This window comes from Apium graveolens, chromosome 11 (assembly GCF_009905375.1).
Source record: "Apium graveolens cultivar Ventura chromosome 11, ASM990537v1, whole genome shotgun sequence".
Lineage (NCBI taxonomy): Eukaryota > Viridiplantae > Streptophyta > Magnoliopsida > Apiales > Apiaceae > Apium > Apium graveolens.
The window spans coordinates 195,363,870-195,435,958 of record NC_133657.1 but is presented as its reverse complement, the minus strand read 5'-3'; the positions used below and the strand labels follow the sequence as shown (position 1 = coordinate 195,435,958).

General features: G+C 32.1%; 5 protein-coding genes and 1 pseudogene across 8 annotated transcripts in view; 3 read left to right on the top strand and 3 right to left on the bottom strand.

The window, feature by feature from the left end:
* LOC141696409 (uncharacterized) overlaps positions 1-579 on the bottom strand; it is an 849-nt gene extending 270 nt beyond the window's left edge. Inside the window, exons 1-2 of the mRNA XM_074500553.1 lie at positions 522-579; positions 1-425 (exon numbers count right to left, since the gene is read on the bottom strand). The exon at positions 1-425 is cut by the window's left edge and continues 270 nt beyond it. Coding sequence (XP_074356654.1) covers positions 1-425; positions 522-579 — 483 coding nt within the window. The remainder of the gene's footprint in view (positions 426-521) is intronic.
* Positions 580-6,116: 5,537 nt separating this feature from the next.
* LOC141695163 (protein KINESIN LIGHT CHAIN-RELATED 1-like) lies at positions 6,117-11,188 on the bottom strand. Its single transcript, XM_074499425.1, has 3 exons — positions 10,409-11,188; positions 7,609-8,517; positions 6,117-6,631 (listed from the first exon to the last, which is right to left on the bottom strand). The coding sequence occupies exons 1-3, from the start codon at positions 11,065-11,067 to the stop codon at positions 6,397-6,399; spliced, it is 1,803 nt and encodes a 600-aa protein (XP_074355526.1). The 5' UTR covers positions 11,068-11,188; the 3' UTR covers positions 6,117-6,396.
* Positions 11,189-28,693: 17,505 nt separating this feature from the next.
* LOC141696408 (heat shock 70 kDa protein BIP1-like) lies at positions 28,694-31,660 on the top strand (annotated as a pseudogene).
* A 1,881-nt stretch (positions 31,661-33,541) lies between these two features.
* Positions 33,542-44,715, top strand: LOC141697254 (uncharacterized). Of its 3 annotated transcripts, none has more exons than XM_074501538.1 (14): positions 33,542-33,748; positions 33,861-33,979; positions 34,956-35,070; positions 35,397-35,478; positions 35,558-35,628; positions 35,777-35,818; positions 40,493-40,617; positions 41,466-41,559; positions 41,883-41,970; positions 42,070-42,257; positions 42,340-42,445; positions 42,618-42,704; positions 43,717-43,780; positions 44,285-44,715. In XM_074501538.1, exons 1-14 carry the CDS (start codon positions 33,633-33,635, stop codon positions 44,425-44,427), a joined length of 1,440 nt encoding a protein of 479 aa, XP_074357639.1. In that variant the 5' UTR covers positions 33,542-33,632; the 3' UTR covers positions 44,428-44,715. The 3 variants fall into 3 exon arrangements, with proteins under 3 accessions (XP_074357639.1, XP_074357638.1, XP_074357640.1); XM_074501537.1 differs by having other exon boundaries at positions 41,883-41,985; XM_074501539.1 differs by lacking the exon at positions 44,285-44,715 and having other exon boundaries at positions 33,543-33,748; positions 41,883-41,985; positions 43,717-44,226.
* A 732-nt stretch (positions 44,716-45,447) lies between these two features.
* Positions 45,448-49,683, top strand: LOC141697253 (luminal-binding protein 4-like). Its single transcript, XM_074501536.1, has 8 exons — positions 45,448-45,640; positions 46,612-46,879; positions 46,960-47,174; positions 47,274-47,516; positions 47,804-48,283; positions 48,413-48,567; positions 48,736-48,818; positions 48,912-49,683. Exons 1-8 carry the CDS (start codon positions 45,586-45,588, stop codon positions 49,411-49,413), a joined length of 2,001 nt encoding a protein of 666 aa, XP_074357637.1. The 5' UTR covers positions 45,448-45,585; the 3' UTR covers positions 49,414-49,683.
* A 1,314-nt stretch (positions 49,684-50,997) lies between these two features.
* LOC141697426 (glutamine-dependent NAD(+) synthetase) lies at positions 50,998-58,384 on the bottom strand. 2 transcript variants are annotated; one of them, XR_012564704.1, is made up of 15 exons: positions 58,248-58,384; positions 57,135-57,391; positions 56,739-57,044; positions 56,407-56,630; positions 56,085-56,188; positions 55,743-55,877; positions 55,388-55,556; positions 54,680-54,815; positions 54,126-54,264; positions 53,660-53,836; positions 52,582-52,749; positions 52,294-52,389; positions 51,714-51,842; positions 51,262-51,604; positions 50,998-51,137 (listed from the first exon to the last, which is right to left on the bottom strand). XR_012564704.1 is itself a non-coding variant. In XM_074501811.1 (14 exons), exons 2-14 carry the CDS (start codon positions 57,326-57,328, stop codon positions 51,386-51,388), a joined length of 2,196 nt encoding a protein of 731 aa, XP_074357912.1. In that variant the 5' UTR covers positions 57,329-57,391; positions 58,248-58,384; the 3' UTR covers positions 50,998-51,385. The 2 variants fall into 2 exon arrangements, 1 of the variants encoding a protein (XP_074357912.1); XM_074501811.1 differs by having other exon boundaries at positions 50,998-51,604.
* Positions 58,385-72,089: the final 13,705 nt, after the last annotated feature.

Sequence of the window (72,089 nt, the reverse complement as noted above, 5' to 3'; positions counted from 1 at the left end):
AACATCCTCGGTTTTATACTTATGGTCAAGTGATTCCCGTAAGGCCTTAGCTGTTGGCTTCGAGCTATACATGTTATAGAACGAGTCAGCCAAGAAGTTCAACACATATTTCCGACATATGTAGTCGAAGTGCTTCCAAGTATCCACGGCATACAAAGTCTGTGTGTTGCTCTCACTAGTGAGCAATGGCACATCTTCCTTTATGAAGCGATCCAGATGCAACATGGTAAGATAAAAGTACATCTTTTGCTTCCAACGTTTGAAGTTCGTTCCGATGAATTTCTCGTGTTTATCAGCGTGTGCAGCAGGCACAGTTGGAATAACAGGTACAACAGGCACCGCATGTATGATAGTCGGTACGTGCGTCTGTACTACAGTTGTATGTACACCAGTAGGCACCGCGAGTACAATCGGAGGAGCGAATCCTGCCGATAATTATCCAAGAGGCACACTAAACTGTCCAATGACATTGTGTCGCGCAGGCACATGTCCCGAAGGCACATGTCCAACAAGTGCCTGACCCCCATCAAATACTACGATCTGTGCGTTAGGGATTAGGCGCATGTTGGTGAACCCCATTAGATCCAACGATCTATGCATTGGGATCAGCCGTCGCGTTCATCTTATCATTCACAGTGTTATTCTCCATAGATCTGTTACTCAACATACATGCAAAGACAGATGTATTAGTCACAAATAATAAAAAAAATATAGCTTTAAGATTGTGGACACAATCTGCGATTAATACATATAATATAAGTGTGTGTGAATAACAGAAAGCAAGAAAAGGATATGAAGGAGAAATTCTCGAGTCCAGACGTATAACTGTCTCCTTAAAGCTATTACGGCTCTCACTGTATGTGCGAGTCGTTAGCCTCCCAGGATGAAACGAGAAGAAGGCGATGTTACGCGAACAGTACCTTCGGCGAACTAGAATGGAGTAAGAAACTATCACTGGAATAGAGAGAGTAGGGTTTGTGTTTAGGAGGTGACTGTTTGGTGTATTTCAAATGAGTGAATAACTCTAAGCCTAATACGTTATTTTATAGGCTCGAGGAAACGTGTGCGCTACTCCACGCATAATTAATTAAAATACGCTAATTAATCAAATCTTTAATTGAATCTGATTATTATCATATCAAAACAATTATAATAATCCGTAATCAAAATGAATTAGACTTTTAAAAGCCCAACCCCGGTGGAAATTAAATTTAGCAAAACTAGTTTGTAATTATTCGGGCCAATTTTCTGCTACATTCGTGTCCGCATGTCGCACACGCGAGCAAACTCGAAGGCTTCGTAAGCCTAGGATTGTCCCTCAAAAGCCCAAGATTTGCACCCCCCTGCGCGTGCACGTAGGTGTTTTAAACAATACATAAGTAACACATTTGAACACTATATAAGTGTTATGCTCCTTTGCAAAATCAATGTGGCACTTTCTTTTCTTCCACAAATTTCCACTACTAAGAGACTAAATTTGTATGATCATATCTCATCCATCTCTTAGTCATTTTGAGTGATTCAAAGTGCCTCGGAAAGCTCTCTCGGAGTAGAACGCATTTAAAGTGTCACTCGTTGCGTGCACGCAACATTCATCCACTCATATTATGGCTCAAATTGACTTGACAATGTGGGACTACTATCCACGTTTTCCAACACATATTTCGTGTCATGAATGCCTAACCCGAACCGTTAAGGATTCGTTTCGTTTCGTGTTCGTGTACCTTCATTTCGTATATGTTTCGTGTCGTGATCCGTGTAATTTAAAATTAATAATAAAAATAAATACAAGTAAAATATATATTTAAATATTAAGTTTTTACTAGTGGAGTCTTAAGTCAATAAGTCATAAAAAATCAAGTACAGTCAAGTCTTATGAAATTTAAATTTGAATCTATTTTGTATCTATTTTCTATAAATATTATATGTAAAATATTATTATAAGATATATGTATTCATATAAGTTTGATAAATTTAATTAAATATTTATTTATTTCGTGTACTTTCGTTTCGTGTCGTGTGCCCCGGTATAAACCCGACACTAAATTCATCTGTGTACTTTCGTGTTCGTGTATCAAAAATGACTATCCAAACCCGTTATTTTCGTGTCATTTTCGTGTCGTATTATCGTGTCGTGTATGAAATTATCGGCTCTATCTTGGGCATTAAGTTTTTATATTTACGATGAAACGTTTTATCTTATTAGAAATAAGCTTGTGTTATGGGTCTTCTTCTTTCATCTTATGGTTTATGTGTTTTATTAGAGATTTGCAGTTTGAGAAATCGCCTAGTCTCTTCTGTTGGTTGGCATCTATTGTTTACTTGCCTGAGTTATTGTGGATAAATTTAAGAAAATCAATAGGGGGAAGTACTGTAATTGGATGTGATATGGGACAAATTATCGAATAAAGTTAATGACAGATTATTCTTTAAAAATGTGTATTGCTGTCATAAAAGTTTGTAAAATAAATAAACCCTACTATATGCTTTATGAGATAATAACTAGCACAATAACCCGTGCGAGGCACAAATCATTTTATAGTGTTTTTTTATGCATCATGCAATTATAATATTTTTAGTTGTTTTCTTATTTGTAAATGTTGTACAATGTCTAAGTATATCAAATATAAGTTGATTGTTTATCGATGCGTATTATTTTTTTACAAGACATTAACAAATTACACAGCGTTTTATTCTTGTTTGTATTGTGAAATTTGTATTTAATGAATGAATATAAATATGATAGTTAATGTACGTTTAAAATGAAACAATTAAACTTAATCTGTTGAATGTCGTTATTGTGTTTAAAAAAAACTAAAAATTAACATATATGTTGAATACAAAGTTGATCACAAATTTTAATTTTTAACATATATGTATTGGTCTATATTATTACTGAGTTCACTACTAACTTACAATTAACTTACTCAATTTAAAAAGATAAAAAATACAAAATTGAAGTTAGAATAACTTGCAATCATAATATACAATAATGTAAAACTTATATTATTGTTAATATAAAAGTTAATTTAATGAAAAATGCTAGTTTTTGAAATTTAACGTATGTATGTATGGAAAATGTTAGTTTTTTATTTACACCATTGTTACCAAAATAAAATTAAGTTATATATGTGTGTCAGCATGTAAATTATCGTATGTTACATTTCTTAGTAAATTACGATGATTTCAAATTATTTATATGCTAAATATCTGATTTATATACATGTATAATCATTATTAACATTTAGTGAGATAATTGATTACTTAAATAACATGCATTTATAATTATTCAAAAATTAAAATTATGTAATAAATAAATTGCCCATGGTTTCTTGTGCTTGAGTCTGCAATCTCGTTTTTCCACAAAATGATTTTATAAAAAAAAATCCAAAATGGTTACGAAATTTTTTTAGGATAAATTATAGATTAAAAAAAGATAAATCAGAACTTTGTGAATAAGTGGGTTTGATCGAGTCGAACGCTGCAACTCATCTTATACTCGATTAAAAAGTTCAGGTTCTTTAATTTCAAGATCGAAACTCGACTCATAAAACATTCGATATATTTGAGTTAGACTCGAAAATTAGAATAGATTTCACCAAATATTAATAAAGTTCGAAATATGATTGGTTAGACTCGAGTTTGATTCAATAAAAATGTTATATATATATATATATATATAATTTATAATAAAATATTTTCAAATAATAGAGACTCGATAAGGCTCGCGAACCTTACGAGCCAATTGCATTTGAAACTCAAATTCGGCTCGGTAACGAATTTAAATAGCTCGTGCTCGATTCAATTATTAATGAACAAAACTCATTTATTTTCTTGGATTAATCATTCATATTAATTCTCTGTTTTTTGATTAACCCTAAATCGGTACCTCGACCGATCTCTGACAATTATCGATTTTTATAACATTTAGTAAACATATAGTAATTATTAAAATTTTCTTGTCAGGTTATAAAATTATAAATATTATTTTTATATTATCTTTACTGACCATTATATCTAATTAGGGGCGGCACTAAAAGACAAGACGCGAAATCCGATACGCGCCCGACTCGATTCGTAACCCGATTTAATGAGAGAAAACCAAAAATACCCGAACATGGCATGTTCAATCCGAAAATGATCTGAAATGATCCGTTTTCAAGAATTTCATTTCTTTGACTTAAATATTTGATTTCCTCTAATTTTAAGTAGTTTTAACTTAATTCATAAGTAAACCGTTTATAAATACGGTCCGAAACCCGAAATTACGACCACTATCCTAATATACTAATATGTTTGAAAATATTCCTCGGATTTAATAAATCCATTGGCGACAAATTTGAAATATCAATTCAAATCGGTAGTTGATCTTCCGACTCTCATATCTTGAACTCTTTTTCAGAATTCCGATTCGTTCTTCCAGAAAATCCCTTTTTCTTAATAGAACTCTCATTTCTCTCTCTCCCTTTCAAAATTTCAATACGTTCTTCTAGAAAACACATAACAAATATTATATCAATTCAACAAATATTTTTAGAAAAAAGCTTATAATTGTAAACTGTTAAATGCCTCGTATAAAAGCCAAAAATACATTATTTGTGTCAGCAATAGTTGACTCAGTTGATTAAAGAGGGGATAAATATTCTTTTGGTCATAGGTTCGAATCCCACGGAATATATATATATATATATATATATATATATAATAACGGTTTGTCTAGTTTGTGCCCATTGGCACATGCTAAGAAAGTGTGATAGATGAGTTGTATAAATTTGGCTGGTGGGGATATCTGTGTATGCAGGGTCCATCATTATTAATGAGTTCTTCACCAATCAAATTTTTATAACTTATATATCACATTTTCTTAGCATGTGTCCATGGGCACACACTAAAAAAATCCAAATAATAAATGATTGTTTAAAGCACTTCTAAGAACAAGTCCAATGTAAACCTATATTCAGGGATCGTTTGAAATATGTGGTATCGGGTATAAATTAGGAATTACGTTAGAGTGACATGAGAATCATGTATCATATCTTATATCGGTTGAGGGCTCTAATACATATTTTAATTTAAAATATGTTTAGTTAATAATTTTAATTTAATTTAATATATTAATTTTATTGTTATTTTAATATATTTTAGGTTTATAGATTTATTTTAGTACTAAACATTTATATTTAATTGATTAAATAAAAATTAAAATAGTGAAATAAAATTTGATACCCATGCCTCTCCCTCGTATCAGCCTCCCTACTTAGGTATAAAAACAGTATGAAAAACAATACATTAGGAGTTTGAGGAATATATATGAAATTCTATTTTTCTGAACTAATGTTTGTGCTGAAACCCATACCTATTCGAGGATGTCCCGAAACAAACAACCCCATAGTCCTATAGCTATAATATAATATCAAATTAAAAAAAAAATCAAATTCACAACTATACCCGGTCCTCTAAATACATAAATGGATAGTTGGTATATATGACTAAGTATAGTAATTGTTATCCTTTCCAAATCATTAAATAACTTTAAATGAGATGTCTTTTGGTTTGTTTTAAATGAAATTTAGAAGGGGAAAATAAAACTTTATTAAATTTGAAAATATTTGATTGTAAGATTGAAATTGGAGATGAAATCTTATTTTAGCACAAAAATATATTTTTTGATCTCAAATTATAGTAATAATTCTGGTCATTTTAGTTTTAACACTGAACTTGCTCCACGTATATCAAAGTGAGTCTATATATTATCTTATTTTAGTTGTTTTAATTCAGATCAATAATATAATTTTATTTTCGTGGAGACGAATAGTATATATTATATAGTTTTATCCAGAAATCATCGTCCTTATTTAATTTTTTTATTAATTTTATATTCATGTATTAAAATTATTAATTCATGTAATTTGTAATTTACATTTTATTTTTTTTAAATTATAACTTATAATTTATCAAACTCATATACCTAAAATTATCAAAACATTTAGATAATTTATAAGTTACCATGTTCGTATCACTTTTGTCTTACTTTTTAACTTTAAGTTATAAGTTACATTTTTTTAACAAACCCCAGACCCTTAGTACTGCAGTAATAATTCATATCGAAAATAATATCAATTAAAAGTTATGCGCTAACAATGAACATCTTTAAGGTCACAAATTAGAAATTCAATAACACAATCAAATGAATTTAAAACCGAAGAGGATACCTAAAAGCCCAAGAAACAGAAAACAAAGCCGAAAAATAAAATAATTCCTATATACATGATCTTCTATATTACATATCATGTGTGGGAAACTAGACTCTAATCAATGGAGAATCAGAGACCTTTTCCTTTCTTTCTTTCTTTCTTTCAAGATGCCAGACTGCTTATCAATTTCTTACTTATTTTTTCAACTTCTAAACCCGAAGGCAGACCATTTCTTTGATGTTTCTTTCTTTGTCCTCCTAGAGTTGGGATCGATAAGGTTTTCCAGCGACTTCGCTTTCTTGTTTCTGGACCTTCCTGCTTCTTTCAGGAGCTCAGCTAGCCTTTTCTTCTCGTCGTCAAAATCAGGATTTGCTGTTCCAAGTTTTTCTTCCCTCAACTTAAGAACATACTCCAAAATCTCAATGGCATCCTCGACTCTGCAAATTTGCCAAAATGAGGTTCAGATATCAAGAACTAACAGAAATTTTAATGGTAATGTATAGTATGATGCGGCAACACATCAATTTGTAACAAACGACTGGATAAGATCTGGTCAGATTGTACCAAAGCAGCATCCTTATAACCCAACTTAAAAAATGTCAATGCCTTTGACCTGTTGCATCAAACAGTTATACAAGTGCAAAAGGATATATTATACTGGATTTATGCATATGAAAAAACACTCAACTAAAATAGACAAATTGGTCAACAGTTTTAGGAAATTCTCATCTAGGCCAAGTCAACAATCCACTTCAAAATGAAATTTGCCACATCTCAAATAAGGAAGGGAGGCCAAGTCAACAATCCACTTCAAAATAAAATTTGCCACATCTCAAATAAGGAAAGGAGGCCAGGGGAAACAAAAGTTTTATCAAGTACAAAATGCATCTCTTCTCTAAATCAATTCTTCAGGACAAAAAATGAAAAAAGTCTGCAGATGTTGCATGTATGATGTAACTGTAATCATATTTTTATGCATAACAAGCCGCCGCGCCGCCGCCACATTGCTTAAATGTAGACAACATTCAAATATAACATAATCCATCAGAGGAAATTTCGAAAAGAAAGTTTTCTAGTACAGAAATCACAATCAAATATAATATAATCCACCAGAGGAAATTCCAAAGAGAGAATTATATAGTACATACTCACTCCGTCCCAATTTATCTGTCTTGTTTGACTTTTGATGGTCAAATTGACTCAACTTTGACCGTAAATACAAACTCATTCTTTCATTATTTTGAAAAATTAAAATATACATATAAAAGTAGATTAAACATACTTTCTAATGATATAAATTTTATAAGTATTTTCGATATTATACTATGTGAAATTTTCGGTCAAAGTTGGGTCAATTTGACCGTAAAAAGTCAAACAAGACAGATAAAGTGGGACGGAGGGAGTATATAATTACCTTCCCATCGCATCATATGTTGCTGCAAGATTGCTATAGACACCAAGAGTATCCTGGTGACAAGGGCCACACTCTTGTTCAAGTATTCCTCTTGCTTCTTCAAACAATTCAGCAGCCTCGCCAATCTTGAACAGCTGCACACAAGCCAAACCCATCTGATTCAGCACAACCCCAAAGAAGGCTGATTTTTTCTCGCCACTGGCCCTGAGTTTTGCTACAGCACTTTCAAATGAGCCCCTCGCTTCTTCGTACCTTCCCAACATGTAAAACATAACACCCATCCGTGCTTCTATTCCTGCAATCGTACTTTGTTGTCCTGCTTTATCTTCCAGCAGTTTCATTGCCTTCTGCAAGAGTTTCAATGCCTCCTCAGGTTCATTGAAAGATTCGTAGATAGCAGAAATTTCCGTCATTCCACTAGCAATCTCTTCTGCTGTGGTTCCAGGCACCGGTTTTGCATATATTCTTAGGGCATTTTCACAATAGGATCTGGACTCCCGCAACTTCCCTGTCTTGTAGTATAGATCAGCTAGCCTGACAAAGACAGATGCAACTGAAGGATGGTTATCACCCTTTGAAGATTTGAAGACTGTTAGTGCCTTCTGGTAGGAGAAAACAGCTTCATCAAAGCGAGATAAGGACAAGTAGATATTTCCGATGCTGACATCGATAGCAGCAACTTCATTGTCTTGTCCATTGGCAATCATCGCCATACTGGCAAGCACAAGGTGTTCGAGAGCAGATTCATAATCTCCTTTAGCCTCACATATGAGGGCCATCAATCGGCGGTCAGCTGCTTCCTCAAGAGATGCAGGTGAACTATGTTCTCGGTGGATTTCAAGTGTTTTCTTGCACAATTTATCTGCTTCATCAAATTGCATTGCTTGAACGTGAGCCTCGGCTAAGTACCTGCATCATCAATATTCAATACAGTCTAATTAGAACAAACCTTACCTACAATACATGAGAAACCACTTTATAAATTCCCTACAAAGTGCCTAAAAACAAAACAAGAATATAGCGAGATATTTAAACAAGTTGATAAAGTTATACTTATTATTTCCAAAAATGTTATTCACAAAAGCACAAAAAAAAATGGTACCACCCAATCAGCGAAGCAAAATAAACAAGTCATCAAGTAACCAAGTGTCAGATATTTGTCAACACCATCACAAGGATTCCATAAAAAGATCTAATTTAGTTTTTATGTCATGATAAGACAGCTGGAAAGAGAGGTAGCAAAGATGTACCCGCCTCTATCCCTATTAAACCACATTATTGCTACAATTGAATATCGATTTATTCTGGAATATACTTGCTCTTCGATTGTAATTCTCTTACTATCTACATTTAAGCTAACTTGCAAATTTGTTTAAAACGAATTTCTGAAAGTGAAGAAGAGAAGTGCTTGAAGCACATGAAGTGATGAGATTCTTAACTACTTTAATAACATACTCTAAAATTTGGGGTTCAAAGAGGAAATACAATAAAAAATATATTTAAATGATTACCTCTTCAAAAAAATTAAACATAAAAAGAATCAGAACGTAGATAGAACAATATGAGGATAAAAATTATATTAACCTAGTTCTTTCCGCAGATATAAAATGCAGGAAGGTGAAACTACAAAATACCCTCATTAGGTATCAAAACCCTAGATCAGAAAATGCTTTTCATTTTGATGTCGAGAAGAGAAAAGAGGTGGCTGCTCATTTTGGGAGAATTTGGTGCTCATGATCTTCAAATATTGGGATGCCCAACAACCACATTTTTCTTTCAAAGAACTAAATGAAACATGTTCAAATCTATGATTTTGACCCCTAAGAAAGGTAATTCAGTAATTTTACCTTTCCATACGAAAACAATAAGGGTAAATCGTCTTTCCCCTTTCTGGGTTTGCAAGGGAAAAAATGAATCAATCAACTATTCTTGAAAGGCAAGATATTTTCTTTTTAATTTGATACTTGATTATTTCTCTACCTAAAGTATGGGAAAGTCATTAATTGCCAAACACGCCCCGGCACACCTGGGTTACGTAAGCCATTTAGCCGGGGACCAGGACCCATTTAATTTTATACCATACGGACCACGACCCATTTCATTTTATACCATACGGACTAGGACCCATTTAATTTTATACCATTCTCTCATTTTATGTTACCCTAACTGTATTTCAAATTTTTTTCTCGGCATTTCCTTTGCTACAGTGTGAATTGACAAGATAATAGAGGAAAAACATTATGTCAAGCACTTCAGACAAAACTTGCACAAATACACAATGTGCCAAATAAAAACATCAGAAACAAAAGGAAACTAGATCATATTTAATTGAACCGATATCCATAGTCCAACTTCAGCAATCCTAATTTGTACATTTTTTACAGATCAACAAAGCTATAGTTTATAAACAAAGAGCCTGTCGAAAACTAGACACTTTTTACACGTTCGTATACTATTTGAAGAATATAATAACATAAAAACTGTAATGTAACCTTTTTCGTCAAAAAACAATGTACTAGCATCAAATCTTCACTCTCTGCATATATTTAATTACATCATCACCATATCACATTATAAAACTCACTTCACTTAAACCCAAACAAACATCACAAAATCACAAATACATAAAAACTGCAATGTAACCTTTTCCGTAAAAAACTATGTACTAGCATCAAATCTTCACTTTCTACATATATTTAGTTACATCATCACCATATCACATTATAAAACTCACTTCACTCAAATCCAAACAAACATCACAAAATCGCAAATACATTTATCCAAAACTCGAAAAATATACCTGCAAGTCTCGGCAACACGAGGATCGGTATCACCTAAAGCCACAATCTGAATATTCAACCCTTCCTTATAACAATCAATTGACTTATCCAGCTGTCCAAGCATAGAATGCGTATCACCAAGCTGCATATACCCCGAAAAAGCCGCAAGCGCGTGATCCGCACCTCTACTCACTTCCGGCACCTGAATTGCCCTCTCTAACACCGGAATCGCCTCCTCAAACCTCCCTAAACTACAATAAATCGCCGCCACAACGTGCAAGCTCATCGCCAGATCGAGATTCGGCTCGCCGTCGATCGCGCACCTTTCAAACGACTTCGCAGCTCGCAGCGCGTAATCCAACGCGCGCGTCGGTCCGTCACCCGATGCGATCGTATCGCGCGCGAGTTTCAACAGAAATGGACCGAGATCTGGATTATCCAACGATGCTTCGTCAAGTAACGGTTTTTCCGGCGATTTCTTCCTTCCGGAGCTCCGATCTGGCGACGGCTTGGCTCGCGACGGCGACGGAGGGCGGCGGTTGGCCGGAGAGTTGGATTTTGGAATTACCGGGTCGGACCTGTCCGGGGTGGATCGGATCTGAGTTCTGGACTCATCGGGAACGGTGATTCGCAGCGGTGGAGCTTCCGGTGGTGTTTTGACGGAGACTAATCCCGGCATTGTTAGTGAATGTGAGTAATTAAAGCTGTGTTGTGTGTATATCTGTGTGTATATATAGACGAAGAAGGGAGAGAGTTTCGGTTGCGGAGACAAGCTATGAGTGTTATGGATAGGACGTTATTTAGAAATTCGGGTCATTTAATTTCTATATAAATATTTAAAATTTGTACTAATTTAGAAATTAACTTTCTTAGGATAAGTAAGCTTATAGTAATTCCTAAAAGAGAAATGGTAACCAAATTTAACCAAAATTAAATTCAAACACGGTTTAAAATGCTACATGGATTGTTCTAATTGATCATTATGCATTTATATGCGCACATCAGTCATGTGTCACGTCATTTGGTAATTTTTTTTTGAAAATATTTGGGTTATCTAGCAATACTCATTAATTAATAAATTAAATTCATGTATTCAGATCGATTTTATCAATTAAAATAGGTCAAAATGATATATTATATTATTTTGAAGTTATTTTTTGTTATCAATTTTAGATCCCTCTCCCTAAAATATGTTTTGAAAAATTTTGGGACACGTGAGAATCAAACTTAACATCCTTAAACAACATGTTCGCTATATTTTTATTATTATCATTAGAGCTTAATATTTTTAAATACGTAAATAATGTATTTTACTAATATATTTATAATTTTTTGATTAACATATGTAATTACGATATATTACTCATATAATACTTGTTAAAAAATATATGAGTAATATATCGTAATTACATATGTTAATCAAAAAATTATAAATATATTAGTAAAATACATTAATTAAGTACTCGTATTGATATATTTATTGGAAATACACTATATTTACGAGTTACTTGAAACCTATATCAAGACACAAAAAAATTATAAAAATTTGTGATTTGTGATTATTGTCATACAAAAATTGTTTTTATTTAAACATTTTATAAATTTTTCTAGTGAGGTGTTATCAAAATATTGATGAAAAACTCATTAATAATGATGGACCACAAAAATCTCCACCAATAAAATTTTTATAACTCATTAATCACATGTTTTTAGAATATTTTAATTACTACTCCCTCTGTTTTTTATTATACGACGTTTGACTTTTGTGCACACACTTCTAAGTATTTTGACTGCATAATTAAAATAATAATTTTTAATTTTTTTTCTTTTTGTGAATAAAATTATATAATTAAAACTTTAATTTAGAAAAATAAAATTTTTTTAAAAAAATTATTTTATCTATGCTATAAAGGACTTAGAATTATGTGGAAGAAAGTCAAAGCGCTTGTAAAAGAAAACAGAGAGGGTAACATGAGAGTGATGTAAAGAGAAGTTGCGTGTGGGGTCTACGGAAATTATGATGACGTGGGGAAGTGTGATTTGTTGGCGTTTTGCATGTAATAATTATTGACAGGAAGTTAAGACTACTGCCACATGAATCAGGCTGGCAGGACCGTTATATGGCAGTACTAATAAAACAAGTCAGTGTGATTAATTATTATTTTGGCGAAATTTTGATTTTGGAAGGTGTGATTAGGTGGATCTTGTTCTTGTTAGGAATTGTGAGTTGTGCTTTGTGAGTCTCAAGATCATTACAATATGCACCAAATTATTCATTAAAATAAAACTCTTGTTATAATTAATTATAATTTTTAAGTGAATGATAAAATAGTAAAGTTAGTTTTAGAAGTAGAAATTTTGATAATGCATTAAATGTTTTTGTTCTTCAATTTGGCTATAAATACATGACTTTGGTGAATGTAAAATTTACACCAAACATCTTACATATATGTTCTCTATCTTCCTCCGATTATCATTCTTTCACTTTTAGATTTAGTAGCTCTTTCTAAAATATTAAAATTTTACAATAACTCTAAAATAATGTCAATAATTTCCAGATTTTTATTGCTCTGAAAGTAATAAAAATTAACTTCGAAAATAACTTTTTCTGTCACCTTGTTTCTTCTTTAACATGCGCTTCAACCTTTCAGAGACACTAAAGCTAATTGATCTTATTGAACATAGATGTACAGAGGGGAAGAACAGGGGCACCGGAGGGAGCCTTATCCTGTCAGGTTCTAAAATTTACAGAAATTTTAGTGTAAATTTTTAAAAAATAAAAAATAATTTAATTAGATACCCCTTCGGAAATAATTTTTCGGTTTCTCATAAACTAAAATTATGAGAACTGATACTCATTTATAAGGTTATAAGCAATATTTGTCAAAAAAAAAATCTGATTCGGTTCCTCACGTACACATTATATTATGGATAATTGATAGATCAACAACCTTTAATTCTACACTTTTATTTTATCACACAACACATCTTTAATGTAAAAAGCATATCCCAAAATTTTAATTGTCACGAGAGCATTTTGTCGTATCCACAAAATGTATTATCCATACTGAAAAAAGGAAAATGTTACATTTTCCAAAATAATTTTCAAATTACACGCATTATATTTTTATATTTTTCTTCATTATTAACTCAATTTACTAATAAGCTTAAATAAAAAAATAATAATGATAAGCTAATCAAATTACTATACTCCTTCCTAAAAAAAATAATTGCTTAATAACTTCACTTTCCTATGCATAAATTTGGATATGGGCCTCCAACAGGCCCAGAAGGCGGCAGGATTGAAGAGAGTAGGCCTCACTTCACTAGATATAATTTCCTCAAGTTAGGCCTATGAAGACATTATTAATGAAACAGAAGACATATGAATTCGAGCTGCGCATGAGCTGTAGCCCACCTCTCTAACAGCATATGCACCCATCGGGGGCATCAATTCATCAATTGAATCAATGGAGTTGGTTACTATTCATGCTAAATTCACTTTTTTCCTTAGTTTTTATACACCCACATAACTCCATCAATTCATCAATTACTATTCATTAAATAAATAATTATACTATATATCATAAATTTAATTTCATCTCTATTATTTAATGGTCCCACAAATAATATCCAATAATATATTGTTGGATAATTTTAGATTTTTGATAAGATTGGGGATAAATTTAAATTTTTGATAAGATTTTCGTTGAATCACATTATGACACGTGTCTTGATCTAGATTTATAGATTGAAAATTGGACGTCTTTACTCCCGTCGGTCTAAATTTTGCATGTTTGGACGCCTTTACTCCCATCGGTCTAACTGGACTAGAAGGACTTTCTGTTTCTCGATTAGACTCTGGAGTCCTGAAACCTTCTTCATCAACGCAATCATCACTATTCAAATTGATTGGTGGTGAATCCATTTGTGTTGGAAAATTTCGTTGAAATGGAGGAGAAGTAGTGAGAACGTCTATAAATTGAGGATGTGCCGCAACTGCTTCATAACATTCCCATTTGTCAAATGTCTTATTCATTTCCTTAAAATATAGTCCTTGAGCCTGAGTTATCTAAAAAAATAACAAATTTTGGATACTAAGTTATCACATAAATAATATAAAAGCGTATTTAATATATATATATATATAATTATAATTTACCTCATCTATCAAATTGGTTCCGCTTGCACTATATCTACTAGCTTGATTTTTTGCACATTGCCATTTTTTTAGTACTCTCTTCAATGGTGTCCAATACGAGTCAAGAGCAACTTTTGAACGAGGCTCGGCATGAGGATTCTCTGGAGTGCCACACCAATTTTTTGCATAATCGTCGTGAATTCGTCCCCATAAATTAATTTTGTTCGAATATTGACCGGTGATCGGATCAACAGATTGTCGAGCTCACGAAACACATAATTGTAATTTTTCGGAAGGGAGCCAATTAGTACCCATTATATATATATGAAAGAAAAAAAATGAGATTGAGAAGGTAAGAATGTAGGTATTGTAAAATTTTATGTAAGAAATGAACACAAAAAACTGATATTTATAAATAGAAATATGACCGTTTTATATATTATAGCTGTTATACAGTACATATAAATTAGACTGTTATACAGTACATGAGCTGTTGCAATGCATGAAAAGTAATAAAATTGTGGGCCCTATCAAATTGATGCCCGTTATCAACTCCTTTGAAAATCAAACTTCAAGTCGCTGAACTGCTGAAACTTTAATAATTGATGGCCTTAAAAATGGACCGGTTAATACTTTTTTTTCCTGCCCATTAATAATGCAGCTGAATCAACTAAAAAAACCCGCGGTGCATATGCTCTAACGGATCCAGCCCATCTTGGTAAGAGTTGTGGTCCACCTTTTTCATCTTTTCTCTTAATGGGAAGATCCCTAAATTCCGAATATTGATTTATGGAATAAAGTTATGTGGAGTCCATCTTTTAATCGATCATTTTGGTTGGTGATAAGTTCCTTTAGATTAATGGTTTTTTTCTTTCCTATTTACCAATCTCTCTTTAATGAGAGTTTTTGTATACTTTTAATTGGATCTATTCTACTCATTTTTTGAGTTCATTTGTTTATCTTTACAAAAGTGGTGTGTTTCGAATTTCTCATAATTATATAAAACTGTTATTATCACAACTATACAAGTGAGGGATGCTACTAGAAAGGTTAGGGTATCAAAATGATTTTCAAAATCATTTCCAAAATGAAAGAACACATTTGATAATTTTCTTGATTTATAAATTAAAATATGATAAATATCAAGTCACATCGTAACAGACCTGAGGTATGTAGCAATACTTAGGAGTGTAAAGATAAGTTCGGTATAATTTTGATTTGATTTTTTGATTTGTTCAATTTTTCTTGTATAATTACTTATCATTGGTGAATAGTTTTGTTTACAAGAACAATATTGTTGTGCGGACTAGAAACATACAGTAGAAACACCCCGTGGCCTTCTTGCATAGAATCATAGAACACGACGAATACAACACGACTAATATCACCCGAATATTATATATGAAAAAGGCACCTATCTATCTACTTTCTTGACCTCTTCCTTTATTTTGGATACATTACTGAAGTTATGTATATAATTTATATGATATTATTACATAATTTAGTCAAGGATTGATGCCTTTACCACCGGGCTTTCCTTTTCCAGGGCCGGGATCATGACCAGGATTAGGTCCTGGGTCGCGGTAATCCTGCACGTCCACATCGCTCAAAATCTTTCTCATCTTCGTCTTCCCTGTTACCTTCAATAATTTACATACGAGTGTGTATTCATATTAGATTTTAAAATATTTTTAATAATTTATGAATTTTAAAAAAAATTCGTTGATTTCAATTTTTCGTGAATTTTGATAGAGTTGGTCCGAAATTTTGTAGAGTCTTACAGATTTTGTGGAGTTTTTAGAAATACATCAAAATCTCATATATTTTGAAGAGATTTCAAAATATTAAAAATTTACTAGCAAATCTATCAAAATTCACAATTTTTTTAAATAAAAAAAAGAAGAGTAAAGGGTGGGTTATAATTCTAATAACATCTTACTCTTGAGAGATCATGTTATAATTTAGCAAAACAAAAATCATGGTATGAGTCGGATATACAGGATATATTTGGTTTGATTATATGTAATTTATGATTAGAAACGATAACTCGCAAGTACTTGGTAGTATACTTACCTCGATTGAATGACATAGCTTCACATGCTTTGTTCGGCCATCACCGGCACCGCAACGGCCTGCAAGAAGAAAAGAACATCGCAGATCATGAGGGATAAGATTAGTGTAATTGAACATATACAGAAATACATGAAATTCTTCACACACACATATGCCATATGTGTGAGCTGTGTTGAGCAGCTTGAGTTGCTCACCTGAAGCAGATGGAGTAGTTATAAAAACGACTAGGAGGAGGATCAGAAAGATGGTTTTCATGTGAAGCAAAAGAAACATGGACTAGGTCTCTGATTGTTTAGAGATTTGCGATATAATATATATAGACATGTGAAAATTGAATACAATATGTTTTTTTGACGAAATGTGAATACAATATAGCAAGTCTTTTTTCAAAACTGGAGTAACCAAACAGTGCTTGTCATCATGCACTTTTATGATTTATCCACACCCGCACTTCAAAGTCAACTACACATGCAACATGGTTGCATGTTCCTTAAATTTACTGGAACACTGTACCCCCTTGCCTGCTAGTGCTATCCACTTTAAATTAATTTTCATACTCCTCTTCATAAACAGAAAACACCACACTTGGATTGAGATTATTAGAAAATGATGGATTCTTGAACTAGTTATGAAGTTAAAGTAAACAATTGATAAATAGAACTAGGAACATATATAATCCCTGATTAGAATAAAGTAAAACTTTACTTTATTTTTCGGCGTAAGTTTGCTGTCATAAATGTCCTTGATAAGAGTCTCACCCAAAATATTTTATTTTGACATTTTTTGTTATAAAGATCAAGATGTTTACATATGTAATTTTTTTCGAAAATAAGTTGAAGTACGTCAAGAAATCGGTTATTCTAAAACCACAAGATGTTAGAGTAAGCCATTTTCGGGATCTTATATTAGTATTCTAATACTCCCCTCACTTGAAAGCTCATTTATGGGTGAAAAATGGATTACAAACATTCATTTTTTTAGAACATAAATTTGCCTTCTTATTACGATAAATTGTGAGAATATTGGGAGAGTTTTTTGTTAGTCTGAGCTATGATACCATGTCAAGAAACCGTTTTTCTAAAATTTCAAGATATTAGAACAGTGTTAGATAATATGTTTTCTAAAATTTTATATTAGTATTTTAACAAATATACCGAACTAAATACAATAATAGACAAATTTATCACATGTACGTTTGTTGATACACAGACCAAAGTGTCACAATCTTGTGGAAGATGGTGGGCAAAACTAACATTTATCATTCATGGAAATTCAATAAACAGAACAAGGTGTGTAAGTGTTTATATGCACGATATTGTTCCGATTAACGTAATTATCTGTAGCTAACTAAGATACTGTGTGAATGGTGTCGACAGATAGACACAACACAAGCAATGTGGTATGGACTGTTACATATGCATGCTTATTTCATCGCTTTAAATTTCAACCTCTTGATAATTTCTCTGTCATTTCTTATTCAACCAAATCCCTTTCCAGACCTAAATAAAATACTCCGGTATTTTATAGACAGCTCATGAATTTTGCAGACGAAATCATTAGCAACCATTTTTTAATGGTTTTCTGGGCCATGAATTATTAGTTCAGTGGTCCTGACCTAAACTCTGTCATCACCAAAAGTCAGCTCTTTTCGGGATTCTTACTTTTACATCTATTTTTTTAAAAAAAAAAATCGACGGATTTACGTAGAGAAAGTTTGTTAATTTACATAAGACAATGATCACCGGTGGATCCGGCTTTGAATTTAAGGGGGGTCGGGATTTTTTTTTAACGAGTTCGAGTCGAATATTTAGAACACTCGAGTTCGACTTAAAATAAGCTCGAGCTTGACTCGAAAAAAATTAAAAATACGATCTCATATATTAAAATATTGATAATATTTTCGGCTGAAAATTCTCTCTTAGTTGTTGCGGTTGCAACCGTTATAATCACGGACAATTTTATCAACATCTAAATCCAAGGATATTTAATATTTTTGTGTAAGGCTGTAATACGATCCGGGTAGCTCGCGAACTGGCCCGGCTCAAACTCATTTTACTGGACTCGGCTCGTTTCGTAAAGAAGCTCATGTCCCGGTAGAGGTTTCGACTCGTTTAATTAAACGAGTCAACTCAATTTAACTCGTGAAATTAAATGAGCCGAATTCGGGCAGCGTTTACCGTCTCGTTTAGCTAAATGAGCTGCCTAGATTCGACTCGTGAAAATTAACGAGTCAAGTTCGGGAAGAGGTTTAGACTCGTTTAACTAAACGAGTCGGCTCGGCTTAATTAAAACTGGCTCGAATTACGCCCGGCACTGTTAAGGGAACACACAAGTATAGAACCAAATAAACAATGCAAAACACACACTCAATATATGATGCGGAAAAACCCACGTCCCAACTTGTATTATTAATCAAAACAATTATCAATAATACAATCAATCTCACCAAACGGTATTCACTGAAGCGATACTTAAGTCAAACAATACTCAAACATACATCAAAACAATAACATGACTATGTATATATAGTCATCACAAACTTAGCCAACAAGACATACCTAATATGATTACAATAATAATTGTCTACCCATACAATTATTACCCATTCCCATTATAATAATAATTGTCAACACATACAATTATTACTCAATCTCGTTATGATAATAATTGTCTACCCATACAATTATTACCCAATCCAATTCTGTTTTTTATCACCAAACCATACTACCTATTGGGTTTAACCCCACTGGCCAGGACCGAATTACACCCATATCTTTGTATTTTTCAACCATCTTTTGAACGAGGTCAAAAATATTATTTAAATTTTGAAAATCAAAACTTTGGTTTTTGCGTCAACTATATAGTTAAAAAAACTAACATTCACGTATTTGATCAAATTTTGAAGGATAGAATTTTAATCAAAAACTGATACAAATTATGTGGATTAAGTCATGATAGGTAAACAATCAACTTTATATTAACTTCATTATAATTCTATCAAAATTAATGGTGTTAAAGTGGTGTAACTAAATGCTCGTTCAATATCAATTCATATACTTTTTTTGTCATCTATTCCTAACTTTTACTTTCATTTGTAACTCATATATTTTTAAAACAAAAAATTTATAACTTTCACTTATAAATATTGCCCCAATGAAAAGATTTTTGACACAAAAAAAATTTAAGTAGGTGGCAATCCTTTTTTGTTAAGGGGGTCATTTTTAATTTTTATATAATTTGAATGTACATATTTAACTAAATTAAAAATTTAAGGGGGTCGATTACCCCTTTGCACTTTAGAGGATCCGCCTCTAACGATGATGATTGCAATATTAAAATCTGATGATTAACGGAAAAACACAAACACGGAGATTATATTGAAACTAAAAACTATTATATTCATTTAAATATGAATAATTATATAATTTATAATATAATATATATATATATGTGTGTGTGTTAATGAATAATCAGTATAGTCATAATGATATATTAAATTAATAATTTAATAATAAAATGCAACTAGTTTTCATTCCGATTAATTCTTTCGATACATTTTCAATTTTGATTAATCCTAAATCGGTGCTAATCAATTAGGTACGATTTCTGATTTTTACAACACTGCCCTACCATATAATTTGTTTGTGTTTCTTAATTTTGTAATTTGTTAAATAATTATAGTCAAATATATTTGTAAGGTAGTTATAACAATGAAATGTTTGTTTGTGTTTCTAAAATTATGTAAGGTAGCGTTTGGAAACACTAATTTCATTTCAAATCCGAGATTTCAATTCTAAAATTTGAAATTCAGGATTTCAATTCCAAATCTTTTGTTTGGATATTCAACAAATTGAAATTTAAGAAATTGAATTTCAAAATTTTGTTTTAAATTTTTTCTTAAAACTTGATATATATATATATATATATTTTTATTTTCTAAGAAAATTGAAATATTTATTTTATTTTATTTATTTCAAGATATATTTTCGAAATAGAATCCCCAAAAGAAAATTTTGGAAAAACTTCTTGATGAAAAGGTTCCCGTTAAACATTTCCTAGAAATTTTTTCGTTCTAGAAAATTTTCGGAATAAATATTTTCAACCGGAAAAATTTATCGGAAAAAATTTCTGAAGTTTTCTGAAAAAAAATTACAAAAAAAAAATAAATCCCGAGAATTGATTTTCGGGAAAAATATTTTCGAGATATGTTTCTCGGGAAAAAGTTCTCGAGAAAATTTTACGAAACAAGTTGCTCGGAAAAAAATTGCCGAGAAATATTCTCAGGAAAATTTTCCGAGAAAAATTTCTCGAAAAAAATTCCCAGGAAAAAATTCTCAGGAAAATTTCCGGAGAAAAACTTCTCGAAAAAAAATTCCGGGAAAAAAATTCTCGGGAAAAAGTTCTTGAGAAAAAATTATAGGGAAACAATTCCCGAAAAAACAATACCGAGAAATATTCTAGGGAAAATTTTCCGAGAAAAATCTCTCGAAAAAAATCCAGGGAGAAAGATTCCCGAGAAAATGTTCTCCGGAAAAAATTTCCGAGAAAAAGTTCTCGGGAAAATATTCGGAGAAAGGTTTCTCGAAAAAAATTCCCGGGTATTTGCCAAACAACATATTTGATCAAATTCGGGATTTGAAATGAAATTTATGTATCCAAACGGGGCATAATTTCAAAAGAGTTAATTATATCGTTCATTTTTTGTTATAAATAGACATTTTAAATAAATATTAAAAATATTTTTCTTTTATAATAACTAAATTAAAAATTAGATTTAGTTTTAAAAGTAACTTTAATGACCTAAAATACAAATCTGTATTAAATTATAATAACCGAAATGAGATGTAATTTGTTTAACAGTTATATCTTATTTTGGTTATTTAAAATAAAAATAAATAGTGTTATACACCTACTAAACTACTAAATTGCTAAACTCGCTAGGACCCAACTAATCATGTTAAATTACGACCACATCCACTACAAGAAATATTGAATCAGACAATGATTTTCCACTGTTGTCTAAAAGATGAATTTTTCGTTGTCTATCCGGGGGCGGTGTGTTTGGAACTCATACAATGGTTACACACCATTGTAAAAAATACATCACACAACTGAATATAAAGCCTTTGTCTCTTTTTATTCACACAACGCATATGACCCTTTATAATATTCTACAAACAACAGTTTTTTAGCCGTTGTAACAATTTACCGGCACAATAGTTAAAAATAGTGTTATGAGAATTGACCCCCACAACAGTTTATGTATTTACTTCATCTAGTTACACAATGGTTTTTATTAAGAAACAAATGTATGAGATACTTTAGGCAACGGTTTTTTATTTTTTGGGTATTGTGTTTTAGCTCACTACAAAAAAAACGGCTAAATACAGCCGCCCAAAAAACGGTTGTATTTAGTTAAATTCGACCGTTTTCGGTTGTATTTAGCTAAATACGACCCGTTTTTGAATCGGTTGTATTCGCTCGAGTAATATTTAGTAAACCGGTTGTATTTAGCATTAAATACGACCGCGGCTAAATACAACCGCTTAAATACGACCGGCTAAATACAACCGGTCAAATTTAATTTTTCGATTTTAATTTGAAAATCCCCCTAAAAATTTGAATTTTTGTAAAAATTCAAAACGCCCGCCAAAAAGATAAACTCTACCGTATATAGTACAAAATATGGTTCTAAACTCGACCGCATTCAGTCGAATTAATCAACAACAAATTTAAAAAAAATTGAAAAAAAAGTCGCCGGAATCTTGAATCTGAGAAATTTTCCGTCAACTTTTCTGGTGGCCGGAGGTGCCCGGCCGGCCAAAACTGAAACTAAAATGCTGCAGAACTTGCGGAATCAAAAATTGAGCAGGAGGAACACCAGACATTATACAACACCGCCAATCCCTTCAACCAAATAATCAAACTATCAAAACACACACAATCAAGAACCACCAACTACTATCCTTTAAAAAATAATAAAGATTGCAGTGAAAGACTTAATGGGCGTGCTAAAGATGGAAACTTTAAGAGCAATTTCAAGAATAGTTCTTTCAGACATTACATCAAACACCTTGACTATATAATAAAATGTATTGTAAAACAAGAGAATATCTTATCATAAATTAACAGGGTGATTTTAGAGATGATTCAGGTGTCGATGGAAGTGAAGCGGGAGAAGTTCTGGTTTCGCAGCGGGGGTCACGGTTAATCTGAAACACGGACCAAATTGTTAATGATCATATCTCTCGATGTAGTAGTAAAACAAGATTAAAAAAACACATACACAAATATTTGACAACATGAAATCTAGAGAGAGATTAGAAGAGAGAGAGAGAGAGAGAAAATTTATGAAACAAACAATCAAACCCAAAACCATAAAATCTAAAACTCGGCTTGAAAGATTTGTACAGGAGGATCTCCGGTTGAACAAGCTCGATTGGAACGCCGTTTATTTTTTATTAAACCTTTTTCGTGCTTGCAGGGGTGCTGCCTCCATGAATCTCCCATGTCTCTCCTTTTCTCTCTCTGTGAAGAAACAAGTGGAGGCTGAAGTGAGACTAGGGTTTTCCAGAGTGAAAGAGATGATTTAATAAGTTTACAGATGTGAGATCAACGGTTGGATTTTGATTACAGTCCCTCCCTCCTGCTTTCTCACTTGGTCACTAAACCTACTTTTGTGTTTTTTTTGTGCACGGTTCTTTTTGTTTTGTTTACTTCTGCTGTCAATATTTTATACTATTAAACTCTTTATTTGCAATATTTTTTTGAAGTGAATTCCATGAAACGATGCAATTTATGAAACCTTGCAATTTTTTACACATAAATAATTTATTAAAAAATGTCATGGAAAAATTAAATAGATATATAGACAATTCATAATTTTTCTTATAAAATTTGGGTTAGTTATTAAGTTGACCACTATGTAATTACAAAGTTTCAAATGTACAATCAGTCATTTTGATATCTTAAGTTGGCCAGTTTTAATTTTTTAAACTAAATAAATCATTTAATATTTTTATTTCTTTTCTTTGAAATTTTTGAAATATTGTATACGGTTGGATCATTTAGTATTCATTCCAAATAAAAAGGAACATTCTAGAGTTATGATCTAAACCCCTAAATTTGATTTTGTAAAATAATCATGGTCTAGTGATTAAAAATTCTTGAAATTTTGCATATAACATTTGTTTTTAACCATTTTAAGAATATTTATTCCAAATAGCAGGAACATTTTAATGCAATATATATATATATATATTATTGATATAACTAAAGTTTCATATCAAAATAATAGTATTTGTTTTGATATTTTATCACTCAAGTTTTAGTTTGACTAGTACAGCTAAGTAGTGTTTAATCTCATATTGATGATCCGATATTTTTAAAAATATTAATGAATGATCCAACTGTACGGATGTGAAGGTCTGTATATTTTAGTGATATTACAAAAAATTTAGAAAAAAAGAAATATATTTGGTTTGTTTTTTTAAAAGTCAACTGGTAATTTGACCGATACTTCTAACTAGTGTTTAATCCCATATTGATGATTCGCTATTTTTAAAAATATTAATGAATGATCCAACTGTACGGATGTCGAGATCTGTATATTTTAGTGATATGACAAAAAATTTAGAAAAAAATAAATATATTTGGTTTGCTTTTTTAACAGTCAACTAGTAATTTGACAAGTACTTCTAAATAGTGTTTAATAATTTTTCTAATCCTGACATGCAAGATGGATTTCAAATTTTTTAATAATTATTTTATATGACTAAAATTGATATATCTTAACATCCGTATGGTTGGATTGTCGAAATAATCAATTTTAAAATTAATCTAGTAAATCGGGAACCAGTCTCGTTGTCGGGAGGGGTACTTTTACCGGATTTTTCTAATCGTGACATGCAAGATGGATTTCAAATTTTTTAATATTTTTTTCTAATGAATAAAATTGATATATCTTAACATCCGTACGGTTGGATCGTCTAAAAAATCATTTCAAATATTAATCTTGTAAATTGGGAACGAGTCTTCTTGTCGGGAGAGGTACTTTTACCGGATTTTTCTAATCCTCACATGCAAGATGGATTTAAAATTTTTTAATAATTTTTTCTTATGAATAAAATTGATATATCTTAACATCCGTACGGTTGGATCGTCGAAAAAAATCATTTGAAAAATTTATTTCTTTAATCGGCAACGAATCTTGTTTTAGGGAGTTGTACTTTTACCTCATTTTCCTTAAAAACTCAAACAAGATAAATTTTAAAATTTTTTATTATTTTTTTACATGGTTAAAATCAATATATTTTAACATCCGTACGGTTGGATCGTCTAAAAAATCATTTAAAAAAATATGTTGTTAATCAGCATTGAATCTTGTTTCATGGAGTTGTACCTTTACCTCATTTTTCTTATAAAGTCAAGCAAGATAAATTTTGAATTTTTTTATTATTTTTTTACATGGCTAAAATCAATATATTTTAACATTCGTACGGTTGGATTGTCCAAAAAAGCATTTTAAAAAATTATTTCGTTAATCAGCAACGAATCTTGTTTTAGGGAGTTGTACTTTTACATCATTTTCCTTAAAAACTCAAGCAAGATAAATTTTGATTTTTTTTTATTTTTTTACGTGACTAAAATTAATATATGTTAAGATCCATACGGTTGGATCATCCAAAAAATCATTTGAAAAATTTATTTCGTTAATCGGCAACGAATCTTGTTTTAGGGAGTTGTACTTTTACCTCATTTTCCTTATAAAGTCAAGCAAGATAAATTTTGAAATTTTTTATTATTTTTTTACATGGCTAAAATCAATATATGTTAACATCCGTAAGGTTGGATCGTCTAAAAAATCATTTGAAAAGATTATTTCGCTAATTATCAACCAATCTTAATTTTAGATGTTACACAACGGTTTCTGCAAAATACCGTTGTGTGATAAATTCTCACAATCGACGGTTCTCATTCTTCCAACTAAGCAATCCAAGTAAAATCAATCAACGACTCTCATTTCGCCAACTCAGCGATCCAAGTGAAATAATTTCCACCAATCAGGTGGTGCCATGATTTCTTGTAAATAGACGACAGTTATTCTGTCAAAATTGTAAAACCGTTGTATGATGCTTCTCTGTTGACTCCTTTATACAACAGACTCTGTAAACCGTTGTTTATATGTATATTTGTAACAACTGTTTTTTTCAAATTAGTCCAAAACCATTGTCCGAGATTACAATAAGTTAGCTTATTAACAACGGTTTTGGACTGTTATGTTAAAGATCTATGACAACAGTGCCATTTAAGAACTGTTGTCTACCTCAATAAGAGGATGCCACAGAGACAAGTCTTTCGAAAAACTGCTATAACCGTTGTTCTACATGTTGTCTAACAACAGTTATTCGTGAAAAAAAAATTCTCCGTCGTCTCCTAATTTGGGGCAACGGTTTTTTGGTCGACCGTTGTTTCATAGGTGTTGTGTGATTGCAAATTTCTTGTAGTGATCCCAATTTCTTACTAATTATTTTATAATTTTATTATGAATCTATAATTATTTTTATATTCATATGAAATATTAAAAATATGGTTTTTTTTCCAAAAATACTATATTTTAAAATATTTCGAAAATATTGTCATTTTTAAAGTTATTTTAAGAAATACATTTTTTAATTTTTATTTTTCAAAAATACGATTTGCAACATCAGCAACGCGTTAGACAACTTTTATTTTATTTTTTCAAAGTTGATTTTAAGATTGTAGAGGTTGCAAATTTGAAATGTAACAAACCCAATCTTGAAATATACCTTTTCAAAATTTGTAATTATGTTAGATGCTGCAAACCGTATTTTTGAAAATGAAATTTTATTTTTAAAAATAACTTTAAAAATGTTAGTATTTTTGTAAATAAATTTTAAGGTTTGAGTAAATCCCTAAAAACATTATATTATTAAAAAAAATTAAAAAATATTTAAATATTAACGGGAAGCAATTTAAGATAGTTATAATTAAAAGGGATTTTTTGTTGTATAAGAAGATATGTGTCGAAATTTGATTGATTTTTAAATCATAAATATTGGTGGACCCCTACATTACATCGATTCTTCCAATAAAACACTACAAATTCATAAAATTTAGTGTATACACGTGCACACACTAGACAAACCCTGATTAAAAATGGATCTGAGTTAGAGCCGGCCACATGTGCGGGTTTGAACCGCTCATTTGGGACCGGTTCGTACGGACTCCGTAAAAAATTCGGACCGAACCGGGCCGGTTCAAACCCGCCCAACTCGCTAAATTAGGTGAACCAAATACAAATTCTAATTTCAGAACCCGGAACCGCACGAGCCCGCACGAACCAAGCCCGCACGAGCTGCACGTAGACTGCACCCCGCACAGCCCGCACGAAGGGAAGAAGGGGATAGTTTAATTTGTGTATTATTCTGGACTTCTGGGTTTATTCAGTATATTATTTATTATAGTATATTGTTGATTCATTTTTATTGTTGAATTAAAGGAATTTATTTTGTAAATTCATTTTTGTAAATTTCAGTTTACAAATTTTATTCGATTTGTAATTTGACTTTAAATTTTAATTGATGATGGTAAATTCGTTTACTAATTTTATCCGTTTTGTAAATTTCTATAGGTGCCACGAGTTTATATTTTAATAAACATTGATATACTAATTTCGAATTTTAAATAGTGAAAAATATTTATTATACATCTTCAATACATGAATTTAAATCAAAATACAATTTAATATTATAAGCCGGACAAATCAGAATACAATTAGCAATAACTTCTCTACAGAGTATGTACAAATGGTTGAATATGCAAGTGCATGATGTTGTTGGATTTACCAATGTATATATTTTATAATGATAACTGGTATGGTTGAAAACTTGAAACATGAACGAAACAGAAACAATATAACAGCCTGTACATGAACGAAACCCGTGTGCCAACCCTCCAACCCGCGAGCCCGTGTGCCTGCAACCCGCGAACCGCCTGGTACGCACACGAGTTCAGTGCCGAATCCGAGTTACCTTCTGCAAATTCAAGCACAACCCGACCCGATTCGCTCGCTTCAAGTGCCGGTTCAGTGTCCAACCCGCTACAAACCCGGCACGACCCGCACGGGTGGCCACCTCTAATCTCAGTGGAATGCTTTCTGATTTTAATGACAAACGATGGTTCATTAATGTGCCTGCTGCCTAGCACGTTTGTTTAGTAACCACTACCAAGTCCTACACGGTTCAAATAACCACTGCCAAGTCCAAAACATTTGAACAACTGGTCCACATAATCAGAGTTATGAGGCATTAATCTCTAATTAGTTGCAAATCGTTATCCTTAAATTTCCCTCAATCGGGAACTGGCAAAATATACATGCATGCGTCAAATGTAACCTCATTGGCAAGCAATCTATACTTATGGAGAGAAAGTTCAGAGTTATACTTAAGGTGGAAGTCATGACCTCTGTCTACTCGAGACGAAGTGGCTGGTTGATGATCATGTTTGCTGCGACACTCTCTTTAGTTAAAATCACCGCCCATTGTTTAGTTTAAGGCCTCCCTGTACACAAATTATCTTTTACACGAGGACATTTAATATTATTAGATATTCGATCCGATCCGTAGACTTAGAATCTATGTTAAAGCACCGATATTTCTCTTATCTCCTAAAAGAATAACGATTGTTAAAAAGAAGATTATTATTATTGTACATCGTGTTTATAAGATAATTATAGCTCATCTATTCTAAAATTTTGCTGACTCTATGTTACTAAGCAGATTGCAAGAGTTCGTCAAAAAAAAAAGTAGATTGCAAGAGTTGAGGGCTTAAATACCGGGTTTTATCACTTCCGAGATTTGTTTGAACAAATACTTGTAAGACATATAAGGACATATAAGCCTAATTAATCAAAAAAGAAATACATTACAAGAGACCTCGACGAAATAGCTCAATAAGAGCTTATCACTTGTCGTTTCAGGTTTAACATTCGATTTTCACAACTCCGAGATTTGTTATAACAAAATAATCGTTTATAAGGTATATAGGCCTATTTATTCAAAAAAGTATAATGCAAGAGGAACATTCTATTGTGATGAGAAGTAGTAAAATTCTGTTGATGAACGGGAAGTTAGTAACATTTCGTCGATTGACAGTGAATTTCTTTTTGTAATTTGAATTTGAATTGTTAGTATAATATAAACTAAATTTGACAGGTTTGAGGATGAGGAGGTTCAGAGAGCTATCAAATTGTTACCTTATAAAATTGTTAACATAGATGGGAAGCCATATATTGAGGTCACAATGAAGGACAGAAAAATATAGGTCTTCAGTCCCGAGGAAATAAGTGCCATGATCCTAGTTAAGATGAAGGAGATAGCAGAAGCTTTTCTTGGGATGAAAATTAAAAATGTCGTGCTTGCTGTTCCTGGTGAGAACATTTTACATTTGGAACTTAAATACAGTTTTCTTAGTGTATTATTGTCATGTTAACTAAGGTTGATGTGCTTTCCCTCATAGTTATAACCGTCCTTTATCCTATCTCTATCTGCAGTGCACTTCAATGATGCCCAAAGGCAAGCTACCCAAAGATGCTGGTGTTATTGCATGATTAAAAGTTTTCCAAATAATGGACGCACCAGTTGCCGCTGCCACTGGGCACGGGTTGGAAATGAAGTATAAGTATGAAAACGATGTCAAGAACATTCTGGTCTTTCACCTTGGTGGTGCGACTTCAGATCAAGTCCTTGCTTCAACCGGAGATAGATTTTTAGGAGGTAAGGATCAGGCTTTGTGAATGGTCTTTTTCCATATGCTTTTAGGACAAGTACATGTTGGAAAATATGGGTATAAGTCCCATATTGGTAAGTCATATTTTTGAGCATTATGACTAAAAGATGTGTGAGATATGATGATATTCTCTTAATAATGGAAATTATTATTTTCCATTAGAATTTGGCTCAAATATTATGGCATAAATTAATTTGATTTTGTTTCAGATTAATTGATATGGTGTATGTCTTGATATATTTAATCTGATTCTGTTTCAGATTATTTATGGAATAGAGTAGCTTGCAAGTATTACACCGATTCCATAATTAATGATATTTAATTATGGAAAAGAGTAGCGCACAAGTCTATCTACACCTATATAAATACCTCTAAGGCGTTAGAGTTAGACACACCAAAAACATATTCGCCTCTAAACACAAATCTCTCTCTCTCGGTGATAGTTTCGTGCCCGTTCAAGCTCGCTGAAGGTGCTCGTTATCCGTAACGCCGCCGCTATCTCGTTTTATCCTGGGAGGCTATCGACTCGCACATACGGTGAGAGGCGAAATAGCTTTAAGGAGACAGTTTCAACTGGACTCGAGGATCTCTCTTCTGTTTATATTTTTTCTTCCTCCGTTTGATTTCGTTTACTCACGCACACACTTGTTTGATTATTTGTATTAATCGCAGATTGTTTTCACAGTACACACCAGTAAAACAGACTTCACAGTATCATGGCAAGAGAGTCGCAATATACTCTGTTATAACATACTGATGTGGGTAGCTAGATTGCTCAATTTGATAAAGATTGATATCAAAATTTACCTGTTACCTACAATAGTTTGTTGTATTATGGGGAAAAATAATCGCACTTTAGTTTTAGATGTGCAAAGAAGGAAATTTGCTGTATAACTTAATTGCATAATTTAATTTCCATATGGGAAGGACATCGGCAAGGATGCCAAAGCTGTTGATAAGCTGAGGAGAGAAATTGAGCATGCCAAGAGACACTCTATTAGGCAGAACCAAATCCGTGTAGAAATTGAGTCGCTTTTTGATGGAATGAATTTCTCTCAATTTTTGACGAGAGTACAATTCGAGAAATTGAACAAAGATCTGTTTAGGAAGACAATATGTCTTGTTAAACAAGCTATTAAAAATGCGGGCTTGCAGCAGTTGCCTATGGTGCTACCGTACTAGGAGGAATCCTTAACAGGGAGGAGGTTTACAATACTAGAGGTACTGAAATTTTATTAGCTGCAGCTGTATTTTATTTTTCAGGCCACATGACGTTCAATATCTATTTGTGATAGATATTCCGAAACATATGGATAATCTTCTACTGCTACATGTTGCTATCCTGCAGACGTAATTTACTGGCCAGTGTTTCCGGTTAGCCTTGGAATTGAAACCAAGGACGGGTTGGTGATTAAGTTGGTCCATAGAGGCACTTTTGATTTGACGCCAACCCAAAGATCTCGTGTCATCAGAACCGTCAAGGATTAGCAGTCTACTGTGTCCATTAAGGTACTAGTTTACTTGCCAGGTAAATTTTTGTAAATTACTGACTCTTGTAAACATATTCAAACATTTATATTGTTTTTCTGCTTCTGTTGTAGGTATTTCAAAGTCAAAGTAAATTGACAGAGAATTGTAGGCTACTCAGAAAGTTTAACCTCTCAGGAATACCACCTGCCCCAAGGTTTGTACATTGACATTCAGTTGAGTTCACTAGACTTGACAAGTTCTGAACTCGTTTTTCTAGTACTAGATTTGATCCTTCATTAGACAGGGGAAAACCCGTGATAAAAGTCACATTTGGAATTGATATAGATTAGCACTTAACTGTCAAAGCAGATAACATCACCATAAATGATTGGTGGATCGATGAAGATCTGATTCAGAGGTCAGTGAAGAGCGAAGAACTTGATGCATATAACAGACTCAACACATGTCAGTAACATGACGAACCAAATTTATGACAAAGACAAGCTCACTGGCAAGCTCCAAACTCGTGAAAAGGAGAAGATTGAGGATGCAATTATAGAGGCTAATGCATGTCTTAATGAGAGGGGGAACAGAAATAAAGAACAATACCAAGAAAAGTTTAAAGAGGTAGAAGCTGTTTGTGAGCCAATTATCACAGCAGTGTATATCAGCCACCACTTGGTTTATGGTTTATGCAAGCTAAGTAAAATTGAGAAACATGCAGATATGATACAGATTTTTTTAGTACCAGAAGCATTTTAGTGTTCCTATAATTAGATTGAATTTGATAGAGTAGTCCTGTACTATGCTTAAAAAATTTATTAGTTAGTAAATTAGTTTTTTTTAATAATATTGATAATAATCAAATATCCCCTTAACTGTTCTCTCTCTCTATATTTTTTTATCATAGTAACTTTTTTATCATAGTAACTGCAACAGCTACCGGTGAGTATGCAAACCGCTTTTAATCCACAAACAGTATACTCATAAATTCTAATTTAGAAGTGACCAAGAGATAATTATTTTTATTATAAAAATGCTTTTGACATGATATATTCATAAAAAGCAAAATGAATTATCTATTTTTATAGGCTTTTTACATTTTAAACTTGACATTGTTATTGTTATATATTTTTTAATAATAAATACTACAGAGCCATACTTTGACGATGCATAGAAATAATTTATAAACTACTTTCCCTGATTTTTAAGCATCAATGCTTTCTAGGGAAATGTTATTATTAAATAATTATAAGATTTTGTACTTTTTAAATTAATGAATCATGAATTTTTATATTTTGTTACTCAGTGACTTTTTTATTCATATAATTTTTTTTGGAGAAACTACTTTTTAAAGCTTATTCACAACTCTAATATATTATCTATAATTTTTACAAACTAATAACATGAAAATTAAAATAAATTTTAAATAAAATCAGATTTTTATTTATTTTAATGCTTTTACCTTCTTAGTATTAATTATAAATTTTTGAACTACTTTTCAAACTAATGTCAATTTATAGCCCATACATTTTTATTAATCATTCATTTTTGTTGTTTAATTCTTTTAATATTCAGTTTTATATTAATTTTATTATTATTGGTTTTTATTCGTTTTATCGAATGATATGTTATGTATTTGTTAATTTATGATTATGCTTTTGTTTTATACTTTTAAAATTATATTTTTATTCCGATGATTAAGTTAATGTTTTGACCGTGACGATTAAATATAATTATTGAGTAACCATGAAATTACATTGTAAAATCACGGTAAATAAATATTTGTTAAACAAATTGTATGATCAAAAGAATATATAATTATAACATATATTTAAACTTAGTAAATGAATAATTTCATAAAACGAATAAAATTCTCAAAAACATAGTTTTTTTTTTTTTGACAAAATGCTTTTTATAAATTGCATCAACCAAAATTACAACTTAATTTCAATAGGAACAAAACTCCCATCGAAAAAACACAGTCAAGATTAAACAAATAAACGAGCTAAGCAAATAGTCGCTTATGTTTTCAGACTGTTTAACATAATGAATCTCACGATTCTTTGAATGAAAAAAGATTAAAATGGCTTCCTGATCGATCATACATGCATCAATTCTGGAACTAATAATATCACAAATGACCTTCACATACGCACCATCTGTAGCCCAATGTTCAGAAGCACCCAATCTATCTACATGCCAAAAACCAGCTATAGACAAGCCGAGGGTGAAAGATCTCAAAAGATGAACACATTTTAGTTGTGAAAAGTAAGCTCTTGTAATAATCGGCACCAGCCCAAATTTAATGCACGGAAAACAGATCTCCCACAAAACCACATAGATCATTTTCAAAGTAGCCAGATTAACCCAAGACTAAACAAAAACATAACAAACACTCCAAAAGGAGAGACAGATACACACTCCAAGAGGAGAGACACACAAATACCCAAAAAAATTGGGTTTTATTGAAAAGAAATAAACGAGAATAAAAAATGAAGGGATTGGGGCTTTCCACTGGAGAAAATCAGTAGAAGCACCTCGATTTACTTGAAAATTGACAAAACCCCAGGAGAGGAGACAAAAAAAAAAAAAACCTCAGTAAAAAGACAAAATAACCCGCAGCATCAAAAACCCTTTTCTGTCTTAAACCCTAAATTATTTAATCCCACTTCAATTTTTCTACATTAAAACCTCAAGGTTTATACTTTATATAAACCCTAAATTATAAACGCACAAATTAGAAAACAATGTCAATCGAATTGAACTCAAATCACAACCCTAAAATCACATGGGAAGGCTGCAATGTACTGCTCGATATCAACGATGGAGATCGCTTGCTTTTCGCTCGTCTCACCCCTGCTTCGTACGTTCTCTTCGCTCTCTCTATATAGACATACATGTTTATTTAATCTTAATTTTTATTAATTCGCCGGTTTTATGTGTGTTTATAATTGATGAGATATTGAAATTGACAGAACATTGAAAATTGGGAATAAGAGTTACTCTCTTCAGCCGTTGATTGGTTGTCATTTTGGCTCTTTGTTTCAAGTCGAAACCGGTGATCATGGTCCTTTTTTATCCCCCGTCGTTCAAGGTTCGTGTTTCTTAGCTTTCGGTTTGCAAGTTCTCGTTACTACCTCCGTTTTAAAATATCTGATGTTTGGCTGTCTTGATTGTGTAGTTAAAATTGTTGTTTTTATAATTTTTTTTAAATGAATTGTATATCTTTATTCACCAAACTAAAATTTGAAAATAATTATTTTAACTACATAGTTAATATACTTTGAAGTGTGTGCAAAAAGTCAAGTGTTATTTAAAAATTAGAATAGATGAATGTTTTTTAGGTGTGTGATGTTTTACTCTGTGGCTTGTTTGTATTGGTTTGGAGATTATGAATTGCAATAGGAATCTTGTTTGATGTGGCTGACAATGTATTAGATAACTTTTTGCATTTTTATTGTACTCCCTCCGTTCAGCTGTCCAAATTTTTGGTTCTTTTAAGTTTTTGACGAATGAAGATACATTGAATTAAAGATTCGAAAGGATGCTTTTATTTTCTTAAGCATCTGAAAAGGTGAATCTTTTTATAAAACAGATTTAAAAGTTGAATCTTTATATGCATTATACAATAGTTTCTTATGTTTCTCAAATAGGGATTAGGGATATAGGGTGTAGCTTGTTATTGCTTTGCTTGAGTTCATAACATCATATTTATTCTTTTTTTAAGAGTTTTATGTTTAGTGTTATTGCAAAAGATTGTATGTGTATTCAACGGTGTGGTAACAAGAAGCTATTTGTTTCAATTTAAAAGTACATTTGAAAGGAAGTGGACTACGTATGGTTATAACAAATTTTGTTTGCATGGCAGAGAAAAATTATTACAGAGCACTATAAAGGCAATATATTAATTATTAAGCGACTAAGATTTGGAGAGCATTTTTTATTCCTCACTTGCCTATTTTGGTGTATATGATTTATTCAGTATCTTGTAAAAGTTCTATCTTTCTTCTTTATGCAGGCTTTGTGTGTTTTTATTTTTCATCTTAACTATATTTTTCATTGAATTTTAGCATCAAATCCAGAGGAAAAGGATTGCAAAATAGATGAGCCCAAAGACAATCGTGCACTAGTTGATAATAACACAGCTCAGAGTCTTACTGGGGATGAGATAGATGCAATGCGGAGGTACAAATTCTTTTGAAGATCACATTAAATGCAAATAGTTCCTTTTCACATTTATTTGTAATTATTAGTGTCGTCCATGATGTAGATGAGGCTTCTCTTTTTATATAGATAAGAAAGCTCCTTTTTTCTGTAGACTTTAGAGAGCCTTATATTATGGAGTTTTTCTAAAACATGTTTCTCGTTCTATTACCGCAAGAGTTTTCATTAACTTTTAATGAGACTCAAATAAATGCGTACACATAATATTACTTGAGCAAAACTTGAGAAAGTGACTTGGTTAATCCTTAACATGCATCGGTTACATAATGATTATTGTTCTTTTGTAGGGAGGGTGCAACTGGGAATGAAATTGTTGAAGCTCTTATTGCTAATAGTGCAACATTTGATAAGAAAACATCATTTTCACAGGTGAGCTTTATTCATGAAAGTTAAATAATTTAAAAGTAATGCACATGATGCTAAATGTTGATGTTCAATCTCCATTTAGGAAAAATATAGGCTGAAAAAGCAGAAGAAATATGCACCTAGAGTACTTTTGCGGCGTCCTTTTGCACGCAGGTAAATTGAAGTTCTTAGATATATGTCTCGGAGTGGTTGGACTTGTGTAAAATTAGTTGTTTATTTTTTCAGTCGTTTGAAGCACAGACAATTCATATGTTACTTCTAGTCTTACGATTTCATAAAATTTATTTTTTCTTTCTGCCAGCATATGTGAGACGTACTTCAAGAAATATCCAACCAGAACCGGGTAAATATTATTAATTATTGACTTATTATATTATTTGTGTTCAATCATTATCGCACTATAAGATAGTTATTGTACTGGTGTGAAGTTTCATTTTGTTAAATTAGTCTGTTTAATGTGAAAGTATTAGTAATCGCGTAAGTTTTTCCAAGTGATATGTCTTGTCAACAAGTAAATAGAAAAATAAGTTAGTTCTTAGAAGTAAGTGGGGGAGAAGGAAAGAGATTATCATCTGATGGGTGATAAGTATATATACTAATATAAAAAACAGAGGTGTTCATTTTTTACCACACATATATTGGGAGACCTACCTGGACCTTGTACGGGGGCGTGTTCTTTTAAGGTATTATTGTCTGTTTGGTTCTTTTGTGGGTCAATATGGCTATCTGGGATCGTAAACTTGTATATGATATATCTCATATATAGCTTTATTGAATCTTTATGTGGAAAGATATGGTTATGTCTTTTGGAAGCCAACTGATGCAGAGCATTAAACAGTTAAATTAGTTGTTAATTGTTTTTTATTATTATTTAGATATGACTATGTTTGCGATTATAATTGTATTATATGGTTAGGAACATTCTAGATTATAGTATTAGAATAAATTAAGGATTTTTTTTCCTTTATTTAATTATGGTAGTAATATATTTTAAAGATTTAGTTTTCTTAGGAAATTACTTGGATCCCAAATAATTAATTATCTATATAAATTGTTGTAATCTATTATTATTGAATAGAGTTGAATTATGAATTGAATCTGCAAATTTTATGTGTTTTTTAATGACAAAACAATGGTGAAACTCCGGATTAAATCGGGTGTGAGATATCTGTTGGTGAGACAAATCGTCAAGCCTTATCTATTTAACTTTCATTCTTGGATCCAGATGATGTATCACAATAATTGAAACGACATAAAATGCAAGGATTATACGAATTTCCAAGAACAATCAATAATATTATTCTAAAGAAAAAGTGTATAATCAAGTGTACCCTGGAAGTAAAATATTTCGGTATATATATACCGACATAAAAACCTTAATGGGCTAATAACAAACCAAAGCTCTAAACACGTGAGATAACATAAGCCTAATAATATAAAATTCGGTCCAATATATAATAATAATATATAATATAATAGTAGGGCCTGAACCCTATCATCAGTGACATATCTTAATTACTTCCAAAAGTTCATGCTAAACGCAGATGGAGTCGTGTTCGAGGACTATGGTTCTTTTTCAGTATGAAACTCGTAGTCGAGTTATCTTTAAAGGAGAGGATAATGGCGCGGAACAGAGGATAATTAAATTGGTTTGTCTATATTATATTTTATTATTTACAAATAAAATAAATTATAGTTGATTAAATATTTAAATTATATTAAATAATTTATTATTAGGTCATTCTAGATTAGAGTAATAGAATAAGATAAGGATTTGTTTTCTTTACTTAAAAAATTTAGTTTTATTAGGAAATTACTTGGCTCCCAAGTAATTAATTATCTATATAAACTCTTGTAATCTATCATTATTGAATAAAGTTGAATTACCTCTCATTAGGAACATCAACTATCTAATGTGAAGAAATATAAGTGGTTCAAGGGGTACAAGTACTGATGGGGTAGATATAGGATCATTAGAGCTCGAAGAAGCTGGTGTACAAGTGGATAGCATAGGTGAAGCAAAAACACGTGAAGAAAGTGAAGTGGGATAATGTCAGCGGGTCCATGAAAATAAGTAATCTAGAAAATTAATTTAAGCAATGAAAATTATAAGTCTGTTACAGAGGTTCATCGCAGGTTTCAGATTCGTAAAAGAGTTGGTACTAATGCTTATGAGTTAGATCTTCCTAGTGGTATGACGATTGGGTATGTGTTTAATGTGGAAGATCTTACTCCTTTTCATGGATCAGTTGACATTTATCCTTCTTCTTCACTTTCTTCACCTACTGTTGCTTCACCTATGCTATCTACTTATACACCAGCTCCATCGAGCTCCATTGATCCTATATCTAGCCCACCAGTACTTGTGCCCCATGCACCCCCTTATGTTTCTTCACAACAGATAGTTGATTTTTTTAATGAGAAGTAATTCAAATCTATTCAATAATGATAGATTATAAGAGTTTATATAGATAATTAATTACTTGGGAGCCAAGTAATTTCCTAAGAAAACTAAAATTTTAAATAAAGGAAACAAATACTCTCTTCGTCCCAATGAATATTTAACATTTGAAATAGAGTGTTCGACACGCATTTTAAGGCTCTTATCTACTATAGATACATAAATAATTTTAAAAACTTTTTTCGTTGGAATAAAAATTAAATGTTCAATTTTTATTCATAAAATTAAAAAAAGTTATGGAACTATACTAGATAAGAGTCTTAAAACGCGTGTCGAAATCTTCATTTCAAATGTTAAGAAACTACCGGGACAGAGGGAGTACTTATTTTATTCTATTACTCTAATCTAGAATGACCTAATTATAAATTACCTAATAAAACTTAAATATTTAATAAATTGTAATTTATTTTATTCGTAAATAATAAAATATAATATATACAAATCAATTTATTTATTCCCTTTTCCGCGTCATTCACTCGACTACGAGTTTCATAGTGAAGAATCCATAGTCCTCGAACAGAACTTCATAAGCGTTGAGCATGAACTTTTGGAAGCAATTGAGATATGTCATTAATGATAGGGTTGTGGCCCTATTATTGTATTATATATTATTATTATTATATTGGACCGTATTTTATAGTATTGAACTTATGTTAGCCCACGTGTTTAGGACTTTGGTTTCTTATCAGGGTTTTTATTTTGGTATATATATACTGAAACATTTTACTTATATGGTACGCTTGATTATACATTTTTTCTTGAGAATAATATTATTGATTGTTCTTGGGAATTCGTATAATCTTTGCAAGTCATTTTAATTATTGTGCTACATCAATTGACATCGTTGACTTCACAAAACCACCAAGGAATGATGAAGTCACTGTGAGTTGTTTGAAGTTCAAGAGGTGACTTTGAATCAATAATGTCCTCATGTACAGTAGAAGCACCTCCATCTTTTGCAACATTGTTGTCTCCATTATCTCAATCTTTTGCATGAACTTGCTTCTTATCGATATAAGTAGAGTTTTTTTCCTTTGGAGCAATCAAATCTTGCATAGTGCGCTTCATTCTTAATAGCCCATCGACAATGTCAAGTAGTACCACTCTTTCATATTCAGCATCCAAATATGCTATCACCTCATCGTATCATTGACATTCTTCATGATATTTAAAGTAATCTGGACTATATGGAAGAGAGAATGATAGCATATAAAGTAACCTGAAGTTGCTTTTTAGTGGTTGATATTTAAAACTCAATTCGGGCTAGTGTCCTTTGCGATAACATATTTGTCCAAGATAATCAAAGTGCAGGGCTGTTCCGAATAATTAAAGGGTTTTGGAAGCCCTCAAACTTCTGGACAGGGACTGCAGTGGCTACTGGTGGCAGTGGCTACTGGTGGTTGCTGCTGGCTGTCGGCGACTATTGGTGGCTGCTTGGTTTAGGGAAGGTTTTTGATTAAAGGTTTAGGTGAATGAACGGTGGCTCTTGATACCACTGATGTAAGACAGGGGTAAGGGGATACCCAAAGTATTAGCAAAAACACACAAATCCGCAGATTTAATTCATAATAATCAACTCTATTCAATAATGATAGATTACAAGAGTTTTTTTTTTATATATATATATAATTACTTGGGATCCAAGTAATTTCCTAAGAAAACTAAATCTTTATATAAGAAACAAATCCTTATTATATTCTATTACTCTAATCTAGAATGACCTACTTAAATAATTACTTAATATAACCTAAATAATTAATCAACTATAATTTCTTTTATTTCTAAATAATAAAATATTATATATATATGTAAAAATCAATGCTAATATTCCTTGTTCCGCATCACTCGGGCACGGGTGTCTATCACGGCTATGAATCTGTCCGACTCTTGGTTTCTAAAAAGTTAGGATGTGGATATGGATATGAAATTAGACATGGGTGGGGGGATTCGGCAGATAACCTTCACACAAGTGAAATTATACCTACTTTTTACATATTTTACATTTGTAAATTAGTATCTAATACCATCAAGCTTTTAAGGAAAGTGTAATGTCACATGTATGGGAAAACAATCCCATTTATAACCTTCTTTAATGAAATTTCTTTATTTTTTGCAAAGATAACATGTCGGTTGTTTTGTAGCCTGGGCCAAAGTATATCCAAAGATGGATGTAAGAGCCATTGAATGACCTAAAAAAGAAATAAATAGACAATTGCCTATATTTTGAACTCTTTTAAGTGTTTAAATAGATATATGATTAAAGAAAAGAATGCTTTTGGTTAAATGAATAATGAAAAATGCTATATCTGGAATTGACAATTCTGACCTGCCTGTTTTAGGGAAAATGTATGCCAGCTTTTAATGATGCAAAACAAGTAATAAATTTTTTAATTTTATGCAGTTGTAAGGCCTTTAGCTTGCTCTTAGCTTGTACATAATAATATATCATGATATCGAATCATCTACTGTTAGTTGCTAGTTAATTTAGCCATATTATCTTGTGCTAGTTGGTCCTCAATATTATTTGATATTCGTTAACCATTCTCTTATGCACAGATATTTGCGAGTGGACAGTTTATCTCTTCTTCTCTCCATGGCCAATATCACAGCCCACTCTGATGTCCTTGTGGTTGACATGATTGGTGGTCTTCTTACTGGTGCTGTGGCAGAACGAATGGGAGGTGCTAATTAATTTCTTGTTTGGAAATATAGGAGCTTTCCTAACATAAAGAATTAGACTCTTAACTTCCAAATATATATTAAAATAATTTTTAAATACTCCCTTTCCTTAGTGCGACCTAGTATGTCTCACTGTCACTTCGGATTAGGGTTTGTGAAGAGTGAGATGTACGCCTACTCCTAGGCACACACCTTGAGTAGAGAGGAGGTCCCTGAGAAGATCTCTGCATCTAAACAAAAAAATTTGCAAATTTTTGAAAAATGTTAAAGACTTTTGAATACTTTTTAAATTTTTTGAGCAATTGCAGACAGGCATTCAGTGTGAGTGTTATATGAAAATTTGCTAGTCTTGGGTGTGGGTTTGTGCTTTGCATCTATCATACTTTTGTAAACTCTTGGTTACGTGTTTATTGGGTTTGCTATCACACTTATGTGAAAATGTGCTAATTTTATTTTTATGATACCGTTAATGAATCAATAAAGAATTATTGTATCTAGTTGTAGATTTTAATTTCGTTTAGGTGCTCTTCGGTGAGAGTCATTTTTGAAGTGTTCTTAATGATGATGAAAATCTGGATCTTTGATGTTTTGTTGATGTGGTGTGTTTGGCGTTTGCAAGTGCAAACTGATTGACCAAGTACGTAAAGCTGAGATTGCTATACTTAAACTTTGTTAGACAATACATTCGAAAGTCTGTCCTACCAACCCGTTAGTTCATTAGTCCCTAGATGGTGCTCAGTAATATTTAATTCTACACAGGAGATGGTGCTATTAGTTGGTTTACCATGTAGCGGAGAGTTATTTTAAAAATTCAATCCGTTAGTTATTGAATGTTATTACCTAATGATAGGTATGGGGTACGTATGCAATACCTATCTTGGAGCAAGTCCCTATCCAATTGATATAATAAGGATGTTTAACTTCAGCGATGAAATTTGCAAAAGGTACTCTCTCCTTCCAGCTTCTCCTTATCTAAACTTTTGCCGTCTATAAGTTTTTCCAAATTCAGTTTTCTGGTAGTCTCTCCATCTTTAAAGGGATGTATTGGTATCTTTTGCTAGCAAATTAAAGAACAAACATATACTCTTTTATCTTTTTTTGGGATGCCACACAAACTCACCGAAAACTCTTTTATGTGCTTTTGTGCACAAAGTTTTGTACCTTCAGTCATCCTTTTGAGGATGGGAGGTGTATCATATGATATATTTTCTATTGTATAGCAATTGCGTAAATTTAGTTGGGACTAACTTGTAAATCTTTGTTATAGAATTGTGCAATCGCCTCTCACTGAGCTCTGTGCCCGTGAAAATGAAATTTCACTGCAACATAGCCAACCAGAAGATTCTTCTAGGACCGTAAGTCTGTCCAATGTATGTCATACTAACAAATTATAAAGCATTTATCCTTCTATTCCTTCCCTCTTATAGTAGGAGATGCTGAAAAACTTTGTACAGGAAAAATTGGCACCGCCACCTCCAAACTCTGCCAATATGGATGAATTGATGGAAACACCTGAAAGCAATAATTCAGATTTTTTGGCAACAGCTGTTTCTCCAGTTTCCAAGACTTGCAAAGCTGCAAAAGCTGGAGACAGAGCGCCGAAAGAGGCAATTAATTCTTGGAAAGAAACTGGTTTTTCAAGGTTAATTGCAAATTTTTCAGAAATTCCCGTTTAACAAATTGACTACATCAATTACACCGATAACTTGTATTTGAAATTGCAGCCTCATAATGGCCGTCCCGGATATGGATGCTTGGACTATTGTCAAAGAAGTCCTCCCACTTTTATCATTTTCAGCTCCTTTTGCAATTTACCATCAATATCTTCAGGTGCCAAATAGATTTCATGTTTTTGCTGGGATCGTAGGTTTATTGAATGCTCTGCAGGGATTTTTAATAATTCAAGCATTATATTGGCACTTGCAATTATTTTAATTTAGTATATAGCCTAATGGTTTATATGCCCACACGAAATATATACTCATGGTATCTCTAAATGCAGCCGCTTGCAACATGCATGCACAATTTGCAGCTTGGGAAAATGGCAATTGGATTGCAAATAGCAGAACCGTGGCTACGTGAATATCAGGTCTGCCATGTTATGTTTTCTGTTATACTTTGGTTGGTATAATTTTGTGGTTAATTTCGGGAAAGGGTATGGGTTTAACCTATTTGGGTTCACTGGTATAATATGAGGGGGCTGGGCAGGGGCTTCCGGATCAACCAACAGCTTCTTCTGACAGTATCCACTCCGTTGATTAGGATGAATTATGGAAAGAGGTGGAATAAGGGGAGCAGGCGGGCCTGTCCCAACAAGAATCTCACACGATGTACCTGAATCTATGATTATTAAAGAAAAAAATTGGCTATTAAATATAAGGAAAAAGTTAAATTACCTCCAAAGCCTTCTTAACTTCTGCTAAGATGATTGAGACTAAGGAAAAGGCACTTCTGGCTTTAAACCATTTGAGATAGAAAAGAGAATGACGATAAAGAGTACCTATACAACAAATCGTAAATTAGAAAGGATTTTATAAGTAGAGTTTATGCTTTAAGTTTCTACCAATGTGCTCGAAAAACTATGCCATTCTCACTACCAAAGGAATGGTGATCTACGGTGAGAATTGATGTTGGAAATTACTTTACCCGTTTATTGTATTTTAGAGAAGTAAAAGGAAAGAACCAGTGGTCTTGGTTCATATGTACATACAAATGAAGTGGACTAGGTTGGATCTTTATTTTACCCTTCTTTACTGGATGCTGAAGGCGTCCTTGGGTTATCTCATAGTTCCTGTGCCCTGAAGATGATGGTTTGGTCCATGGATTTTCTTGTAAAATCGTATAAAACTCATATGGTTTTCCTTAATGAGTATCATGCAGCTGGCGTTGATCACAGAATATACTGTCATATATCTCCTAGAAAGATTGGGTGTTTCTCCCAACACTTCTTTCAACAATTTAGAGATTTGATTACTCTGAACTGGATTTCAATTTATAACGCTATCTGTTGGCTGGTTTTATGTTTATGGTTCCACGACAGTAGAATCCTGATATTACTTCTTTTCTTATACTAAGTTTTACTTTGGTTTCCAATTATGCAGGTCTTGCCGTCAAGAACCCATCCACAAATGCAGATGAGCTCATTTGGTGGTTACGTTCTGACGGGTACAAGGATATGCAGTGATTGATTATTTGAATTGACATGATCAAGTTACTTGATTAGTTTGCTGTTTCTTGACAGAATCAAGTGTCCCTCCCTGTTGTAAAATAGCTATATGTTAAGAGCAATAATTTTAATACAAGCAGCTAGTCATCTGCAATTCTGAGTAGTCTTGTCATTGAAGTAGTTAAGGCTGTTGTAATCTTAGTAATTGTTTAATTGTTCAGTATTTTTACAAAATTCTTTCACTGACTAATATTCTTTGGTCAGTAATTGTAAGCCAGTTTTGATACCGCTGTAGCTTTTCTTTGTTTCTGTAGGGAAGAAAGAAATGCCTATACATTCCTAGAAATATGTTTTACTTTTATAGATGAATGTTTGATATATGACCCTTTAGCTGAGATTTTGTACAATTTAGTTCTGAAATAAGAAAGCTGTACTTTTAGGGATTCGTATATTGTGGAGACCGGAGGTAACTAAAATATAGAATTTTGTTATTTGTTAACAAGATGCGAGAAAAGAAATGCTGGGGAGGCACCATAGCTCATCTTGTCGAAGAGGATTTGCACGTTCTTATGGAGAAGATGTTGTATATCAATTAGCCACTGCTGCTTCATTTGAGCCTGAGGTGGTTTTGGCAGATATATGGTAGTAGGTTGCGTTGCAGTTGATTTTTGAGCATTCTTAGCAGCAAAAGGGAGCATCTTTAGTTTCAGCAGATGTAATAGTAGTATGAGTAGTTGGTTGAACCTGCATTTGTGTTGTAGCAGCTGCTTGGCGAACTCTGTTTGCTTGTTGTGTCTTTAACAAGAAAAGAAATGTAGATTTTATCTAATTACTAGCAATGATAACTCTGTAAGGACATCATGTAACACCTAGGATTTAGAAGCAAAGTGTATGTAAAACTGAGAAACATACAGAAATTTAAGAGTGTTTTTTTCTTAATATTGAAGTAAATGAAACAATTTGTACTATATTTATCTTATATTTTGTCAAATTTTATGTCTGTCTCGCGGTTTACTATATTTATATTCTATTATCATTTAGAATTAAAATATGTCGATCTAAATTAGCAATTTTATTTTCTTTAAATTTCAAAAATATTATTTTTAAACAAAAACCCAATTTTGTAAAATACGAAGAAAATGTTGATATTATCAACAAGATCATGAAATTAATTTCAATTTATTACAACATACATTATTGATTCATTTCAACTAATCAATCATGATACAAGACAACAAGAATTACAGTTAAACATTGATAAATGAATATCCTTGGTATTGAAATATTTTATTCATTAATCGAGTTTATTTATTTATTGAGATAAAAAATACATTATATTTATTATATTGGGATAAAAAAATATTAATTTAACGTAATTATTATTCATATATCAAATATCATTTGTCGAGTTCTATTGTATAAATTAACTTATTGAAAAAGAGTAAATTAATTGACTCAAGCTGCATATTGCATAACTTTGGATTCAAAACACGGCATGACACGTAGGATAAACAAAAATATAGCGTGTGATACGGTTCCAACAAAATAGCCCAGCCCTAAGTGGCTTAACTTGGTCACTCTTAATTCTAATTGGTCCACGTCATCACCAATGACATATTTGCTCTCTCTCAGTACTCACTTTATAAACACATCCCATCCTCCTGACATTTAAACGCAAATCTCTCTCATTTTACTCATAATTCATAAACCTCTCTCTCTCTCTCAATAAATCTCTCTCTACTATATATACATACATTATAAGGAAGGTGACCTATACGTATAGAGAGAGAAAGTGGAAGCAGCCATGGCTGGCAGGCGAAGTGGATCTCAGATCGTTGTTGCTGCTATTCTCTTCTTAGGTATACATCTCTCTCTCTCTCTCTCTCTCTCTCTCTCTCCCACTCTCTCGCTATCGCTATCGCTCTAGAAATATGTATGTATTAGTCATTGACACTTTGAGATCTCGTTTATTATTGTTATATTTAAGCATTTAGGTGTGTATATAGATCGATGAAGTGTAATGCTATGCTTGCTGTAGATTTGTATGCATTTGATTGTTGAAATCAGCGTTGTTTAGTTGTAGATATAGTTAATCAGCTTGGATCGGATCTTATGCTTATGCAGTTATGCTTGTGATATATGTTGATCTGGAAATTTAGTTGTAGTTAGTAACGAGCTTCTGAATTTATTGACTAGATTGGATCAGTTTACTTGGATCGTATGCTAGTAATTACGATTGTTGCGATTAATATGCACTGATTCAGTGAGATTTAGCTAGTTAACATTTGGATTCTGAATCGAACTTTAATTGACTTGAACGGTTAAGAATATTGTACGTAATTGTTTTAGTTTGCGCTATTTATTTGAGTTGAACTTTTAAAAAATTGTAATTGTATTAGTTTGTGATATTCATTGTTCTATAATAAATGATTAGAGGTTACTTTAAGTGGTTGTGATGTTGTGCTAGCTTGCATTGTAGATCAGTTCATTATGTAAAATCGGAAAAACAGATTAAATTAATGACCAATTCTAGTTATAAAGGTGTTTGGAGTTAGTATGCATGTGTTGAGATGCATATCATACAGGAAAGATTTAAGATTAAGTAACAGAGTGCTATTTTTCTTTTTGTAATTAGTGTTGGTGCTTTTGTTTTGAAAGCAAGAGTTTAATAATGGCATATAGCTGATTGTCTGTTGCATTTAATGTGTTACCCATTTTACTTGTACTTCATTCCTTCCGTGACTAGCTTTTTTATGGTAATATTTTTACTGCATGGCTTCACCTCTTGCTAAAGTTCTCAGATCATCACTAAGCATCTAATATCTTTCAGGTTGTCTATCGGCAATTTCCATTGCAAAAGAGGAGGCATCTAAGTTGGGTACAGTTATTGGAATAGATCTTGGAACTACATATTCTTGTGTTGGTGTTTATAAGAATGGCCATGTCGAAATTATAGCCAATGACCAAGGAAACCGTATCACCCCATCCTGGGTTGCTTTTACCGACGGTGAGAGATTGATTGGTGAGGCTGCAAAGAATCAGGCAGCAGTCAACCATGAAAGGACTGTATTTGATGTCAAAAGGCTTATCGGAAGAAAGTAATGCATCTCGTTCAATCTCGTGAATGTCATTATATATTACTTTAAGGTGATCAGAAATTCTAACAGTTGTATGACAGGTTTGAAGACAAAGAAGTCCAGAAGGACATGAAGCTGTTTCCCTACAAAATTGTGAATAAAGATGGCAAGCCATACATTCAAGTCAAAATGAAGGATGGAGAGACAAAGGTCTTCAGTCCTGAGGAAATAAGCGCCATGATCCTAGTTAAAATGAAGGAGACAGCTGAAGCTTTTCTTGGAAAGAAAATTAAGGATGCTGTTGTTACAGTTCCTGGTACAGTCCATTCTACCATTACCACTAACATGTAGATCTCTTTTAATACTTAATTGTATGATGTTAATATTTAATGGGATATTTTTATCCTATCTGCAGCTTACTTCAATGATGCCCAAAGGCAGGCTACCAAGGATGCTGGTGTCATTGCTGGGCTAAATGTTGCCAGAATCATCAATGAACCAACTGCCGCTGCCATTGCGTACGGATTGGACAAGAAAGGTGGTGAGAAGAACATCTTGGTATTTGATCTTGGAGGTGGAACTTTCGATGTCAGTGTCTTGACTATTGATAATGGTGTTTTTGAGGTCCTTTCCACAAACGGAGACACACATCTAGGAGGTAAGCTATTTTTTTTAATGCTAATTGATTGGAGTAGCTTTTAAACTGATTCTTTGTTCATATTTCTTTTGTCACCCTTTCTAGGGTATATCTGGCTAGTAGAATAAATAATTTCTACTCTTTTATTTATGTTACATATTTATTCTTCTTAAAAATGAGCCCCAAGAAAAAATGGATTCGGACGTTCTTTCCTTGTAGAAACAAGGAAAATTATGCAAATGAATTAGTTAGTAAATGCAAAATATTGAAAATGTAAATATTTGATGATAACATTTATTTTCCTGCAGGTGAGGATTTTGATCAAAGAATTATGGAGTACTTCATCAAGTTGATTAAGAAAAAGCACGGGAAGGACATCAGCAAGGACAACAGAGCCCTTGGAAAGCTAAGGAGAGAATGTGAGCGTGCCAAGAGAGCATTGAGTAGCCAGCACCAAGTTCGTGTAGAAATTGAATCTCTCTTTGATGGAACTGATTTCTCAGAGCCATTGACCAGGGCTAGATTTGAGGAGTTGAACCAAGATTTGTTTAGGAAGACAATGGGACCTGTCAAGAAGGCTATGGATGATGCAGGGTTGCAGAAAAGCCAGATTGATGAGATAGTTCTTGTTGGGGGAAGCACTAGGATTCCAAAGGTTCAGCAACTCCTTAAGGATTACTTTGATGGTAAAGAACCCAACAAGGGTGTGAACCCCGATGAGGCAGTTGCCTTTGGTGCTGCTGTGCAAGGAGGAATTCTTAGTGGAGAGGGTGGTGACGAGACTAAAGGTAATTATATATTATCTTTTTTCTGGACCTTGAGTGCTGCATCTTGTCATGATTGTAGTTGGAGTCTTGGAGATATGATGAAAATATTTTCAGAAACTAATATCTAATGATTTTTATACTTTAATGCAGATATCCTTCTTTTGGATGTGGCACCTCTTACCCTAGGAATTGAAACCGTAGGTGGGGTGATGACCAAATTGATTCCTAGAAACACTGTTATTCCTACCAAGAAATCCCAGGTTTTCACAACATACCAAGATCAGCAGACTACTGTATCTATTCAGGTACTATTTTATTTGGCACTTTACATAGAGTATTTCATTGGACAAAATTATTAAAGATTGGTATTCCTTATATAAATCCTTTCACATTAAATATATTGATCATCAGTGTACTGGGTGCACTTATTGGCATCTCAAAACTTTAACTGATTCCTGCATCTTTCGTAACAGGTTTTTGAAGGTGAAAGGACTCTTACAAAGGATTGTAGGCTTCTTGGGAAATTTGATCTCTCAGGAATACCACCTGCCCCAAGGTTTGTACATTTGACTTTAAGAGTTAGTTTCTATAAAAATTTTAAAGCTTAATGACAGATATCTAAATAAGTTTTGATCCTTTGTTCAAACAGGGGAACACCACAAATCGAAGTCACATTTGAGGTTGATGCCAATGGTATCTTGAATGTCAAGGCAGAAGACAAAGGAACTGGCAAAGCAGAGAAGATTACCATCACCAACGACAATGGCCGGTTGAGCCAAGAAGAAATTGAGCGAATGGTTCAGGAGGCAGAAGAGTTTGCCGAGGAAGACAAAAAGGTCAAAGAAAGAATTGATGCTCGCAACAGCCTGGAGACCTACACCTATAACATGAAGAACCAGATCAATGACAAAGACAAGCTTGCTGACAAGCTCGAAGCAGATGAAAAGGAGAAGATTGAGAGTGCCGTGAAGGAGGCTCTCGAGTGGCTAGATGACAACCAGTCTGCTGAGAAAGAAGATTATGATGAGAAGCTTAAAGAAGTAGAAGCTGTTTGTAACCCAATCATCACAGCAGTATACCAAAGATCTGGTGGAGCTCCTGGGGCCGAAGGTGCAGCAGAAGCAGACGATGATGACCATGATGAGCTATAGGTTTATATTAGAATCTATCAGCCACCGAAGATGATCAGGAGCAAAAAGTGAGGATGACACGTTTGACAGGACTTTGTTAGGCAGAAAATTAGTATAGTTTCGGTTGCACGGGGCCTGAGAACATCCCTTCTTGACGTATGATTGTTAAGTTGCAGATACTTTAAAGAACAAATTTATTTCTTGTTCAATTGTTGAAAGAAAATTTTGTATGTTTTAAAAGCATCATATTGTTATATTATTTGGTAAACGTGAATTGCACCTCCTTATCTACTCCGTCTCTAATTTTAATTTTTTTTGGCTATTTTCGAGCAATAAAATTTTAATGAGTTCATATATAGACGATATTCAGTTGTTCACTATAGTTCAGGATTTTTTTTTTAATTTTTTTTTTATAAAAATTTGAACAATATATTTTTATTTAGGAAAAAAAATTAAAAATTTGTGTAACTATATTTAATAAGAATATTAAAATACGTGTCTTCCCAAATATAAAGGATGGAGGGGTATATAATCGGTCCGCTTGCTTCAACTGCTGGAATATTTTCCATGGCTTCGGAACTTTACTCTAAGGTAACTATTTCGTGAACTGAAATGATTTCTTAATGTCTAAATCCACGATGATGCATTTATGTAGTGTATTAAAAATTTCCGATTTTAAAAAAAATTCCCGATTAAATCCTGATTAATCCTTAAAAAATATTTGGCAGATCTATTTTTTGAAATTCGATTAATATTTATAAATTATTTTTGAATTATATATTTCATAATAAATAAGGTAAATATATTAAATAATATTTAAATATTTAAATATATCCGAATTTTGTTCCGATTAATCTCCAATTCGCTTATTAATCCCTAATCGGTACCTAAACCGATTAGTACTGATTATCAATCTTTACAACCATGCATTTATGTATTAAATCATGAAACTTTTGTCTACAGTGTTAGCGGGAGAAGATCATCTGCGGATAAAGAGGTTTCCTTCACATATCTTTCGAGTAGCCTTGGCAAGAATGCCTTCTTTAGCTTGGAGTTGGTAAGTGGTAACGCTTTGTTCAGCTGATATGCCTATATCACAGTGATATTCTTAGACAAGCTTCTCCCGAAGGGATATGGTTTTGGATCTGGAATATCTTTGTTCATAGCTACCAATATCTGGTTGGTCTTTCATCTACATTGAAAATTAACGTTGCACTCCGTTCTCACATCCAAATGCAATCGAACTGTAGACAGTCGAGTGAAATCCTAAACTAAAAATCATTTTGGTCTGACTGGCAGTGAAATATATTTCCAAGGCTTCTGTGTGGTTTTGCCCGTGAGATCAAAGAATGCTTGTGGACAACAGGAATCCTACCTGGTTAAGCTATCATTCCTCAGTCCGCCCTCGCGTACAACCTTTAATTCATATCTCAGGTAACAAGTCTTTAATCTACTTTTAAAGCAGTGATCTGTAGTAACAATGATATTTGAACCGTACTAAAACTTCTTTCATTTTCAACAGTTTCTATTTGAATAATACTTAAATTGAAGGTGGAGTTGGACTATTAACAGTTGACTGCAGTGAAAAAATATCTTGCTAAAATATTAAGTATCCGTCACAAGTCATAGTTTAGAATGGGGTTTTGAGCCAATGTCCAATACGTGAGTTATATACATAAACAGGATACAGTTGTAAAACAGGAAGATAAAACATAAAATTCTTTCCCAGTGAGATGAGATGGTACCTTCGACGAAAATTTAGGTAATGTACTTTAATCATACTTTACAAAAGAACGCCATTGTAGTACATAAGCTAAAGCAAATGGTACCAGATCTGTACGTAGTAAAAAGGTTTGAAAGGAAACATACCTGGACCAGAGGTACGTGTAATTACACATGGATCAGAATTTGGAAGAAATTAAAGTTATAGCTTTATTTCTCTTCTTTTATGGTTAGTACTTATTATCATCTGCTGATGCCTTTTACAGGCAAACTAAACACCAGCTCTTGGATCCCCTGAGCCAGCTGCAATAACTCCCATACCTCCTACAGATGTAACATCCTGTTGATCCTTTTCTGTTGCTGTCATAAGAGTAACCTTATCGCCATCAATTTCCTTTACCATTTCATCAATCTTGCGGAACTGATACGGCCATCTCGCGTTATACAAAAACTGGCGCAGATCAAATCTGTTGTCTTCTGGTGAGTAACTCTGGATGACGGGAATGATTATAAGAATTTTTTCAAAATGATTTTAAGATGAAATTTCATAGCTAATAAAAGTCAAAGCCTGTATGAAATTCATCTTTGAAGGAAAGTACCTCAGCATGATAAGAGGGCGTCATGACAGTCATTTTGTGTCTGTTAATTGAATAATACTTAAAGAAGTACTTCACTTTATCAGCCACCTGTGATGGCGTTAACTTTCCTCCCCATTTGTAACATAGATTCTGCAATAAATTTACCAAGAAAGGACAAGAGAACAATAATTAGATATACGGCCATTCCCACCTAGGATAAAAGCAACCTTGGATAATTTCAGCAAGTTAAAGCATGAACAATATAGATATATTGCCGAATGCCGCTAATCGCTTAGTTCTCTTCCAAGTTTTCCCTTCTATATAGCCTTCCGCACTGGTCACCATTCAGTAGATGATCTTCACGGTTATAATAAACTTTTCAATTGCAACTTAAAAAATGAACACTTCTGCCTGTATCTATTGACCTCACAACAAACATATCAGAACCACTTTTTAGCTACTTGTCACTTAATATCTACCTGGTAAATAACGCAGTTCTCCAACATTAATGGCTTTAACAGATTCTTATTATTTCCGATTAGTTGTTATTTGTAGACCAAGCAACACATACATACACAGTTGGAGTGCTTCAAGAACATACCTGGAACATAGATACAGGACCACAGCGGAATATCTTTCGCAATCTTCCATACACCGACAGTTCTTCATATGTCATACCCATATCTACTTCATCAAGCTGTTAGACCAGGATACAATGGTCATTTGGAAATGAACCTCGAGTGCAGAATGGTAAAGAAAATTTAATGTGAAATACGAAAACTTTTTCGAGATACTGTTGCTTTATTGAAATTAGCATTAATATAACTACATTCTTGTTAGACAAACATGTAATGTAGATAAGAAATTCTTTAGGAGCTAAATCACATACCTGGCTGTAATTGGACCGAATAGGCTCCAGCTCAGCAGTGGGTGGAGCTGCTTCAACATCTGCCAAGGATGGATAACCAAGATTGACGGCAGCCCACCGCAGGAATGTTCGGAGGTCCTGCTTGCTGATACTTCCTATTGGATTGATATCAGCTGAACTGCAATCATACTAAACGGGAGAGCTTAATCAGTACTACATCATGTTGATCACATACGGAATATTAATAATCTAGCATTTTATATTCAGTGAACCGCTGGCGAAATTAAAAAATAAAATAAAATACCAGAGCACTAAACAAATGAACCCTGGGGTGTATTGAATATATTAACTTGAATTCTACAACAAGAGAGGACATGAATGAGTTGTGACCCTGTGTTGATATAAGATGGTATTTTTTAGAAATATATTATGATATGGTATTATTGGCCAAGCAGAAGTATCTATCTGCAGCAAGCCTCTAGAGTCTAGTATATGCTTACAATTTAATATACACTTGAATAAAGTTACTCTCGCTTTCGTTCTCTCTCTTTCTTGGTCCCCTATTTTCAATATATCCATAAAGTACATCAACTTGATTTATCTAATGGATTGAGGAAAATCCTAAGTTATATTTTGAGAATAAACACCTAAAACACATATTCACTTGGACAAAAGGGAATGGCAAGTGAAATGGTTGTTTAATAACTTGCATTGAATACTTAATTTGTGAGGTCAGTCTGATCTGTATGACTGTGTATTAGCCAAAGATTCATATACCTGTCAATCATATATACAGCAGATCCTTTATAAATGACATCTAAAATCATTAAAATTATAAACAGGTAAAAAATTTAGGTGCTTATGCTTGTAAAATGATACATTTAACAAACTAGCTTTCCATATCTTTTGTTAGTGCATGTATATGTTCACCTTTTGGACAAAACCTATGCTTACACTGCTTGACAGAGAGATTAATCAGTCCTCTACTTAGCAATGAACATTCCTTGCGACGGTGTTAATGGGGAACCAAAACAATATACTCATGGCATATTAAGGATAATCTATTTTTTATGATTGAAAGGTGAATATAATAATATACCTTTGTGAGATAACCACGCAATCCTTCATCTACATTGGAGCTACCTAAAACCAAATAAAATCCTGGTTTACTATGAACCCATGGCATGAGTGATGCTAGCATAAATGCCAACACCATTCTGATTCGAGCCTGAATATTCTGCAAACCCAAGTTTTCAATGTTTGATCCTCCATCTAGCTGTCATAATTAGACGTTGGAACTTTATCAGTTAAAAAATCCTTTATGATTTATAATTTTAGACATTCCTTGAAATACTCCATCTAGATGACAGGAATGACAGTTAATAATTCCTTTAATATGAAATTGTTCACTAATCAGCAATGAAAGATCATTGTATACTTGGCTGGAAAAGCAAAACAAGCAGCATAAAGTGAAGGTTGTATGTAATCTTAGTTAGCATGTGCAAATAAACTTCGTAAAAGGTAAACTACAATCTACACATAATTTGACTTAATATCCCTTTTACCTTGTAACGTGGTCGTTTTCCGGTTAGAGTCTGAAACAACGTGAGCAAGGCAGAAATAACTCCATCTATAGAAACATCAAGATGCCATGATCCAATTTCATCTGCTAAGACTTTTGCCCGTGTCTTTGTTGTTTCCGAGCTGTAAAGGGAAAACCCTCTTACTAGTCATTGACAAAAGGATATTTAAGAGAACATGAATAATACACAAGATGGGTTAAAACACAACCAATTCAAGCCATTTTTTGTGCATTTTACATCGTCATTCCTAAATGATTTCTTTACGAGCAGTAAAATTTTAGAATAAAAGAAGTTGGCAGCTAAGTGTTGATAAAATTAATATTAATAATTTGAGGGTGATTACTGATATCTGATTTAGTTGAAGACATATTTTAATTTCTGCAACTGACCATTGCCCAAAAATTGAAAGATCTAAGATCGGTTCATTCGACTTGAAAAGAAGATGTGTGATTAAGGGTGATTACTGATTTAGTTGTCTATGCAAACAATTCAGAAAGAATAAGAAAATCTGTCAGAAAGAAGTTACACATGCACACCTATTTTCAGTTCCCATGTACACAGTGTAGAATATGCGCTTAGCAAACTCTTTGCTGTCTGTTGGAAATTGTCCATCAGTGTAATTACCGATTCTTATGGCATCTGCTTTGACCTGACTATCCCCGTTCTCAATTTCTGCATTTTAATGAAACAACATCAAACAAATAAAAATCAAAAGATGTTGTGAAGCAGTTATTAGTCATTTAGGGCAAGTGGAATGTAAATACGTCTTTAACAGTAAAAGTTATGTAATTAAACAAGATAATCTTCCTTTTCTTGTTATATTCTCTTAGACTCATTAAAAAGTATAGTCCGCCAGCCACTTCAAGCAAATAGTCGAACTTAGATGCCCGATTATATATATACCTTCAGGTATCCACTCTAATCCAACTAATGTGACCAATATCAAAGATGGAGCTACTTATAGTCCTAAATGGAATAACAGTCAATTCATTCCAACTGTAAACTTGATTGCTCAAACTACTTTATTCCAAATACCATTTTCCGCAAGAAAAACCAGTTTCTGTGGATATATATTATGCATTCAAAATTTAAAAAAATAAAATAAAATTTGTCGTTGGTAGCAAAACTATTGGTACTTCTAGGGGCATTCATCATAAGTAACTAAATGTCAACTAGAACATAACATGTGCTGATACTTTTCCTAGTGATCTGCTACAAGAAAAACTATATACAATAAGACTAACCTTTAACTACAAGCTGGCACATGCAACCAACAATTGCAGCCACGGAGGAACTATCAGCCCCGCCCGAAAGAGGAAGTAAAAAACCAGAAGCTCCGCTTCTTCTTAGATAATCCCATAGCCAGCAACCAGGTCCAAAAGCTATTTCTTCCTCGGGAGAATGATACTTAATCTAAAATATGTATAAGAAGATATAAGCGAATAGCTATCCCAGTAGAACCAATGTTCGACATTGTCCTGCCCTTTAAGCATCTCAAGAAACATATTTAAATGGAGACAAACGGGGATTAAGGGTAGAAGAAGATGCAGTTCAAGCTAGACGATCTCAGACCCTGAACAGGGAGCTTCATAAACTGACCTTACGAGGACTGGAAAGAGACATTGGCAGTTTAAAAGACTGGCAAAGCTTATAGGGCACTGGAACAGAAGAAACTTCAGGTTTGCTACTTGCTTGCTCTTGAAAACTACTTATGGATCCTCTAAGACTTGCAACCTGTGGCGTTATATTGGACAAAAGCATTAGAATCAAAAAGATAAATCTGAAAACCTAGCATGATTTATGAGTAAATGCACACCAGGAATGATGCAGCAAGAGGAATATAAATTACTTAGCAAGAAGTACAAGCTACAACAACTTTTGCAAGAAAAAAATATGAAGAAAAGTAATGTGTGCAAAATAATTTAGGATATTCGAAAATACCGCGTCTAAGTCTATCTGAGCTACCTCCACCTCAACATCTTTCAAAGAAAACTGTGAACCTTGAGCAACGACATCCCCGTTCACAACAATACAAGCACATCCATCTGCAGCATATTATTTATTTACAAACACTTATTTATTAATAAAATCTTAACAAATATAATATTAATAGAACATCTGATGTTTTAGATAAAAGAAGATTTTGAGTTCTTTAGTAGCGGAATAAAAAGATTCTTCTTGGATAGGGGCAGGAAGAATAAGCAAATTATTATCACAAACAAATAATATTAAGAAACCTGGGCGCTATAAAAGAATACTATACCATAGTAAAGACGACCACCATCACATCCTTGGTGGTTGCTGTACATGTAAACTCCTCCTCTAGTATGTGTAGCACCTATAAACGCACGTAAGCGAAGATCAAGCTTCCTTAGTTGATGGTGACTCCCACTGGCATTCAGAAATACTTCAACACCATTCAGTGCAAGTTCAGTGTGAGGAGGCATAGGGCTAAACAGTTCTTCACAAACTTCTGCTGCAACAGCTCTAATATGAAACAAACAATTTTAAACTTAGAAAGAGCTAAGTATACTAAAATTTACACAAATGCGAAATAAGGTTTGACATGACAAATAATTAGAAGAGTTAGCATACGTGTCTATAAATTGCATATATCCGTAACCAAAAGGAACACTGTCCTGTGATATAGCCTCAGAAATTTCAGCTGGGAGATTAAATTTCACAAGCTGCTCTTTATGCTTCCATGTTGTAAACCACCGCAGTTCCCTGTAGTTCCCATCATTTGCTAGCCACATTTTGGGACGTATCATGATAATTTTCCGGTTTAGACATAAAACTTGACAATTATACCGCTCGGACCCTTTGATAATTGGCATTCCGAAACTACATAAGATGCCATCAGTCCACTCACCAACCAAAAGCTCTTTCAAACACTCCCACCTGCAATTAAACACGAGAGCATCCAAGTATGACATGTCCAATACAATCAAGAACTGATACTGTACATGCACATAGTCGACTGAAACTTACGCATGAGTAATGGTGTCGAGTTCCAGGAAATGGTCTTCACAGCCATAGCCAGTGATTTCAAGCTCAGGCCCAAGCCTGATAATGGCGCCAGCTTTTTTAGCAGTAGTTATTGATTCCTTGATATTTTTCAAATTGCAATCAAAATCCATCGCCCATTGATTCAAATTGCAAGCTGCAACACTTATCAACCTCATATTGTCTTTGGAATCACTCTCTCCAGTTAATAGTTAAATGTACAAATGCTACTCAAGGGAGGTCTGCACACCAAATATAGTATACTTATTTCTTTTTTAAAAAAATCACCAAACACTGAAACACATATAAATACTTTCAAATTTATTTAAAACAGTCTAAAATTAGTTATAATCCATAAAGAGATGTACTTAATAAGGTCTCTATCAGAGTAACAGTACTTACAACTAGGCAACAAGCAGAAGAGCAATAAACATATTGCATATGGTGTTTGAGATATTTACCAGTATAGCATGAACTGCACAATATGTATGATTAAAATCAAGAAACAGACTCATATGCTGTCTTAGTAGTTCTTAAACTTGTGCATTGCTCAATCCTCAATGTAATAAGTAAATACTAATAGCAATAAATTATGTATTACAAACTGACCATCACTTATGAAAAAGCCCAAGACTCCGTTAAATTCAATTAGATATAATTTACGAACGAAAGAGGCCTCACTTGGCACTACCCGTTATTCTGAGGCCTACACCCTGAACTCATCTAAAGATTCCGCCTTTTACACTAAAAACACAACCGGACGATTCCAACAGAGTAAAAATCATGACTTTCGAGGTCAATTCATCCCCTTACGTAAAACCCATCAAGGGTTAACACTCAATTCCCAATTCAACTTCACAAACAAAAAAACAGACCTTGGTAATCTCAAAAAATTCATAAAAGTGTAACAAGCTAATTTGAACCAAAAATCAATTTTAATTAAAGACCCAACAACAATAATAGTACAATTCACCATGCAAAAGCAACAAAATCAATATATACAATAAATAACACATATAAAAATGCAAAATTAAAAAATTAAAAAAAATCAAGAATCAAGAATAAATGTATGTAAAAGAAACAGGGGTAGCAGAGTACCTGTGTATGGATGGAGGGGCAGAAGTGAAAAGAGCCTATTCAAGTTCTTGACAAACTATACATACAGATGTTGTATGTATATATGGGAAGTGATGTAAACAATTTTTAGAGATTGATTTATGACAACAGACGCTAGCTATTTTTAAATCTACGTGGCAATTTGAGTACGACGTCAGTGTCTTGTTATGGTGGTCTGAATTCACCGATTTAAATTTAAAATTTTAGTTAATTATTTTATAATTTTAAATTTATGAATACCATTTTAAAGTTTTCTGTGATAAGTTTTATTTTTTCAATTATATAACATAGATACTTATATTTTAATCCAATCTTGATAATTTGATGGGTGAAAAATCAAATATGACCACCGTCAGAAAATATATTTATTATAAATTGTAAATTAAAATACTAAATATGTTCATTCAGGTACTTGAAATGATAATGAGATAATTTTGAATCTAGAAAAATAAGTAAAGATAATTTATCAAATTGGTTATCATAAATTCGTTTGAATTTACATTGCAACTTAAAAATTTAAAACAGTTAACACGATAGTTGTGGTCTTGCGAGTATAAATTGTTACTTAATAGTTAATAAGGAAGTTTGCGGAGGGGAAAAATCAAAATATCAAATATTTACTACAAAATACACACATAAGAAAAATATGTATTCGATTATTTAAATTTTAAAAAAGAACAAATTTGTCTAAAATGTGTATTTCTTTTTAGCATGTTAGCCATGCACATAAAGTTAAAAAATTAAAGTCTATATACATGCATAGCATGTGCATTTTTTTGCCAAAATTTCTAAAGATGACTATTTATTCCGAAATTCGTATTTCGTGGATAATTTATATTTTGAACGGTTGAAATTCAAAAATAGTATATTTTTATCAAGGTCCAAGACTTATCGGGCATCGTTATTGGGCCTGACCAGAAATCCTCCAAAAATGTTCTTAAAAGTTGATAAGCGAAAGTTATGGGATGGGTACTTTCTCATTTCGTTTTGCAGATCATACTTCCAATTACTTCACTGACTTTAGTTTAGTATCTTTGTATTGTTTTAGATAATTTTATTGTTTGACTAACTATTTAATTAGATTTATTTTAAAATATATTTAATTAGATAAATTACAATAAATTATATGTAAATTATATCTATTTATATTTTTATATTAAAAATGAAACATTAAAAATTTGGTTGTGGATTGTTGATCGTTCTATTATTTTTAAAATAGAACACTTAATATTATATTTTAAACAAGACACCTAAAATTACTTAACTATCAATTCTATTATATTTAAAATAGGACACTTATATTATGACACTTAATATTATATTTAAAACAAAACACCTAAAATTAATCGCATATCAATTCTATTATATTTAAAATAGGACACTTATATTATATTTCTATCTATATTATTATATTAAAGACGAAACATTGAAAATTTGTTTGTCGGTCGTTGTTGACCGTTAGTTTTATTCTTAAAAATTAGTATTATTATATATTTGACAAAAAAAAATAGTATTATTTAAGAGATATAGGTTTCGAATCCTGCCGGCAAGATATTAATAATTACGGATTTTTTTTTTGAGTTTATGTAATATTCAAAACTATTTTAATAAAATGAAAATAGATTCCTTCAGCTCTCGAGAAATGCGATCAAAAGTAATCTTGAATGCAACTGAAAACAATTCCGTTATCTCTCTTGAAAACGAATAAAAGTCGTGCTTCAGTTTTCCTATTTTAAAATTTGGTTTTTCTAATTTTATATTAATATAGTAAAAAATTTATATTAAATTTATATTTTTTTTATAAGTGACTTATATATAAAATTATTCAAATAACTAAATAACTTATAAAATTTGAGGCTCATATCACTTATATGAAAATTTTCAACTTTAAGTTATAAATTAATTTTTTAAGAATTTCCAAACGAGCCCTTAATGCAAAATAGAAGAATACTTATCTTTTTTTGACTAATATGGCTTATAGTCTTACAAATAAGTATCTATTCTCAATAATTCTCGGGTGAGTCAGAGTCGAACCCAGGACCTGAGACGACAGAGGATAACCTCCTTATTACCACTAGACCTTATTTGACAAGCAGACAATAAATGTAACACAACTTCTTCCATGTATCATGGTTGTAAAAATCGGTAATCGGTACTAATTAGTTTAGGTACTGATTATCGATTAATCGGAAAATTGCGAATTAATCGATGGGATTAATCAGAACAAAGATCATATATATTTAAATATTTAAATAATATTTAATATATCTAACTTATGTATTATGAAATATATAATTCAAAAATAATTTATAAATATTAATCGAATTTTGAAAAATAAATCGGCCAAATATTTTTTAAGGATTAATCGGGAATTTTTTAAAAAATCGGGGATTTTTAGAACATTACCAATGATTAGCTAATTGAGTAATTATATAATCTAGTGCTACATGACTAATCAACTTAAACCATCTGGATTAAGGTGGAAAGTTAACTAATCTCATTTAACCAATGACAAATATATCGATTAGCTAATTGAGTAATTATATAATCTAGTGCTACATGACTAATCAACTTAAACCATCTGGATTAAGGTGGAAAGTTAACTAATCTCATTTAACCAATGACAAATATATCTTAAGACCCTATATTCCTAATCTTTAGGAAAGGGGACCTGGAAGATTATGGGCTCCCACAGTATATAGACGAGTAATCATTAAAGAGTAATGGCATGCTAATCAATGCTTCATTTTAATACACATAATAATCTCTTCTTGTGTGCTCAGGCCACTTTAAATATTTTAATTTTGTAAGTTTGGATTAAGAAATGATAAAAAAAGATAGCTAGGGGAAAAAGGTTGGCTAGTGTGATTGGATTCTTATATATACAAATTTTGTACTAGCCGTCTTTTATTTAGTTATACTGAGTTGGCTATTAAAACAATTGAGTTGTGATTGGAGAGAGGAGGATTAAATAAACATAATGTATTTTTATTGACTCAGTAGTATTGGAAATCTAAAAGTTGACCAACTCAGTTTGTGTGTAGGGTTGTGCATTCGGTTAAAATTGAACTGAACCGAATTTTTTTTCCGGTTAACCGAAACTGAAATAAGGGAAAAAATGCTATCGAAAACCCAACCGAAATATATTCGGTTTTAACCGAATCGAAATAATCATTTCAGTTATTACCGGAAACCGAAAATAGAAACCGAAATTTAAGAAAATACGTTGGAATTGTAAAAAAACTCAGACCATGTAAAGGGCGTTCATTCGGAAACCAAGAAAGATGAGACTGAGAGTGAGAGAGAGAGATTGAGACCACAAACACCAGAAAGCCCTAATCGTTGAGTGGGAACTTATTTCAAGAATAAATTGAATTTGAATTTGATATAACCCGGGGCCTTCTCATTGGACAATGAGCGGTAATTGCCTAATTGCAAAATTTTGTCAAATCTCTTTCACACCGTCTTTTTATGTTTGGATTATTGACTTGCTGTACCGAATTTTTTTCCGGTTAACCGAAACCGAAATAAGGGAAATAATGATATCGAAAACTCAACCGAAATGTATTCGGTTTTAACCGAACCGAAATAACCATTTCAGTTATTACCGGAAACCGAAAATAGAAACCGAAATTTAAGAAAATATGCTAGAATTGCAAAAAAAGTCAGACCATGTAAAGGGCGTTCATTCTGAAACCAAGAAAGATGAGACTGAGAGTGAGAGAGAGAGATTTAGACCCCAAATACCAGAAAGCCCTGATCGTTGAGTGAGAACTTATTTCAAGAATAAATTGAATTTGAATTTGATATAACCCGGGGCCTCTCCTTGGACAACGAGCGGTAATTGCCTAATTGCAAAATTTTGCCAAATCTCTTTCACACCGTCTTTTATGTTTGGATTATTGACTTGTTGTACCGAATTTTTTTCCGGTTAACCGAAACCGAAATAAGGGAAAAAATGTTATCGAAAACCCAACCGAAATGTATTCGGTTTTAACCGAACCGAAATAACCATTTCAGTTATTACCGGAAACCGAAATTTAAGAAAATATGCTGGAATTGCGAAAAAACTCAGACCATGTAAAGGGCGTTCATTCTGAAACCAAGAAAGATGAGACTGAGAGTGAGAGAGAGATTGAGACCACAAACACCAGAAAGCCCTAATCGTTTAGTGGGAACTTATTTCAAGAATAAATTGAATTTGAATTTGATATAACCTGGGGCCTTCTCCTTGGACAACGAGCGGTAATTGCCTAATTGCAAAATTTTGCCAAATCTATTTCACACTGTCTTTTTATGTTTGGATTATTGACTTGCTGTATTTCGTGACCGAGAGAGCCTTAAGTAGATTTTTTTAAGCAAGTATTTATTTTACTTATTTAAAACTAAATTGACTTTACTGGATTTGCAATTAAAAAAATATTTTATTCATATTAGAATAAATTTATTACACTGTAGCGAATTCAATTTTAAATTTAAATATTAATGGAATCTAGAAATCAATTTCTCTTTTAGCCAATCAGATTCGAGCCTTTTGCGTACAAATAAATAGTTGTCTAACTTGAACTTCAAATTTAAGTCAACTTGAGCCCATTTTATCAATATTCAATATATAAGTATATTTAAATGTATATTAAAATTATTTTAAATGCATATTTAACGTGTAGTAATTAATACAAAAAATAAAAATATAATTAATAAGAAAGATCGTGCTTAAAAGTTAGTTTTTTTGACAAAAAAATAATTTTTTGAATCAAATTAGATATTTGACCAAATGAAAACTCTAATATTAGTGTTTGGCGTTGATTAATGATTGACTTTATAATAATCAGCAGAAAAATGAATGAATATTAGTGTTATTTTTTGTACACTCGATCTTTCCCGCATTCTAAAGTACAATCGGGTGCAATAATAGCAGCATAGATTGAATAATAGAATATATCGATTTATATATGTAAAACTTGACTCCTAACAATTAATGTTATTTTATGCATATACAGGAAATCAGAGGCTACAAAAATTTTTGATAAACAAAAGTGAAAAATAGAATGTGAAAATTTGGACTGGTTAATTAGCTAGCTTGTTATGTTGCTAAATTTGGAAGTAGCAGTCTTGTAGTGTAAATAACTTTGATGATGAAGATATATTTCACTTTATAATCTATTATATTATAATCTACTTTTACATCAACCAACAAATTAGATAGTAAAATAAATGGGACATTTTTTATACACTTAAAATCTGGGGAAAAAGTTAGATACATTTGTTGACCTTTAACAAATACCAAATAAACATGCTTTGACATAGTTGGATAATTCTTTAAAATCCTTGGTCAATTTAAAAATTGAAACCACTCCTAAAGAACTCCATCAAAGTGATCGCCTTTGTTGCTTGCAAGTCTTCTAAATAGGTTGTCGTCTCGGGGTCAGCCTCAACATATTTCTTAATAAAAACTTCAAGCTTCTTTTACTGCATGACAAATAATAAACTCAAAAGATTGGATTCTCTCGGAAATTAACATATTAGTAACTTGAGTTTCGACCTACATGATTTCAAATTATTTACGTTCAGAAATTTAAAATGAAGTTGATGATAAATAAAAAACTAGCATAATAACTCGTGCGAAACATAGGTCATTTCTAAAAAAATTTTATGCATCATGCATTTATAATGTTTTTATAGCAATTCCAACAATATCCTTATATAGGCTATTGAGTCAAATTTTGAAGAAATGGAGATAAAAAATTTCACCAACAACATCTATGCCCCCTCTATAACATTAGGAGTTTTGAATACTTCCTCATTTTTATGAGTGAATATCCCCTTAACTATTATTATATTATATTTTTCTTACCCGTTATTTTATATTTAATGAATGAATATAAATAGGGTAGTAAGTGTACGTTTAAAACGAAACGATTAAACTTAATCTGTAGAATGCCGTTAGTATATTTATAAATAAAAAGCTAAAAATTAACATATATGTTGAATACAGAGTTGACCAAAATCTTGAATTTTATTTAAATAAACTATATGTACCGTTCTATATTATTATTGAGTTCACTACTAAATTACAATTAACTAACTCAATTTAAAAAGATAAAAAAGGCATAACTATAGTCAGAATGACTTGCAATCATAATATCCAATAATGTAAAATTTACATTATTGTTAATATTAAAGTTGATTTTAATGAAAAATATTAGTTCTTGAAATTCAAGGTATATATTTATGGGAAATTGTTAGCTTTTAATTTGCACTATTGTTAATAAAGTAAGATAAATTATCTATATGTGTGTGCTAGCATGTAAATTATTGTATATTACATCTCTTAGTAAATTATGATGTTTTCAATTATTTATATGTTAAATATCTGATTTATGTACATGTATAATCATTATTAATATTTAGTGAGATAATTGATTACTTAAATAACATGCATTTATAATTACTCAAAAATTAAAATTATGTAATAAATAAATTGTTATAATTGATATATGATATTCACATTATCACTGACAAACAATCCATATCTATTTTTTACGCAGTCGGGTATCAATCATGGTTGTAACATAAAAACGAATTATATATTTTTAAGAATTATTATTGATATTCATGATTTTTTTAAAGACTTCGAAAGAAAATTTGTATTTATATCGTTATTTAAACCGTTTTTAAGTTTCTTTCATTACGACTCTAATATTTCTTCATATAATAATTTGATAACATTTTATACTATTCTCCTAGAACTGAAAAAATTCAGTTCGATAAAATTTTATAAATATCAGTTGACCTAGTTAATTCCTTCAAATTATTGAACAATATATGTTTTTTCTTAAATAATATAAAATGCATTGAATTAAGGGTGAAAAACCAAAATACCCACCATTTGGGGGGCAAATGCCCAAAATACAGTTTGGCGGGATGAGTTAACCAAAATACCCGCTGATTACGCATCTGGGGAATGCGTGTACACTTTTTTAAAATTTTGTGAAGAACACGCATGTGAGACATGCGTGTTTCTTTTTTGTTCTCACTTGAATACGCATCTTTAGAACGCATATTCTTTGAAAATAAAAAAGTGAACACGCATGTGCGACATGCGTGTTCTTTACAGAGTTTTTGAAAACTTAATATGCATCTCCCAAATGCGTAATCAGCGGGTATTTTGGGCGGAACGTACCGCCAATCGGCATTTTGGGCAGTTGGAGCTGGAAAATGCTGTATTTTGGGCATTATTTCTTGAATCAAATTCTACAATATAGTATAGATATAACTTTTATTTGAATAATTAAAAATATTTGTACAACATTATCTTGATCAATGAATATTGCTGATCTAAAAGAATTCTTTTTAAAAAGTTAATTTTTTTAAGTGAAAAATGAAAAATAAATCGATTTAATATATCATCGTAGTTTTCACAAATCTCGTGAGATCTCATTTCAAATTTCAAATATTCTTAAAATCGGGACAAATTCCAAAAATAATAATGTGTTACCAATAAAGTTAGTAATTTTAATATAAATAATTAATTGACTTGATCCTATAAAGACCTCAAACACATTAATTTATATTAACATAAGATATTAAAAAAAATCATATTATTGGTAAGATATTCTCGCTGAGCTTGTAATTTAAATTTATCAAACATAGAATGTGACGATGTTTTTCGGCCGGGTCATTGAGTCAAATTTCGAGTATTTTTTAAATAATGGGCCAAATTCTAAAATGCATTGACTCATTATAATTCAAACTTATCTAAATATGTAATACCAATATAGATTATTTATATATTAGCGATTCTATTTTCAATATTTTTTTAAAAATTATATATGTACATATGTACATTTTAATTACTTTTTATAATAAAAAATATGTTAAAAATATATGAGATATATTTTCAAACTAAAAAATGATTAATAAATAAGATAACAATACATTTATGTAATATGCCTAATTTTATATCTGAAATTCAATTATTTAAAATTAACTGTATAAATATTCAACTAAATATCCTTTTTTTTACGGAATTCAAGTAAGTATCTTTAAAGTTAAATAAAATATTCATTTAGCACACTTAGTCACGTACATATTATGTGTATGATAAAAAGCACATGTGACAATATGGTGTAGTGGTAATAGGTTGTATAGTTGAACGAAATAACTTGAGTTTGATTCCCACAAACCATATTTTTTATATAAATATTAAAAATATGGGTAATTTAGTCTTTTTAATGAGACTTTTTAATTTCATGAAATTATACTCTTATTCTTCTATTATATATAGAAGAGATGAGGTGAAATATGTCAAACATTTGGTCAAAAAATCTCCGACGCACTCTGAACTATGAAATGACCAGTTAAGCAATTATAACACCAAAATTTTGATAACTTCTTATATGTATAACCTGAATATAGGTAGACAAGATGCACCGCAAACACACTTGTATTAAGAATATATGAAGTCTAGACTAATAGTTACCTGTCAGAGAATGTGCATGCATAACATCTATTATAGACGGTCTATAGTAGAAACTTTGTTCTGCCTAGATTGGCCTACAAACATTTGTATTGTCCCGTGAACAATCAAACAGCCTGATTCATAGCGTGATTCAATATTGGGTCCAATTGCTTTTTCCGGAAAGGCAAAGTTGATGAATGCAGTGCAGAGGCATAAACTGCACTTGAATAGTATGGGTTTTCATCCTTTATACATAGATATCTGGAATATGAAAGCAAGGATAATTAATAATCAAAGATGATGAATGTTCCTTGAAAAACTATGATGTTATTACATTTGGTATCTAGAGATATACAATTGAGATACATCTGCATTTGATCAGATTATACCATTAATTTTCTCAATATTACCTTTTTGATACCAACTAAGAAAATCTTATAGCAATTAAGTGATTAAATTCTAATTGAATATATCATAAATTCAAGGTTGCTAAATCATCTGATAATGTCCACAAAGATATGCTTACTTCTTCGTAAGGATGGGCGAACCGAGAGACACAATCAATTTACAGAAGGATGATATCATGAGAAAGAGACTGCATGTAATATCCGGGATATATCGTGTAATTATTTTTGCTATTAAATAATTATTATATGTGTTCAATATATATTCTGTGAATTAACTGTTAAGTGTTATCTGTATTTGGATATTCAAAAATAATATTAATTGAGTATTTTAATTTTTATATATCCAAAATAAAATATAGATAATTTTCATATCTTTCTAATTATTTTTATGTTGATTTATGAATTTATAAGAATTATATGAAATTTATAAAATCTTTTTCCGAGTATTTAAAATCTATTTTATAAAAACGGGAACCAACCGATGTCACCCGTTGTTACGTTTTTGGAACCCAAAACTCTTTCGAGAACTCCTTCCTAACCTAACTGTAATATTCCGAGCATATTCCATGTTTCGACTTTTTCGATCCGGCGTACGGTTTGTTCTGCGCGGGTCCCGGCGCAACATTTTCGATACAATATTCGTTTCGGTAAATCAATAAAACCCGTATTTTCGATAAACGATAGCTTTTTATTAAACTATCTCAATTATCACCTCGTAGTACGTGTAACCAGGCGCTGAGACCAAGACCGCAGTACAAATTGTACTGGTTTGGATAATTATCCCGAAAACCGATACCGTTTGGATCAGTTTTTATAAATAAACGTACCGTTTTATATCCGGAATGATTCAACGGGATACTAATTTTCCGTAAATATAAATAGCCTTTTACCGTATTTTATTTCGTATCAAAATCATTTGCAGATAGTTAATTTTATAATTTTCAGAGAAAGACCCTAATTTCATAAACTGTTCTAAGAATCAAACAGCAAAACGAAGGCGTTACCGATCTCTTTTTTCAAAGCTTGAGTAACCAAAACGAAGGATTTGAAGTGTTCTACCAGATTCCGAGCTTCGTTTTACTGCAGAAAGCAAGGGTATTTTTATATATTTTTATTTATTTTTGAAATAATTTTATTAAAAATATGAATTTTTGTTCGGATGATTGTTTGTATGATTTGATGATTGCATGTTGTAGAGCTTGTTTTCCTGATGATTTTGATATATTATACGTCTGATTTGGAGTTCAATAACATGTTCAAATTTGAGTTTGATTTTCGAATTTTAAAATTAGGGTTTATAACCCGTATGAATATTTTCAATTGAAATTTGGGGGTTTTTGATTTAGGGGTTATTAGTTGTTGATTTATAGTGGGTTGTGTTCCTTATGAAATTTGCAATCGATTGGTATATAGCTCGTTAACAGAGAATATCTGAATCGAAGGGAGTTGTGTTTTTAAAATTTCCGATGTTCGCCGGAAACCGGCGATGTTCTTGGCTAATTTCTGGCCAAGTATGGGGTTATTGATGAATTTTGATTGCAGATATAGATTCCTGATGTTGTGTAGAGTGTATCTGGAGAAGATGGAGGTGTGACGGTGCCGGAGACGAGTTCTTTGGCGAGCCCGTCGTTTTCCGGCGACTGAACTGCAAAATTACAGTTTAGTCCATGTACTTTTGAAGATGGTGAAGTTGAGTCCCTGAACTTTCCCGAATTTGCAAAAATAGGATTCCTGTTTTAGAAATGTTCAAAAATCATATTTCCTATTTATTTTTATTATAAAAATTCGATTTTAATTTCTGAAAATTCTAAAAATTATTATTTTAATTCCGAAAATTATTTTTAATTCAAAAATAAATCTGAATTAATTAGTTAATTACTTTCAGTTAATTTTTAATTGATTAATTGGTCAATTAATTCAAAAATTAATTGACTAATTGATTTAATTAATTATTAATTGATTTTAGTTAATTATTTAATTAGATTTAATTATTTAAAAATGATTTAAAAATTCCGAAAAATTGTTTCGAGCTTTAAAATATTATTCTAAATTACTTCCAAGGCTCGATAATTATTATAAAATTATTTCAGAGCCAGAATTGGCCAACCGAACCGTATTTATTACCCCGAAATTGATCCAATGACCCGTTTTAATTCCGAAAAATGTTTTAAAAATCACTTTAAATACCTGAAAGCCTGTTTATGACCCGAGACTTATTTATAAATGATATATCATTGATTATGTGACGTGTTATGTGTTATATGTGACTTTTTGGTTGACTGTCGGTCTGTATATTCGATGTTTAATGGTTTATTACGTAACTTTCAATCCGTTAATCGAATTTGGGTGAAACGAAGGGTAGATAAAAGTATGTGTTTAATAGAATCCTATGAGTTAAATATTGATAGATGCTTATGATATGTGAGCAGAAGAGGCAAGGCGTTGGAAAGGGAAACAGGTAGTTGAGGAGTAAGACGGTTGAGATTGGAAACGAGTGCGGTGTAGTAAGCTAATACCAGGCAAGTGTTCTGAATTTTCTAGAGATATTGTCGTGATTGATATTCCTGTTTTATAATGTAAGTGCTTTGAAGCACTGAATCCTAAACCTTGATTCCAGTTATTGATCTTGAGCCATAACCTGATTCTTTCTAGACCATTGATTATTGTATACCCAAACACGAACCTCAAATATATGATACTACTCCACAAATACATACAAACTAAATATTAAACACTAAACCAGATTGCTTACACATTCAAACCTTTGTATTTTACGCTTTGAAGGACCAAATCCTTGAAACCCTGAAACATTGATTCATTGTTAGTCAATTATTTCATTACCTAGCATCCAAACTTTGAAAATGCTCTTTTGATCCTTATGCAGACTAAAACCATTTCATTATGGAACATCAAATGTTGTTAATGATTCTGGTTATTGTTTATTATTGCTTATTCAGTTATTATGTTAGAATTGGATTATTTTTATAAAATTATGGACCAGATTCGTGGTCTGAACATATAATGGTCAAGTTAGGCCAATGTGTGCCTTGGATCCAGTAGTTAGAGCAGTGCTGTGTGCTTTGCTCGGGGTTAGTGCGTGACTGATCAGCAGCCTAACCTTGGTTTTTAACATGAAAATATAATATCCAATTCTAAATCATAATCCATTGTTCACTTGATATCATAACCATGTTCACCTGATGATCATTATTCTCAGTTTTGTCATTGTGATTTGCTGAGCTAGTTAGCTCATTTGTGCGATATTGTTTCTGTTTTTTTCCTGTTAGGAAGGAACCTGTTGGTACCGAGGATCCCCAGTCCAGCGCGAGAGCTAGGGGTTCGGGTTGATTGAGCTGAGCTAGTAGGCTTCTTTTGGGATAATTTAAGTCTGTAAAAGTTTGTAATAATGTTTAAAACTCAGTTTTGAGTTTGGAATAGTTGGGATTTAAACGTTTGTAATATAATAGTGTGTTTGGCTTATGTGCATACTTTAACCTGTTGCGGTCCGTGGTGGTTGGTAAGTAGGGTCACTGCATATTATTATTATCTTTATTATTGTTATAAGCAGGTTATAAATAAGGTGTGTGTGTGGACTCCAAACTTCTGACCCGGGTTTGGAGGGCGCCACACTACATCTTGAATATCATGAGAAATTGTTTGTTTTCGGTTTACAATATATGTATCAATGGAAGGATTCCGCACATAATAAAACAAAACTGAGATGTTTGTATATTCTTCTGCCATATACTCCAAAAACTCTGCAGCCATACCGAAAAATCTTCTAGAATAATCTACCACATATAAAATGCTTGAGCCATCAAGAACCACCTCTAGTCATCACTACTCAGCTATCAACCTCAAGACTTCCTTGATACCTCCGGCATATCAGTTACTTTCGGACCCACACACCTTTTTTTCAATTTAGTGTCCACTGTAATAAGCTTCCCCTTGTAAACAGCAACAAAATCAACACCATTATGCCCGGCCTTCAAACAGAGTCATTCTTGACTAATTCATTTTTGCAGAGAGCAAGTATTAACATGATACTGAACAAAGAGAAAATTAAATGTTAGATATATTTGATAATGTCATGGCTAATATAATTTATGTTTAGATTTCAGATCTTACTTAACAGGACAAATCAGTACTTAACTGTTGATCAGTACTGGAAGTCAGGACTTAAGGCTATCAGTACTTATATTATCAGGAGATAATCATCAGAAGTTAGATATCAGAACTTAAGTGCTGAAGGACGATCAAATAAGGACAGTAGCTGATTAAAGGAAAGAAGATCGAGATAAACATAAGAAGAGATATGCATGAAGAAGGAGTTCCGTGAAGAATGGAATACTTGGATGAAAAGATATCTGATTGATATATTTTAGGAAGCAGAATTATATTCTATATCAATTAGCGATTATCTTGTAACTGTGTAGTATATAAACACAGACATAGGGTTTACACTATAAATGTTATCATATTCGAGAAGATTATTCATTGTAACCCTAGCAGCTCTCGTGATATTTGTTCATCACTGAGAGGTAACAGTTCCACACTGTAACATAATTTATTGTTTTAATAAAGTTTGTTTTCTGTTACTTAATATCGATTTGATTGTATTATACACTATATTCACCCCCCTCTACAGTGTGTGTGACCTAACAAGTGGTATCAGAGCCTATCTGTTAACACACATACAGTTAAAGATCCAAACACAATCATGTCGGACACAGAAACTCCAACTAAGCCTACCACAACTGAGGAACCACCAAAGACACAAATTCAGAGTCGGTATGAGACCATCAGAGTCCCCATACTGAGACCATCTGAATATCCCATATGGAAGGTAAGGATGACCATGTTCCTGGAAGCAACAGATCCAGAATACCTGGATAGAATCAAGGAAGGTCCTCACAAACCAACTAAGCTCGCTGTTGCAGTTGCAGGTGAAGCAGC

What these genes read in the sequence shown, in the direction of transcription:
- LOC141697426 (XM_074501811.1), bottom strand. Translation starts at nt 57,328, where the DNA reads ATGAGGTTGATAAGTGTTGCAGCTTGCAATTTGAATCAATGGGCGATG. An exon ending in TGGTGGTCGTCTTTACTATG is followed by an intron (nt 56,189 to 56,406) that starts GTATAGTATTCT and finishes AATATGCTGCAG; the next exon opens with ATGGATGTGCTTGTATTGTT. An exon ending in TGCGTGGTTATCTCACAAAG is followed by an intron (nt 52,750 to 53,659) that starts GTATATTATTAT and finishes TCTCCCGTTTAG; the next exon opens with TATGATTGCAGTTCAGCTGA.
- LOC141697253 (XM_074501536.1), top strand. Translation starts at nt 45,586, where the DNA reads ATGGCTGGCAGGCGAAGTGGATCTCAGATCGTTGTTGCTGCTATTCTC. An exon ending in TGCTGTTGTTACAGTTCCTG is followed by an intron (nt 47,175 to 47,273) that starts GTACAGTCCATT and finishes TCCTATCTGCAG; the next exon opens with CTTACTTCAATGATGCCCAA. An exon ending in GGAATACCACCTGCCCCAAG is followed by an intron (nt 48,819 to 48,911) that starts GTTTGTACATTT and finishes TTGTTCAAACAG; the next exon opens with GGGAACACCACAAATCGAAG.
- LOC141695163 (XM_074499425.1), bottom strand. Translation starts at nt 11,067, where the DNA reads ATGCCGGGATTAGTCTCCGTCAAAACACCACCGGAAGCTCCACCGCTG. An exon ending in CGTGTTGCCGAGACTTGCAG is followed by an intron (nt 8,518 to 10,408) that starts GTATATTTTTCG and finishes TTGATGATGCAG; the next exon opens with GTACTTAGCCGAGGCTCACG. An exon ending in ACATATGATGCGATGGGAAG is followed by an intron (nt 6,632 to 7,608) that starts GTAATTATATAC and finishes GCAAATTTGCAG; the next exon opens with AGTCGAGGATGCCATTGAGA.
- LOC141697254 (XM_074501537.1), top strand. Translation starts at nt 33,633, where the DNA reads ATGTCAATCGAATTGAACTCAAATCACAACCCTAAAATCACATGGGAA. An exon ending in GAGATAGATGCAATGCGGAG is followed by an intron (nt 35,071 to 35,396) that starts GTACAAATTCTT and finishes GTTCTTTTGTAG; the next exon opens with GGAGGGTGCAACTGGGAATG. An exon ending in AAAGAAACTGGTTTTTCAAG is followed by an intron (nt 42,258 to 42,339) that starts GTTAATTGCAAA and finishes TTGAAATTGCAG; the next exon opens with CCTCATAATGGCCGTCCCGG.